This window comes from Tachysurus fulvidraco, chromosome 12, assembly GCF_022655615.1.
Source record: "Tachysurus fulvidraco isolate hzauxx_2018 chromosome 12, HZAU_PFXX_2.0, whole genome shotgun sequence".
In the NCBI taxonomy this organism is placed as follows: domain Eukaryota; kingdom Metazoa; phylum Chordata; class Actinopteri; order Siluriformes; family Bagridae; genus Tachysurus; species Tachysurus fulvidraco.
The window spans coordinates 12,156,118-12,228,206 of NC_062529.1; the positions used below are offsets into that span (position 1 = coordinate 12,156,118).

The window sequence follows — 72,089 nt, forward strand, 5'->3', positions numbered from 1 at the left end:
TCCTAGAAGACTGGAGGTGTTTATATCAGTAAAGAGGGGACTAGATCTGGAATGGAATGTTCACCAAGCACATATGGGTGTAATGAGCAGGTGTCTTTAAACCTTTGGCCATATGGTGTACTTATAGACATGTAACATTTATTGGATGGAGAAAGGTCAGACAGCTACAGTTAGCTAAAGAGGCCTGATAGTCACTGGTTTAACACATTAAAGCAATTAACAGTGTTCTACAGAGGTTATATATTTGGTTTTAGAAATTCAAGTGATGTCACAAAACTACATCATCTACAAGAACAAGACTAATAAATAATGAAATCATAAAGCATTGATTTGGCAAATAACTACAAATCTACTGTCTCAAAACTATCAGTTTTTAAAACATCATCATGGACTTTGAAGCACAAAATCTAGACCACAGAGACATGGAAAGTTATCCTCTACCTTTGGGTCTAATAATCAGAATAAAAATAGTGTTATTAAATGTTATTAAATCAATTTACTTTAATTGATTATATTGATTTATATTTTGTGATTAAAATTTTCACCTCTATGTTTTAAATGCTTTTTACCCTGAAACTTTTAAATTTAAAGGTTCAGTTATTACTTATAGTCTTATAATTCTAAGTTTGTGTTTTAAACCCTGATTTTTAGTGTGTGCACTTCACCATATGTGTCACAGACAGTACATCTCTGCATATTCATGTTAAATTTGTACATTATCATTTGACTCAGCTATAGACATAATATCATGTTAATAATACATATGTACATAAAGCAAATTGTCATGTATTGGAACTTGTACTGAAAATTATACCATTCATTTATTTGCATTATTGATGTTTTCTGCACTATGGCGTTTCATGCAACTTGATTTTCTTGAATGCTACATTTCCAAGTTGAAAGCCTTCCATCACCTCCCCAATTATCAAAACCAAACATCAGTGAATGTGTAGGAAAAAACTCTGCAGGGCAAAGAAAGTGCCTTCTTTATTCCTCAGGGAACTGGAGCAATTTTCTTCTTGAGGAATGATCAGTTATTTTAGAGCTAAAGTTCAGAAGTTTAATGTTACATTTCAGAAGTATATTTCTGAAGTACTGTGTACACTGAATCCTAGATGTTTTTCTTTTTACATCTAGTCCCATTAACTATATGGCTGACTTGTTGTTCTATATAATTTAGAATTTACTTGAAAGTTAGTGATAAAGTCTTGGTATCTGCTGTGACCAGACCACATGTTTAAGAGCATTTTTTTGGTTTCTGAGGAATGGTATATGATGCTCGCATGTGCTTTGTGCGTGTCAGCATGCATGCTGGGTTAGAATCACTATACTCAGTAACAGCGCTTCACATGTCACGTCACATGCATTTAGCAGCAGCTGGATGCAATTGTGTAACCACTGGCCATCAGGCAGATTGGCCCACCCCAAACACTAAGGAGTAATTAGAGAGAGAAGAGAATATATTCACTGCTCGTGAACATGCATATGCATGTCAACCTTCTTTTCTATAACAACGTTTAATAATAGAGAACTTTGAAAATTGCTTTAACTCATAACATGACCTTAGATTTATAAGGTTGGGATGAATGACTGTTAGATTATAATAATAGAATATAATAAGAAAATCACATTGTGTATGAAGATGTGGTCATTTTGGCTTTATTCTGTATTTAAACTACATTTCTATATTTTGTATACATGGAGGAATTTAGCAGACGAAACAAAATAAAAAGGTGCAGGTCCACATGTCTTTAAGATTAAATTAAAGTTGGTTGTGGATTGAGAAGAAATTGATGAGGGTCTCAGAAAGATTCCCCTGAGCCTGAACTCCAAATGAGCTGCTTTATCTGTTCATTCTTCAAATGACTTAAAGATGTGGACTGCACCACATGCTTTGCTGATAAGTGTTCATCTTCAGAACTGAGAAAAACCTGGCAGACAAATTGGCTCACAGCCCATTCTATTACCAGAGCTTGTGAGGTGAGGAGAAGTCTGAGTTTTATCATAGACCATTTAGATAAGGAGCTGAACTGACCTCGTCCCAGATCAGAAGAAAGGAGCAAGAAAATCTTAAATAGGATTTGAGTCAGAGTTTCTGTGTAAACATGCTGGAATGATTAATCAAATGCAAATCAAATCAGGCAAAAAAAAATCACATAAAGAAAGACCATGCTAAGGGCATGCGGATATATACTTGATGCATACTTGAATGACATTATTTCTAGAATCACACACACACACACACACACACACACACACACACACACACACACACACACACACACACACACACACACACACACACACACACACACACACACTCGGCTTTCACAGTTAAAGAGTTGTGTGCAGCATTTTCTTTTTCCACTGGCATGTTCTTGCCCTGCTGAAAAATATAAAGTGGTGAAAGTGAACTGTGCAAATGCTGGGTTGGAGGTTTGGGAACTAAACCGATCACAGAATAAAATAACAGAAGCCATAAGCTCAGTCATGTTATCTTGTGCCAAGATTTACTACTGTGGATTGAGTCTCATGTGTGATATAAAACTTGGCAGTTAAAATTTGGAGAGATTATGGAGAAATACTGAGATCAAATTGGTTCAGAATGCACATATTGTGTAAATATGTGTGATGAAGTCCAGATGTTGGCATTATGGTCTTCAGGTCTGCTTCTTTGAGTTGTGGAACTGTCTTGCACTGGTGGGACTGCTGGTGTAGTGTCAAAGAAAAATGAAGTAAAATTGTAAAGGAAATACAGGAATTAAACAAATCCTATTAATTTCTCTTCGCTTTCCTCATTCCTTGTTATTATTATTATTATTATTATTATTATTATTATTATTATTATTATTATTATTATTATAATTATTATAATTATTATAATTATTATTATTATTATTATTATTATGAAAGAGAGAAAGACAATCAACAAAAAGAATAAAAACGTTTAAAAACTACATTGTTTTTGTTTTCAGGTGTCTGCATCAATGGAGATTTCTGTGGTGCATTTCTCTTTTTCACCACTAGGTGGCATTCTGAACCTGATATAGACTAGTTTTTGCCAGGGCCACAACTTAATAAAAACGATGTCTTAAAAAAAAGCATATACTGAATTCATATACTTACATACTTGCCTTTACTGCAGTATAATGGTTTGAATTACATAATGTATATTTAGCACTGTAAGTCCTGTAGATGTACACAGTCAGCTGCTATCTGCTTCCAGTTTGGCCTTGAACAGCAGATCAGGTTGCAATCCCCTGTCAGCTCTGGGGTGGTCTGTGTGATGTATCCTTGAGTCGGTCTCTACCGACAGGAATTACGGCAAACAAACAAGCCAACAAACAAGCAAACACACAAAAAGCAAACGATCTCAGGCAGCAGATTGATTCGGGATGGACGAGAGCTATTTGCAGTGGAGCTGGATCTATTTCATGGAGAACCCCCACTAGAGCTGCTTACTGCCTCTTTTGATTGACTCTTGAGGCAGTTCCACTCTAGCTGGGCACCTCTGACACTAATGCTATACTACAGACTCAGAAACTCAGTAACGAGTGTGTTGCGCATTGGCATTCTGGTAAAAATGCTAATGCAATGCCAATTAAAGAAAGAATATCAAATGTCAATATCCATACCATTGTTTGTCTTCTTTGCCCTTAAATGGTCAAATTTGGTTTATTTTTAATTCATTAATTATTTTCATTGACATTCACAATATTTATTTTTATGGGAGTAGAGTTACGGTGATTTTATTGCAAAGATCCAGTTCACTTGCATAAACACCTTAAAAAGCTGTTACTGATGAAGCAGGTGCATCAGTACACATTCTAAATCAGTGCAATTTCAGTGCACTCTTGAGATGGTAAAATCTTATAACAGCTCTCACTTCTGATACACATCTCCATTGATTAAAGTAAACAGAGGTAGGCAGTTAAGATCCACCATTTATCTAATGTGAAATCATGTGGAACACATGGTCAGTTTGTCCTGTAATTGTTTTCTCCACATTAAAGCCCAGGTGAGAGTTTAATGTCATGATGGGCTGTTGACACCCCTGTAAATGTATATTGCAGACAATAAAGTGCTTCAAAAGTAGCAAGTGCCTGACAAGATCAATTCTCCTTTACTAGCTGTCAGAAGTAAAAGAAATAATAATCACCAAATAGTATAGCTGGAGGAATTTAACAAGGTTTAAGAGAATAGACACAAATACTTCGGAGACATGGGAAATAGGAAATCCTTGCCTTTTATACAAAGAGGCTGCTGTTTAGGACATGGTGCATGGCTGGACAGTTTCAACAGCTCCAGCTGTGCTCAGATGAGCTCCCATGTCCTCACACCTACTTCCTTTGAGTGACTGCAATACGCAACCTCTGAAAGGGGCTGGAACTGAACTCTCAAACAAGTGGCAATATTTGCTCACCTGAAATACACATGACTCAGCAATTGAGGCCTGCGACTGAAGCCGGGTCGGGTGCCTTTAGCAGCTGTGAGCCTAAGAGAAGGGGAAGGGCCAGGAAGTTTAGTAAGGGGGAGTTGGACCCCTACTGAGGTGCTGTTTATCGCTGACTGTCCTATTGTTTTTTATGGGTGGGAAGGCCATATTTGTCCTTAGCCACAGGAGGCTGATGAGGTGCTAATCTGTTGAGTGGCCAGTGTCACTGAAGCCTCCTTGTTAGCAGGCTAGCTTGTTAGCTGCCAGGGCTTGTAAAACTGAGACTGAATTCATGGGCTCCCCTGCCAAGGGTTTTCACGGGTAAGTAAACACAGATTGGTCACTGATGGGATGTGCCGACTGGCTCAGCAGCCTTGTGGAATTACAGGCTGGGATGACAAGAGGAATGAGGATGTCTTGTGCTCCCCTGCTGCTTTTCAGTAAACTTAACAAACTGGACATCTACATATGGATGGGTCATAGGAGACGCAATGATTTACCAGTCAGTGATCTCTGGAATTCCAGACAGTGACCAAGATGTAGGATTTTTAATACAATTATAGGAACACAAATAAATTAGTACATGCAGACTCCTAAAAGTCCTAAACAATAACAATAATGTAGTAACAATAGTGGCTAAATAAAATGATATCTGCTTTAGCAAGGAAAGAACATGGCTCAGGAGCTGCCAGATGGATGGTCTTGGTAATGCCTAAGTGATGCAGACACAGGTCAGCAGTCATGGTGACTGCAGTAATCCTAAACTTGCCATCACTCCATCAGGCTTCAGATAAGCCAGCTGAAGAACAAATATAAGGAACAATAGAAAATGGGGAACAGTGAAATGCCTTTTGACTGATGTAGAACTGAGACGTGAGCGGTTTCTTGAGAGAATCTAGGAATCAGAGATAGGAACATCTGAAGATTCTAATACAATTTTAGGTATTGTGTACTGGAAAGAACGATGCATCTGATGTTTTGTTTTAATTAAAACAATTGTTAGATTCCTACAAAAAGAAATAAATAACTAGAGAAGACATGCAATCTATTTCTAATAGCATATTAAACAAATGAGTTATGAGACAGAAAGCCTATCACATGACAGAGATATTTCAAACTAGAATAAATAATTCAAATAAATAATTCAAACTAGAAGTCAGATGCTGTTCTTATCATATGAGTGAAAACAAAATATAGCCTTAAACGTAACCTAACCTACTTAATACCCCGTTAAAAAGAAATTGTTCAGTTTGTAGCAGTAAGACCATGCTGGAAAGAAAAAAGTTCTTTAAGTAAACATAAACCAGTCTTGATGTATGTGGAAGTACACAAGATGCATCAGGTAATATAACTGTCTGAATTGTTCTATTCTGAGTTCCAACCATAAGGACAGAATGATTCTATATGATAAGCTATATACAAAATTATTTGCTTATTGTATTTTTTTTTCTTTTTCTAGTTTTATCTAGCACATGTTAAACATGTTTGAAGCATAGCCGTTGTTAATCCTTACACAGACTTTGTTGCCATTATGTTTCGACTCTCGACTCTGCGACCCAGACATGGTCTGTCACAACACATTTCATGCAGCCATTACATTTTGTAACCTAAAATAATAATCATTTTAAAACTATGTGTCAAAACACCATCTGTTAAACACAATAGTTACTAACTCATGTTTATGTGTAATTTTATTTTTTCAAGTCCAATTACAATTGTTCAGGTGATGTCCTTTTAAAAAAGGAAAAAAGTGCGAACTAACTTTAACCTTCTGTTAACAGCAAGCTTAACTCCCTGTCACCACAGTTAGATGACTTTTACTAATGAATTAATTTCACTTGGACCTGTGTTTTCTTTAGAGGTGACAGCTGAGAAGTGAAAATTGTGTCAGCTGAGTGTGAACGATGGCAGCTCCTGCTCTCTGGATCTGGATTGATGGTGGTAATATTTAAGAACTCTTCTTCCCACGGGAGCACACAGCTTAATTAACATACTGACGCTTGCCATCACATTTAATTGCTTTCGGTTTGTAATTAAAATGTGTGTTGACTTTGCGTTTCCCTCGCTGATGCATGACAATGAAGGGTTATATGATATTGCACTTTTTCTGTGGTGTACATTAAAAGACATGGATTAAAATAACGGATATAAGCCAATCCATTTTGTGCCTGAGTGCTAATAGTTTGTCAAGCATGGTGGAGAATTATATTGTATAATATTGAATGCATCGCAAGTCTTCCTCTTTCTCTTATATGGACCACTATCATCCATCTGGCAAAACAAACTGAAATCAAGAGCTGCTTGATTTTGTAACTTCAAACTCCACATTTCCTGGTCATGCTATGTGGAATGGATGTGGATTGGCACCTTGTTTGTGGTATGCATGACTACGCTGAGGTCTTTTTTGCATCACAAGGGGAGTGTATTGCAGCCACCCTGGATACAGACCACATAGGACCCTAATACAGGGCATTCCCCAGCGAATACTTCTCAATATCAAAAAGGTGCGTATTTGAGGAAATCCTTAGCCCATTTACGCCAGTGTTTGCACCCAGACCCAATGGGCCTCTGTGCAATAACTTCTGTACCACCCCTCTGGCTGTGAATGACACCTCAATGGCTGCCCCGAGCTTTTTTCCTCCCTCCATCCAGTCAGGGTTGTGTGCATTCCCCGTCACTCTACTTTTGAGATTCATTTCCAGGTAAACATGCTTTGGCTGGCCACAAACCTGCAGCCAACAGCCGTTGTCACAGCTGTGCTGGATAATAGCCAGGCCGAACTCCTGCACCGCTCCGGAATGTTTACTGTCACCACAGGGCCTGCACAGCAAACACTTCTCCATTACCTTCCAAAAGAAAGAGGGTGCAGTTATTAATTTTATTTTGACGAATCACAGGCTTAACCCATTGGCCCTTTGTTATTGTGGTGGAGAAACAGATGAGTAAAAGCAGTGATACAGAGCAAAGCAACCTTACAGCAGGAACTGGGTTTGAGGTTTGTTTAAGTTTTAAAGCACCAAAAGCTGTGATTTCAAAGTGAAGACTCTAAGTAACACATTCCTGCAAATAACAGCAGGGAATTTGAATTGCGCCTCCTACTCAGCTTGTACAGAGACCCTGATATGAATCCCTAATCATAAAATGATGCCAGATTCCCAGGACAGTAAGAAGCCAGAGAGAAATACATTGAAACAGTGCAGATAATCTGCAGCATCACAGGTGTCAGAGGAATTCAGTCACATCTTGCAGTGTACAAGTTTTCAAGATGAATACAAACGATTGAAACAAACAGAACTGATAAAATGTCTAGTTCAATTCACGTATTTGGGCTTTCTACAATCTGCAGCATAAACTAACAAAACACACAAAAAAATGACATATCATAACACAAAGCTGAATAAAAAGCTACATAAAAAGGTACTTAAATGAAAATTTACACTAACACATTGTGTCAGACATTTTAAGAAGCTTAAATATAACCTGACTGCTTTGCAATTTGAAACATGATTTTAGGTTTACAATAGGGAGAATGCAGGTCAGTGTTTAGAGATCCCAAGACAATATTTGCTTAGAATACAGGCCCTAATGTATGAGTTTGAGTAGGATCACCTAGGCGCCACCCACCGTGATGGTCCATTGCAACACGCAGAAAGCATTCAAACAGATGATGGATAGACTGCATGGATATATAAGTATAGAACAAAAAAAACTACCAATGCCTCAAAGATAAACTTAACTGAATAAGTGAAAGTGAGATTTATTTTATGAAATTCACATTGCTATGTCTTAATTATTGTCCAGATTTAAGGCTGGAATCACCTGCCATGTGCTGCCTCTGGTACACAGTAAACCATTCACAAAGTATAGGGCAGAACTCCAACGTGTTCTGTTTGCTCAAAGATAGTGTCTTTTTCATTTTCATCGAATACAAAAAAGTGACCTTCACTACAGTGTGTTCACAGTCTGTGCCACATTCGTAAATGATTAACTTTAAGCAAAATATTCCAAAAGAACTCTATGTTACACACCTGGCCACATGAAATAGACCACAATTATGTGAATAAATGTTAATTCTGCAGATTCGTCATTTACACATTAATAGCTCGTACATTGTGATATATTTATTTGTATGGTTGTAAGAACACAATAAAAGTAATTAAAAAATGTATAACAGAAAAGTTATGCATATGATCATGAAGTAGACTACATACAGCACAATTTTACTTGGTGCACTTATCTTATAACATTTGTAAATAAAGCCAATAATATCCAAATGCAGATACTAGGCCTACTATGCTAAATTGTAATAGGGCAGTCAAGCATATACTAGTGTGCGGTTTGGGATAAAGACGTATTTTAATCCTCACAAACACGGATGCAAAAACAAACAAAAAAAACAAACAAACAAACAAACAAACAAATAAATCCCAAACCTATGTAATCTAACGCGCAATCACGTGTGCACGTGCATCTTCACTTATCTTTTCAGGTCTGTTTAGAGACATAGTCCATGGACACAGTAAAACGAGTGACTTTCTGTGCGGGCAAACGCCCTGATTTTACTGCAGTGTCATGTCAGATGGATCACGTAGGAATATGTATGTAGCCTAAAAATAATTTTAGATGCCAACCACATTTCTCAAAGGATGGTAAATATGTTGCACTCGATATCAGCAATCTCTGACAGTCAAACTAAGTGCAGACTGGAATGAGTGTCTTTTTTGCGCTGTCTGAGCGTCCGTCACCCTCTGCGCCGTTTACACATTACACACAGGTCCAAATAAACTCTGAGATTATATTGACATTTGTGCGCCTGCGCTACGCAAATACACAATCAAACAGATACGGAACGATAACACTGCTGCACAGGCACGTGCCAAAGACCCGGTATTAATGTTAACGCTCTCATGGATGCGTTATTCAGAAATCAAGCGGAAGTTATTAAAAAATGAGCCTGTGTGGCATTAGAACAAATACATGGGTGGAAACGTCGATGTCCTCATGCTGCTTATATCCAAACAAATTGGAAAAAAATATATTAAGTCTTCAGATTTTGCAGGTAACAAAATCTTGACGCCGAAAGGGGGCGCCATCAAACCCCGTGGCACCACTTCTAAGTATTTAGACACACATGATAGGCCATGATCAGTGCTGAACAGATTACACGCATTTCAAACATTAACAAATGAAGATTCTAACATCTTTATCTCTTCCCTTTTGGTTACAAATATTAGCTCTGGTTAGCTGGTATAAAATGTCTTATTTGGAATGGATTTTGTTATTCTTACTAATAAGCGGGCTAAGTGAAACTTGGATTTGTCAGACTCAAGGGTCTTCTCAATTTGCCCTACCAACAAGAGCATCAGCATTCGCCTGTGTGATTCGCCTATTTCGTGGATAGTCAAACACTTTGGATAAATGTTAGGCTACTTTGTTTAGTGAAGGCAATCAAATCGCGCCACTGCGCGCTGCAGAATCAACACGGGTGACCTGTGTGCTAAGAGTGAGCTCTTACATTAGCAAACCTCGTCCTGTTATTAGTTAGACTACCATAAATTAGCGCGCGCGTAAACAAACCTATAATCCAGACAAACCGACAACAGATTTGAACAGTTTCATTCATCTTGTCACATCTCACTCACATAGTTCCTAGTGACTAAACTGGTATTAAACCACACATAAATATAAAAAAACAATATGCGCGTTGCATGGATTTCCTTAATAGGAAAAGAACATTGTTTTACCAAACTGTACAATTACACACTAACAAAGGTCTCTGAATCTAAGGAACACATGAGAAAGAAAACGCATAAAAAATAAATAAAATAAATAAAAACACTTATCAAGATATATGTCGTGTCCATCTTGTACATTTTTGTCTGGAACAATTTAGTTGAATTTAAATATAGGACTTAAACATGAATAAGCCCTGATTAAAGGTTAGGTGTAACGTCAGTTTTTATCTGCGCGTGATAAAGTGGCCTTAACTACCCCCTCGTGCCCCCCTCCTTTTTTCTTCTGTTGGAATACAATAAGATTAGCTTATAATGAATCTTTTCATATGGACGCTTGCTCTTTTGGAGTGGCGCAGGTGTACAATAGGGGGGCAACGCGGCGAAGTCTCGCGCCTAGGTGTGAGCAGATTATTCAAATAGGGCCGAGTGAAGAAGGGATTGGAGGCTCGCCCGGCGCACACGGCTATATCACAGCGCTAACACACAGCAGCAGGCGTCATTTGAACTCCAGTCTTCAGCAGTCGCCTCTTAGCGTCCGTCAGCGCGCATGCAGCTGACTCACACACTCACATACACGCTCACACGCACAAGCGCGCACACAAGAACACATGCGCCAGTCCTTGACAGGAGAGCGCAACTAGAACACGAGGATCGTTGAGGTTCCCAAACAGCCATCGGCGAGGACGCTCTTGTCTGGGGAAACCCTCTAAAAACTGAAAGAAAACTTCAGGATGCTTGGGGCTGTCAAAATGGAAGGACACGAACACGCGGACTGGAGCACCTACTATGGAGAGCCTGAGGTAGGTGGCCTACCCTAAATATATATGTATATAGTTTTTTCCTCATGAAAAGCCGATTTCATTTTATACAACTCAATATTAGCCCTGAGATAATATTAACTTTGAGATCAAATATTGACTTGAGGCGCCTCCAAATCCTCCCCCATCTCTACGCTCTGCACTATCCTAACAAAACTTGGGCTTGACATGAAATACAAACTTCCTTCTAAGCATGTAGCTTTATTTATACATGTATATTTGTATACTGCGATAAATTTTTTGTACAAATTTAGAAAGAAAATGTATTTAATTACGAATGAACATTCAGCTCTAATTTAACTTATATTTGACCATATTTTATTTCTATCATAAGCTGAAAAAGCTTTTTCCGTTGAGCTTTTAAGCTTAGAATGAGACATTAAAAGCATATATATATATATATATATATATATATATATATATATATATATATATATATATATATATATATATATATATATTACAAGTGAAATTAAATGAAAATATTTTTAGAATACGGACTATAATAACGCTTTTAAGAGTATATTATCTTCTATAAAACAGACAACAACAGCAACAACATCATCATCAACAACAACAACAACAACAACAATAATAATAATAATAATAATAATAATAATAATAATAATAATAATAATAATATTCTTTTTCAGTGTTACACTTCGGTCGGCAACATGAACACCGGACTGGGAATGAACTCGATGAACACCTACATGAGCATGTCTGGAATGAGCACAGCCGCAAACATTACGGCCAACACTATGAACATGTCGTACGTAAACACGGGTATGAGCCCCTCAATGACTGGCATGTCTCCGGGCGCAGGTGCCATGGCAGGTATGGGCCCGGGCATGACGGGTATGAGCGCAGCACTCAGCCCGAGCATGAGCCCAATGACGGCTCAAGCGCCTTCCATGAACGCTCTAACATCCTATACGAACATGAACGCCATGAGCCCCATGTATAGCCAGTCAAATATCAACCGATCTCGCGACCCCAAAACGTACCGCAGGAGCTACACACACGCCAAGCCGCCGTATTCATATATATCCCTAATCACTATGGCCATCCAACAGTCTCCGAGCAAGATGCTCACTCTAAGCGAGATCTACCAGTGGATCATGGACCTGTTCCCCTTTTACCGACAGAATCAGCAGCGCTGGCAAAACTCTATCCGCCACTCGCTCTCCTTCAACGACTGCTTCGTCAAAGTGCCTCGCTCGCCTGATAAGCCCGGCAAGGGCTCGTTCTGGACCCTGCACCCCGATTCGGGCAACATGTTTGAGAATGGCTGCTATTTGCGGCGCCAAAAGCGCTTCAAATGCGAGAAATCTTCAGGCAAGGAATCTGGCAGGAAATCGTCTGAACCTGGTTCACACAGCAGCTCTGAAAGCTGCAACGGAAACGAGTCTCCGCACTCTAACTCCTCCGTGAGCGAGCACAAAAGGTCGCTTTCGGACCTGAAGTCGAACCCGGGAATGAGTCCAGAGCACAACGCCACCTCGCCCGTTTCCCAGCACCACCACCAGCAGCAGCAACAGCATCTAATGGCGCAGCACCACGCGGTTCTCTCACATGACGCGCACTTAAAGCCAGATCATCACTACGCTTTCAACCATCCGTTCTCCATTAACAACCTTATGTCGTCCGAACAGCAGCATCACCACAAAATGGACCTGAAAACGTACGAGCAGGTGATGCACTACGGCTACAGCTCGCCGATGGCCGGCGCGCTATCCATGGGCTCCATGGCGGCGAAAGCAGGCTTTGACTCGTCGCCGTTAGGAGCGGATACATCCTATTACCAAGGCGTGTACTCGAGACCCATCATGAACTCATCCTAATCTGATGGAACTTTTAACATGTTTGTACATTTGTAAAAATTGCTCTTTGTGCATACGTATTCTGGACTTTTTTGACGTTTCGCATTAATTTAGTGGTCACGTTTATTAGTCATTATTTTGTAAAAAAAAAAAAAAAATGTGAAGAAACGAATGTGATGAACTCTGATTTGATTTGAAAATGGACCAAAAATACAGCTGATCTGGGATTCTTATCCAAATGAAACGGAGAAACTGTTCTTCATTCATTTGTGAAAACATTATTTATGGCTTGTAAATGTGTATTCTTGTAGACAATGATGAGAACAGAATCTATATTAAAGTGTTATTTGAATTTTCAACAAGTTCTGTAAATGTGATTCTTGTTCATCCAAATCATTCCCAGATGTCTGTTTGCTCACCCTACGAAGTAACCCAATACATTTTTTATTTTAGATTTCAGACCATACTGTAAAGGCATTTAATTTATGAATTCAAAGCATAATCGAACTATTAAACATATTAAAGTAGATTTTTTTAAAAGACACAGCAAAAAGCTTAACAGGAACAAGACATAAATATTAGAACAAGACTGGAACGGCTACAACCTACATTTATAATATTGATTATCTCTAAACGTGTAGATAGTTATTTAGGCTGAGTGTGGTGGAAAACAGTCTCCAGGGATTTCTTTTTCCACAGCCAATTAGCTAGATATCCGATAAATAAACTTTGGTGGACTAAAGAGATTTCAGATGAGATATACGAGAAATTAGATAAGGAATTAAAATTGGTGCTTCAACAAACAAATGGTATTTAAAAGAAAATTCACGTTAAGCAGGTTTTTCTTTTTTGCACGAAACAAATACATTATATTATATTATATTATATTATATTATATTATATTATATTATATTATATTATATTATATTATAATAAATAATTATATTTACATATTCAGTGTCAATTTTTAACACATTTTATATATTGGTGCGTGGAAGTTAGTGCCTGATAAATGATGCAGCAGCAGCAACAAGAAGAACAAGATCATCATCAACAACAACAACAACAACAACAACAATAGCAACAACAACAACAACAACAATAATAATAACAACAACAATAATAATAATAATAATAATAATAATAATAATAATAATAATAATAATAATAATAATAATAATAATAATAATAATAATAATAGCGAGAAGAAGAACAAGAAGAAGACGAAGAAGAAGAAGACGAAGAAGAAGGAGAAGAAGAAGAAAAGGCAGAAGAAGACAAATTGTTGCTTGATAATTACATACTCTAACGAGAGATACATAAATTGTAACATAATGGTGTATATTATTGTTATTGTTTATTTAATTTGCAGTTTTTTTTGTAATTTTTTAAATGAACTTTTCATCTACATTCTGCGGCTTTGCAACACACTGCATATATTCTAACCAGCTGTTTTCGGCTTTCGGTCCATTATTCAACTAAAACTCGCCTAAATATATTTAATAATTCACTGATATTATATTAGTGCCTTTCTAGAAATGAAAAGTGCATAACCATTTGCATAAATACTTTAGCAGTTTATGGTTTAGATCAACCTCGGTCACTATACTTCTATACCCCACTTCTAATAATGCTCACTGCAAATAAACAATAGCTGATAAACAAAAGAAATATAGTGTTTATATATATATATATATATATATATATATATATATATATATATATATATATATATATATATATATATATAGGATGTGCACACGGAAGAGCAATTTGCAAGACTGTATACTTTGAATGGAGGCACGTAACTTCTAGACAAATTTGCACAGATATTAAATTTCGGCCCCCTCATTTTAGTCTTAGGCCTAATGCAAGGCTGAATTTTTATAGCACTCTGATCGATATCGCTGTAAAAATAATCATTTTTTTAAACTAGCGGGGCAGCGAAATCTTTGCTTTGTGCTAAAGTCAACAGTGGCAGAGTTTGAGCTCAAATAAATGCCGCTGTGCCTGGAGCACTTTGCAGAAGGCAGCGGGCGAGCAGCGGATTCTCACGCCTTTCCTTTACAGCAGATTACAGGTAGGAGCAGCTCATGTCCTCACATCACATTTCCTCACAAATGGATGGTATGTCATGGATGGGGTTTACATTCAAAGGGCTGCAGTTAACTCGGAGACGAAAAAGGGAGTTTTTTTGCTCTTGAATTTAGGAAATACGGTTAACAGATTGTAACAAGACTTGCTGGAGCATTTTGCTACTGACAAATTAACTACGAATTCAGCTGAAAGATGATGAGCCTCATTCATATTGTGAGAGAAATGCGCTCTCTCCACCTTGCGAAAAAGAGCTGGCACTATCCAGACGACCCCCTAGAGTTCTCATGTTTAGAATGATTGAGTGGCTGATATTTTTTATTGTTAAGTGATTATAACGACAAGTGGCGATAACGATGCTTAACATTTAAGATATTAATCGAAATACTAAGTAATCGGACACAGTATTAATGTTTTAAGCTTGTGCAAGAGGTTGTGTAATTGCATGCTCGTATCCTGTTAGAATTAAAAATACGTGGTAAAAATAGTCAGGAGGAAAATGAGGGAATTACGGCTACTGGGTTTTCCAACAAGGTTTTCAGTTAGAGTTACACACCTGGTTTACTTCACCTGCCACAGACCATAGACAGACCATTCAAGAGAAAAACAAAGCATTCTGCAGATCGCACTGTATAGCAAGCGAGCAATTTTATTTTTTGGTTACTGGAATCAGCCATACGTCTTTGGGAACCGGAAAGTAATAGGAATCAATAATAATAATAATAATAATAATAATAATAATAATAATAATAATAATAATAATAATAATAATAATATTTTGTTGGAAACCATTATAAATCTTACAGATTGTAAGTATTATAAGTTAGAAGTTCAACTTTAAGTTTTATTTACATTTTCCAATAATACAAATTATTTAAATGTATCGGTATTTCAACAAAATTATTTAATACCGGCAAAATTTTTTTTAATAAAAATATTCTACCACCGCTACTGCTACATAATAATAATAATAATAATAATAATAATAATAATAATAATAATAATAATAATAATGCTTCCGTAATAAAGTCAAGAAATCTTTACAGCTGTGCAGCTCCAGTTAGTGGAAAGTATATAGTGGAAATGTAAATGAATGTAAAAATGGGTATAAAATATGTGACGCTATAATGAACCGAGAATCCACCCAGAAAATGTGTTGTGTTTCAAAGCGCACAATCACCCCAATTAACATAACCTTTATCAAAGGCACCGCTAAGCTTAATTATGCTTACTGTTAAATCCATTTAATCGGGTTACACTTACTAAGGGCGTTACACTTTTTTTTTGCATTTATTTGCAATTTGAAAGTCTGTAAGTGTTAAACATTTGAACCTCATTTCCCAAACCCCCAAATAACCAATATCAGGGAAGTCAGTGTCCATTAAGTGGCCTTGTGTTTGCATCATATGTTTTAACTGCATCTAGTCGCCTATATTCTTGGCCCAAATGTAGTATATGTTTTCTGTACTATTTCTGATTTATACTGATTAAGCTTTAGTATAAATCTGGCCTTTTAAACCACTGAAATAACATCAATATTATCGATAATATTTGTGATGAATGATGTAGGGACTGTCAATAAAAACTTTGCGCGGTGTCTTACGTAACCCGTAGAGCCAATCCGGCGCGCGCTGTGCAGGCCTAAACTTCGGAACACCCAAGAAGATCGTATCCAGGGAAACGGGCCGCGGCCATCTTACCGGGCGTTAAAGCGGCTTTTAGGCCGCGGCTGGGACAGGAGCGACACAGCAGCCCGACTTAACTTCTCTCTCACACCAAATGCTCTTAATCCCCAAAGCACAGCAGAGTAAAGCTGCTGCCTCACAGTATATTAAAAGAACACAAAGTCAGCGCGAGTGCGAAAAGGCAGTTTCTCCGGTAGCGGCGATTCCCACACGGCTCTGAAGACGTACATAAAATGTCTGTAATAGCAACAATCATCATCATCATCATCATCATCATATATATATATATATATTTCTTAGCTGTGCGTGCAAAGTACACAATAAAACATGACACCCGACGAACACATTTACCTCTCTTTTGAAGGTATTGTATTCATTTTTTGCAAAATGATTAATTCTGTATTGTGAAGCCATGATATATTTCTTATATTAATAGGCCTATATATAAACATACTATATTATTATTATTATTATTATTATTATTATTATTATTATTATTATTATTATTATTATTATTTATTTTTTTAATCACATTATCATAAATAAATTAGAACTTATAAATAATAGAAATATGTTTAATGTTCTACTATAACTACAACAAAGTGTATCTATGTGTACGACTCTATAACACATGCTCCAATTTGAATTTTTCCTACCAAAGACATGCATTTGGTCTTACAAGTAAAGGTATGATACATTATTGCTTGATTAAATTTAGGATTTTGGTGAGGAAAAAATAAAGCAGCAAATGTAGTAAAATTGCAACAATACAGAGAAGATTAGCATGGCCCCTGCACAAGGATTATATGCAAAATCAGGAATATAGTAAAACATCATATTGTGGATATTAGCACATTAGAAAAAAAAACAGCATGTAATAAATTATAAAAACATATAACATTTTGCAGATCAAAGAAAATCTGCAGTGTGATTGTGAATACAAAGGAGTCTAAATTGCAGAAGTGCCATGTACCATGAATCCATGCCATTAGAAATCGTCACATTTGCATGCCACATGCATGCAAGGTGTTAGCATGTATGGCAAATTCAGGAAAGTGTTATCAGAGTTTAATATACATATAAATAAATGTGTCCACTGCCCAGTGTCCTGTTGCCACAGTATACTGACATTCCTGGTAGAAACTGAACAAAAAATGTTTAAATTAAAGAAACGGATTTAGATGTGTATAGATTATTTATCTGATGAATGTAGAGGAACATAAGCAAGATTTTTATATTTGTGTAGAAAGTTTTATATTTTGTGCTTCTATTTTTGTGCTTTCTCATGAAATCTTTTTATCAATTGTAAATGACATCCAGTTAACAAATTCAAATTGTTGTTTTCCTGCTGAGACTAGGCTGTAGAGAGCCAGATGGAAGCTAGCGGAAATAAGCCAGGGATGCAACAGAAGTCAAATAGTGTGTTCACACTGCTCTAACAGAAGAGTGTGAAATTCCTGCCCTGTCCTTTTTCTCACAGTCAAGCTTTGCCAAACCGCAGGCCAGATCCTATATACATGGTTACATTTCACAACTTCATCAGATTTTTTAAGCAAACTACAAACTAGTATCTCTTTATATTGCCTTTTTAGAAATGTCTTCAACATCCTCCGTAACGGGTAATTTTTCTGTGCACTGGATATTTAGTCAAGTCAAGAAGCTTTTATTGTCATTTCAACCATATATAATACATACAGGGATATAAAATTATACATATATATATATATATATATATATATATATATATATATATATATATATATATATATATATATATATACTGTCTAGATTTCAGTAGCTCTCACCCTCATCCAACATTTCCTCTGGTTAAAGTCTACAGTTCAAGACTAAGTCACTGGGAAGGACACTCAACTCATTAAAACTTAATGAAAGCAATAAACACAGGTGCCAGCAATTCATTCAGACGCCCAAACCAATCTCCATTTCCCGCTAAAGGCAAACAAGCCCAGATGCCCCAGTGTGATTCGCTGAATAACAAAAGCAAATCAAATTTTTGTCCTGCATGTGTTCCCAATGCAGAAATGTAGAGGCAATAGGTTATGCCGAGACAGAGCTTGTCCAATTTATTGTACGTGAGACGGGTGTGTCACTGAGGTGATTTCAGCATTTTCTCGGACAGCAAAGATCTTGTAGTTGAAAGGATGGCAGGAATATATATGCAATATTCATGAGAACCTATTTCTTCAAGATAGAACTGAGCAGACATGCATGATGATAAAAATTAAGTCTACACCTCTTTCGTTGAATCACAGAGATTAACAATATTGTTTCCAATCTATCTGTCTGTCTATCTATCTATCTATCTATCTATCTATCTATCTATCTATCTATCTATCTATCTATCTATCTATCTATCTATCTATCTATCTATCTATCTATCTATCTATTTCTACTTCTAAATAATGTTTAATCTACTAATTTTTATCTACTTTAGATGGTTGTATTCTATATACTTTGGAATTCAACATGTTGCTTATTCCAAATCAAAATAAAAAATCAACAGTATAATTGCTTACAGAACTGTAGCCAAGTGCTCGATTTCCCTTCACTCACATTACATGAACCCAAATGCAATCTGATATAAATGGTACAGATCATTCATCACACCGAGATTAATGTGTGAATAAAGCACTTTTAAAAGCCCAGAGATGAGATTACTTGTAGATACTACCGGGTAGTGCTCCCCAGACACACACAATTTAACCCATGTCTGCTTACCCCTGACAGTGACATAGTGTCCAGACTAATTCAATTTTCTGTCAGATTAAGTGTAGGTAGTATTGTTTAGGAAGTAGATTTATCATCAGTGATTTACAAAAGAAAGACCCCCGGCATAGACATACAACGGAATCTGTCAGCGACCGTGCTGTGTACAATGACCTATCCATGTTTAACATGCCTACATTATTATTAATCAGAGCATCAGCTACTAAAATATAATTTAAATCATTACATAAACAGGCACAATTTGTGGTTAAGTACAGTCATGCTAAATAAAAATGCTCTTTACAATTTTGCAAAAAAATAAAAAAGGCAAAGCATTCTTCATTATTTGAGGTACTGTTCAGTTTAGGCTTACCAAACATTACCATAACTGTGTATCTGGGGCTTAAGCGGACCAACCCACTATTAAGGTCACTTATCCCAAAGACTGTTCTGTTACTATACCAATGCAAATAAGTCATCTGCACATGCAAAGCTGTGCATTATTAGAGACTAGTCCAACATCATGAATCCTTTTGAGCGGTGCAGATGATTTAGACCAGAAAAAAGATTAATTACAACACAAGGTTTGCTTATGAGAAGAGCATTTGCAAAGGGGCAGGCTTTTCAAATACCTGGCTTCCATGATGGTGTGGTTAAAATCCATGATGTTTTTTAAATCCAAAGACCACTTGCAGAAGGAAGAGTCAGAAATGCAAGTAGTCTAGTACTTTCTGTGGAATTACATCATAGGCAAGAAATGTTTTACTTTTCCTAAAATGGACAATTATTACTCTTATTACTGCACTAAGAATTAGAACACTGTTTAATTTACTATTTCTACCTGAGCCTAATTATTATTATTATTATTATTATTATTATTATTATTATTATTATTATTATTATTATTATTATTATTATTATTATTATTATTATGTAAATAATAAGATAAATAAATAAAATAATCTAAAATAAAAAAAACTTACTAACAATGGTGTGAGCTTTTATAGGTTTATAGAGGGAGAATCTTATAGGTTTCCTGAGATCTGTAATGTGAACCCTCAATCACATAGCTTTGTTATGTAATATTTTTGCTATATATGTCTAATCATTTCACACTAATAACGAATAGGCAATAATGGAGCAAACAAAGCACTGAACATATATCCCCAATCAATACACTGCTGTGAGCTTCACTGAAAGTAATCTTAATTGCAAAATAAAAAATTTTGAACACTGTGTATCAAGTACAAGATGTCTGACAAGCAGAAAGCCAGCATCTAGAGAAGACTTCTAACTGCTACAACGCATTTTATTGAGCAGTTGGTGATAAACGCAGTTAGCCCCTCCTTGGCTTAAAGCAATTAATTCAGACACCCTGACATCAACTCTCCAATCCTCTGACAGCTTGGAGCCCAAATCAAAATGCTAGTTCTCCTGGGAACAGGAGAAGATAGCCGGCTCTTTTCTGGACTGTTTGCTCACTGGGCCTGAGAGCAATCTTCCTTGCTGAATGAAATGCAAGGACACAAACAATGTGGCGGCGAGAGAATGGAAGACGGGGAATGAACAGTTTGGACTATTTGCTCAGCAGAAGGGCAGTCACAATGGCTGGCCCATGGCTTTCCCATGCATCAAGCCTCTTAGTCTTAGCACTCCTTTGTTGCTGGGTTTCGTTCAGATAAGGGCCCAGCTGCCCCATGCATTTAATTCCCATTGTACACCATACTGTATAGCCATTTATCTGCTTTTAGGTGGCTTTTCGTCATTTTGTTATTTCATAAGTGTGCATCATATTGCCTGTGTATCTCTATGGTCTTGCTTCACCTTTGCATGTGCAGCCGTTTAGGAGGATGGACAAGCAAGCAAGGTCAAGACTACAGAAGGATAAGTCTTCTCCTTTCACTTATGTGTGTTTGTGTGCATGCATTTGTGTGCATTTGTGCTTGAGCCACTATAATGCTTATTAAATGAGTTGCACCTTAAATCATTCCATTTAAGCAATTACCTAAAAGAAATTGCCACTTGGAAAAAACAGAAGTAGAGTGAATGAAAGAAAACTGCCTAACCCTCTATTACTTTAAAAACACAGGATTTAAACAAAGAGCACCACCCAAAAAAGATTACCACATCAGCTTGGTTATAAATCAAACTGACAATCCAAACTTCAATATTCCAAATTTCCATATAGGAATTTTTTGTTTCCACAAAAGCACATGCTAGTCAAGTGGGTAAATCTCCATACCCCCAAGGTCACGCAGGATCACAACGAAATAACATTAAATAGAAATCATAAATAAATGAATAATATTAATTAGGAAAAACCTTAAGTTTCTTATATCTTTCTGCTTTCCCTCTTGAAGAAATCCAGTCAGGCAGAGGTGCTTAAGACAGCATTATCTATCATCTGCTCATTTATTGTGCGTCTGATATCAGATGGTTTTGCTCTTAATTGTTTATCGACTAATTAATCAACTGCTGCTGTTACTTCCATGCACTTTGTCACTTTAATTTTTTTAATTCAATATCTTTATGATGTTCTGAACTGATTTTAAACTTTTTAATATACTAAAGAATAAAACAATTCACAATAATAGACAGATACAACTCGGAAACCATGTATTTAAAGTCTATTATTATTGTTAATGAATATTTTATTTAAGAGTATTACAAACCCGCATAAATTGAGTAAAAACATGCTTTAGGAATCATTTCACAAAATTGGGCTGTAGATAAACAAAAAATAAACATTTTTTAATATGACATTTTTTTTAATATTATGGGGTTTCATATATAGGTATGATGTGGACTAACAGAGAATAACAAAACCATCAAAGCAAAAACTCAAAGTCAAATCAAAGTCAAGAGGTAACAGATTGTTTTTTTACTCAAGTTTTCTCTTATGGCAAAACACTGCTAGGCTTTTTAGCAAAAATCTGTCTAATTTATTTACTCCACACGCACAATCCTAATTGCACAGCTTTGTCAGATCTATGAGGTCGTAAGACAAAACACAGAGAATCTAATACATTGAACATTAATGTAATGGCAGTAAGAAAGCTGGATTTGTGTTAGGGATTTACGTCACAGTGGGAGGACTGATTTCCACAGTATGATAATGACCTATTATACTCTTATCACATTTCAACGAGGGAGTCTCATAGAAGGAGAACTTTAGATCCAGTGTGATATAGTGAAAAACAGAATTGGTAATCGTGCAGAATGCAAAGCAACACGTCAAAACATAGAGTGTTGTCCTGTTTCTAGTGTAGCGTTCTATATTCTTGTTTTACTCGTAAATGCAAGTCCATTTGTACATGTGTAGGTGAGGGTGTGTGTATGAACATGTGTGTGGGATAGTTTTGCATAACGCTCCACTGATGATAAAGTAAAGCTCTGTTCATGGCTTTTCAGCACGACTTTAAGTTGCCACCACTGTGTAATTGATGAGTGCTGAGACATGACACAAAGCTCTACTGCTCAGAAAATGAAAGGGAATACCCGAGTCATATAAGATGAAACACACAAGAGATGGGTGATTAGCAAGTACCGGAACAATGTTGATATTGCTCAGAGAACACACACGAATAAACACACCCTGCGCTGTACAGAGCTTTCACACGCTGCTCAAACAATAAAAACAAGCTCATCACTGCTACAGAGATGAAATAAGCATGAAATTCACTATCAAATTCTATCAACAACATTTGTTTAAATAAACTACAGGCTGCACAATTATTTACTCGTCTAAGTTAGATATTTTCTTAATGCGATGAATAAAGGTACACTGAAAAGGCTGTGGGTTAAACACTAAGAATGTCATCCAGACAAACTGCAGGAAGAAGTGTTTAAGAAGTGTTTCTGCAGGAAAAAACTTTCTAGTGTAAGGCACAATCCTTTCATGAAGGTTTTGCAAAGAATGACGAGGGAATGATTCTCCTTGGCACTAAAGAGTTTTCTAACTTTCATGTCATATCTTCCTTTCATTCTTGGGGATTAGTGTCTTATTCAAAGGTGCAATTACAAAGCTACACAGTGGAAGGGTGGAGAGAAATGAGCCTGCAGGTCTTCCATTTCATAGTGCATTTGAACCTTGTGTCTTGAATGAGACATATTGCACTACTGCAGTCTATTAAACATTATTTTTGACAGAACCATGGTTTAAAATATCACCATCTCTCTCTCTCTCTCTCTCTCTCTCTCTCTCTCTCTCTCTCTCTCTCTCTCTCTCTCTCTCTCTCTCTCTCTCTCTCTCTCTCTCTCTCACACACACACACACACACACACACACACACACACACACACACACACACACACACACACACACACACACACACACTTTTTTTAAACATTCTTTTGCTGTTCCAGGTTATGAGGGAGAAAGAGAGAAAAAGAGATACATCAGATACATAACTAAAATGTACACAAACATATATAATTAAAAATAATTAAAATAAATACATCATGACCTTGGCATGATGCAAAATATTAGATTTTTTTCATTTTACTAATAGCATAGTAAACAGTTGCTGAAATAGTAACTGTTTTCCTCTTTCAAGGTGAATAAGCAATAACTACACTGCCATTGGCTAGATTTCCTCTAAATAAATAACTTTTTTTTACTCAACACATTTTTACTGAGTTGTATCACAGACATGTTGCGTCAGATCATGTTGAGTAATAAACAATTCCATGACCACAACTGCAAGTAAAAACAAACCTGCTTTAGAAGGATAGGCTGGTGCAGATCACATCTTTAGAACACAGCGCCTTTCAAAACTGGAATAAGTCCTGATTTAACAACATATCTTAAAGCCATGTGCACGGTGAATAATCACTTACCAACACTAAGTTTTATATGCAATGCATGAGCCTAAGGTCATGTATGCAAATACAAGTGTATGTGTGAATAGTAACTAACTGAGCCAGTTTTAGTAGGAAAATTGGTTTCCTCATGCAAATTCCCTGAAGGGAGCTGAAGCTAGCCTTTGAATAACATGAATGAACTGAATGACAGTTATAATGTGTTAGTGGATCGAAAATACCAATATGTCACAAAACTTTAAGTTTTGAACAACAAATTATTATAATATTTAAAATAACTCAAAGATAGATTTAGAAGCCTGGGAAATGGTCATTTCTGTCCTTAATATGCACTATTACTATTACATACTATTACATTTACATTTCTGACATTTGGCAGTTGCCCTTTTTCAGAGTCTTTATCAATAAATACTTAAATACTGGTTCTATTAAATCCAATAATGTTATTATCTGAAAACAAAGTATGTGGTTCCAATTGGCCAGAATTTTTTTTTAAAGAGGACAGACCAAAGATAAGAGCTATGGCAGCTTGTGACAGCCACACAATGTCCCCCCAGTTGGCCCCATTGACCGGCCCATGGCACCTTCCAGGTATGACTGCAATGTTTAACCAGCTATCCATCTTCTACCTGCTGCTGGCAAACAGGCACCTTTGTCTAAGCTTCACTGTTGTTAGGGCCTGCTCTGACTCAATGGATCAACCCCATTTATTTCCCCATTGGCTGTGGCTCAGAATCTATGCTTTTGCTTTAATCCACTTTTTATTTCTCTGACAGGAACATTCAGCATGTTAATGCATTTGTGCGTATGGGTGGTTCAGAGTAGAGGCTGCCTATTACCAGGTTCAACTGGTGATTTGTGGCAAATTCCAGGAGCTTATCAGCAGAGTCCAGGGTTGCTCTACAAACAAGCTCAATGTAGATCTTTTCATTTTTCTAGAGTGGATATTTTCTATAAAATTCTCCCATCTAGTAAAGCAGTCAAAAAGAACAATCTATACATTTAATTTCAGGACATAATAAATCATGTTCTTGCATGTGCATATAAAATGTACACTTGATACCTGTTGGTTGATATATTTCTGTTAAAACCTGAGAGACAATAATTACCCAACGGTATGTTTTTGCCATATTTACCCGTCTCATCTACATTTCTGACATAACAATAACTTAATAGTGCTCCGTAACACTTTTGCTTATCATATTCTTTAGGACCGATGAATAGTCTTAATTAAATGAATAAACTTGTGTGTGCAGTTAAAATGCAGATGTGAATAGGGATGCCCTATTATGAAAAAACAAAGAGTGGCAATACTTTTAAAGATACAAACCTCAGAGTGATTCCAATGGCTTAATAATCTTTCTAAATAAATATGGTCTCTATTTCTCGTTGTCTGTGGTAGCCTGAACACCTTCACTTTGTTAATTGGGTGAAAAATGCTCATATAAGCCATTTGTTATTAAAATAACAGACAACAGATTAACAGATTAAAAGACAAAACTGGAAATTAGACAGGACATACTATAGGTCAGAATGATAATATAGTAATTCAAATGCAAATCTGCCATCATGTCATCAGTGTTGCATCTAACATATTTCCATTAATATAAAAAATTTAATAATAAATTTAAAATGCATACTTTTCCTTTCAGGTATGGATCAATTTACAAAAGATCATCAGGTACAACCCTAACCCTTTAAACCTTGCTGGAAGTGCTAGCCTGCCAATCATCTCTCACAACACCTTCACCTGCAACTCAGCAGTCACGTCTGACCTGGCCGCGTATGAGAGATAACATTCGCATCTGCAGAGCTGAAAGGGGGACAAAAGGAAGTTTGACGTTAATGATTAACGGGGCTAAAAGCCCCTGCTTTTGTATTCCCATGGTACCGAGGCTATCTGGTGGCCATGTGACCTGCGTGGAGGAGATTGGGGGTGAGCGGTAAAGCAAACACAGGTGCTGTGTTTGGGTTGGAGTCGCCTGCGCTGTCAGGGACAACCACAAACACACACAGCCATGCCAAGCTCCACAAACAGCCGCCTACGCCAACAGATCAAGTCCAATGTGCTCCTCCCCATCTTCCTATATGTTCCACATCGGAAAAGTATCTACCATTTTTAGTTCATTCTAGCTGGGGCATCCTTAAAGAAATAAAAATACACAATTGCCTTTTACCTGTATAATAAAAGCTAATAATATAAATACACTTTCATTTATACCTGTATGTTAAACTGTGCTGAATGATCATGTTCTCGGTCACATGCAACTGCTGATCAATTTTGCTGAAGCTGCCTGACTGTAATTAATGAGCTGTTCTCAATCATTCTCAATCATGCTAAACACAATGTTAACAAGTCATGAGGGAAAGGTGTTAAGAAGCATTTAACCTCCGCATTTTCAATGTCAATCATGACTACATGTGTAGCATACTAGTGGGAACTAAACCTTTTCTTGATAATGTAATCAGCTGATATGAAGGGCCTATCACCAAAACCCTCTCTGTCTGACACAGAAATGACGGAAGTGATAACAAGAACAAAAGCTGCAATACACGCATAGCCTTTTGTAGAAACAAGGAAATGGAAAGACTGCATTATGGAAACACCTCATTCACTTTCTAATTTTCTGTGCGGTGTGCTGCAGATCAGACAGACGGTCCTTTTATTGTTCTGATATTAATGTTTGTGCTCCAAAATGCCTTTCAGTTAATTGCTAGCAATCGAGTTGAGGTTTGATTACGAACGCAGTGATGATAAAGCCTTTTCACGGTGAACACTTAATCAGAAGGGAATATTAAATTGTTAGTGGGAGAGAATCGTTGTGAAGGATATAGAGAAGGTTCAGCTGAGGCAAATAAAAAGTATATGATCTAAAACCTCAATCAAACAACAGATTTCATACCTGTGTGTATGTATGAGTGTGTACACTTTGCTGTCAATACTAGTGAACACACACCTTTGTTAGCTTTACTCTAGAAACCAATGAAGGCGTGCTGAAGGGTAGGTGTAAAACCTGACTGAAAAGCTCAGATGACACACTGCTTTAAGGCAAAAATAGAAAGCAAATATTTTCTGGAATTAATTGTTTTGCATATATTAATACACCAAAGTGCACCTTAAAGCAGTTAACTCTTCAACACAGTGTGGGTTTGGTCTGCATGGGAACACAGTTACTAGAAATATTTCCACTGAAAACACTATATGCTTTGAATTGAAAAAAAATCATAACATGTTAAAACCTAGACATCTTTTAAAAAAACAGTTTAGGAAACAAGTGTTCTTGTCACTTTTGTCCTTAGTTCATCTTAACACCTTTCATCTTCACCAGAATGTACAAGGCTTAAAGCAGAATTCAAATGCAGGATAATTATAAGTGATCCACTGGCGAATACAAGGGCATACAGACAAAAAAGAAAAGCTATAGATATTCGTCACAGGATTAGAGCTGTAGGGTGCACTGTGTAGTAAAAAGCTTCATGGCAAACTGCTCCAAAAGGTCTCGAGGCATCAGCTTTGTTGCCAGAGTATTGTGTCGCTCCATAAGTCTGGCTATTGTGAGCTGAAACTGAGCTAATCAAAGTGAGTTAGCAGTGATAAGCTAAGCTATGAAAAGACAGAAAAAAAACAGCTCTTTCTTCAATAGCTCTTTTTGATGTGGTTGACAAAAAAATGTTATGGAAAAAGCACAAGTGTTTCCTAAGAAAGCAGACTGCACATAAACCTTCAGAACCTTTTGTCTGCCTCTACAACTATAATGGGATTATGCTGGAGGGAACAGTAAAACTCCACTGTATCAAACTGCCATTTTAATAAAACATGCTAAACGTAGGGTTCTATGATGGCACATAAGAGACAAGTTATATAAATATATGTAAATTGTATGTAAAGAAAATGTGAAAAGTAAGGGTGTACATAAATATATTACATTATTAAATCGATCATCCAAGTGCATCCGTATCAAAGGAAATATAAGACAAGTTATATGGGTATAAGTGACATTTTAAAGAAGCAGATATCTCATATCTTCAGATATTTCTACTAAAGATCCTTCATTCATTCATCTCTACCTGTATTTATTCAGTCACTCACATATTCATCCATCTGTAGTAAACCTTTTACACTACTATGAGGAATAGACCCCCGAATAGAGCATAATTCATGCATTCACACCTGCAGACAATTTATTTCAGCCAAATCACCTACATGTTTCAGGAGGTTGGAGAAAAGTAGAAAACCTGGAGGAAACCCACTTGGATGCAAGAAGAACATGCAAATACTGTATCCACACAGTGACCCTGTCTCATCCCATATACCAGAAATTTGTAAAACAGTTTGAAGCCATAAAGCAACAGAGGTGTTTATCATCTGAACTTTCTATGTTCAGAATGCAGTTTGTATTTATATTCAAGAAGACATTATTTATAAAGCTACATAATGTACTTAGTACTTGCATAATGTAACAGTCATTGATGTCAAATTTAATTCAAGTGATCAGTCAAATAAACATAATTCTATATTTTTAATAACGGTGAGTTATGATTTCCATTACTTTGAGCCTCCTTTCTATATTTCACAGGCTTGACTTTGAGAACCGAGTGGTAACGTCCTGATGTGGCACAGTCCAGCGCCAGAGTAAAAGCAGCTTTCTTTCCACTGACAATTTTCAGTTTACAGCATACTGTCTTTAAATTATTTTAGGATCATTGACAGACCTGTGAATAAGAGTAGTGAGTAACCTTTCTGTTCTATAACAGATTATAAAAGACTGTAATTGCATAAATGTATGTAATGGCATACATTTGATAGTCTCCCCATACAGGTATGTACCTGATTTAGAATATGAATAAATTATTTAGAAAAATATTAAGATATAATTTAAAAACATTGTTTATAATGTAATAATCGAATAACTAGGGAAACATTTACTACCATTAATTTTTGCTTCAACTAAAGACAATATATTGTGTTACACCATGAAAACATTTAATCCACTGTACTTCACTTATGAAATATTCTGATAAAATATTTTTGTATGCCAGTGTAGTTTAGGGCAGTAACAAACAAAACATATAACAACACAGAAGACAAATAGTACTGAGTCATGGTGGTGAGAGCACATGTATATAAAGCGTGTAAAAGAGCTAACTGAGGCTTGTGGGAGCAGGTGATAGCCTGGCCTTGTCCTCCCAGGCATCAACTCACGCAAACTGTTTGATCTCATTTTATTCACTTGCCGCAAAGAGAACAGCGAGGGGGAGGAGTGGGGGTTGTTTGGTGACAGGTGTACCTGAGTGGTGTAGAAAGGCAGAAGCTCCTTCTTTCAACTCTATCCTCCCTCTCTGTTTCCCTCACTCTCTACCGGTGCCAGCTGTACAGTACATGCCTGGGAGAGATAGATGCCATTCAGTTTGAGCACAGACAAAGAGAGTCTGGGCGTATGAATGAGAGAAGGCAGGTCACACAGGGGAGCAGGAAGAGCATAGGACACAAGGTGAGGGCATTTAAAGCCCCCAATAAATAACAATGCATTATAAAGCGTGGCAAGTCATTAAGATTGGAATATGATGAAATACAATTTGTCTTATAAAAACATTATTGTACTTTTGGGTTTACCCAAAGTAAAAACAGAAGGAAAATTATTAATAAAATAATATTTTTAGGGCTATTACCTCACTAACTAAACTGGATTTGACAAACAGGGTAGGTAAGAGATAACATCATTCTTGCTAGTATCATTCTTTTCCAGGTTATACATTGATGTAAATGGTTTACAGAGAATTTTACCATTCACACAGTAAGATGTTGTAATTACAGAGCAGCTGAATGCTACTGTTGAAGGTGGGACAGCCGCATGTGCGTGTGACTGGTAGTTTGACAGAGCGGGTGAGATAAAGAGAAAGAGACAGACAGCTGCTGTACGCCAAAGACTGGTACAGTGAGTGGAGCAGCTGAGCAGGTTTCACCTTTCACTAAGTCGAACAAGACCAATCACGTCCATCAGCAGCCAATGAGCAGTGGAGGCTTTGAGCTCATTCAGTAACAGAGAAAGACCAAAGAACAAAAGCAAAAGTTTAGAGAGATGTGCTACTGAGTGAGACAGGAATAAGAAAGACCAACAGAAGCGTTTACCTTAAGCTACAAACCATACTTTCTACTTACAAAGACAAACTACAATGATCAGAGATGTTCCCTAGAGGGCAGAATATTCAGATTTAACATAGTGATCAATAGTAATGTAGTGATCATCATTTTGGTTAATCACTGTTACTTTTTTATAGATTTATTTATATATACATATATTTATTATTATATTAGATTTATTATATATATATATATATATATATATATATATATATATATATATATATATATATATATATATATATATATATATAAAACTACAAATAAAAATTACAATCTACATTGCCTTGTCTATTTTAATGGATACAGTTTAAGAGTACTACAGTGGAGAGGAAGCGATATTCAGTATCCCTCCCCACCCCGACCCCCCGTGTGTGTGTGTGTGTTTGAGTGGAACACAGAGGCACTGAGGCAGGCAGGCTGAGCGATCAACCCGGGTGCCGGCGGCCGGGATGGAGCTGATAAAGTGATGACACGGCTGATAAGATAACCCAACTATATAGCAGACATTTAGATAGGGGGCGGGATGAGTGGCACACAGAATTGGAACCAGATAAAGCAAGAGGGGCCCCTGGAGAGTCGAGAACAATGGAAGGAGGCGGAGAGACAATGCCAGGACTAAAGGATTGCTTCCGGAAACATCCACGGGCTGCTGGCTTGAAAGAGTGGGCTGTGCCATTGGGATGATCCCCTTCCATTAACCCCAATAAGAGCACACACACTACAAATTCATTAACACACAGAGACCCAGCTCCATCCCACTGTGGCTTTGTAGATATTGTACTGATTCTGAAATAAAAAGGAATGTCTCCTTAAACCAAAAGTGCAAATCACAGCTACAGTAAATTTAAGCAGCTCAAAAATATATGACTTCACAAAAAAGAGCAGCCTACAATATTCTCATTCTGCCCTACTGCACACTTATCAGTATCATAGAGCTACATTTCTTTAAAGTTTTTACACAGTCAAACAAAATCTGCTTTTTTTTGTAGTGAGTATGTATAGCCCAATGTGGCTGAAACTGACCAAGCTTGAAACCAGACACAAAAAAAATGAAGTCAGTTCCCTGATTTATGGTGCACGAAGTACAACAGGACAGACTCTGAATTGAAGATGAACTCATTTTACGATTCTGACGCTGATGTTGTGACAAAGGGCAAGAGTGAGCCGCACAATGAGCAACACAAAGAGAAAACCAACTTTAAAGTCGCTGAAAAGGGGGCGAATGTCTGGGCCAGCTGTTTTTAATGTCTCCAACACTGATAGGAGGCAGGTCATTTTTAACAGTGAGCATCACCCCCATTCAGTCCCACACAGACACCCGGCTATTCATGGGTAACCTGTGGTGACCTGTATTCAAGGCCACGTCAGGGTCCCCTGCACAAAAGGTGCCAGCAAAAGGGGTATGTGTGTATGTGTGTGTATGTTTGAGGTGGGGGTGAATAGTGTTGCAACTAGACTGTTTAAAACCTTCCAACCCCCTCGGTTAAAAAAGACCTGACTTTTAGGAGTTTCAGTTAAAGTGAAGCGTGCAGACAAACAAACACAAGGAGAGGTAGGCACACACATACACACACAGACAGACACGCACACACACATGCACACATACACACACGAAGAATGTACAAACAAGCTGGAAACAAAAGGGCTCTTGTAACAGAGGCGGGGATCTTGATGAAAAATTCAAACAATATTATATGGAGAATGTCAACAAGCGCCACACTTCTGCTGAGGGCCTTACAAACAGACAGAGCAACTCAGCACACACATTACGCCAGTGCGGCTCAACCTCTCAGCGTAATGATGATGGCTCTTCTTTTACTCCGGCTTGCCTTTTAAAACCAACACCACACACTGCAAACAGAGCCGCAGGAGGGGGAGAAGTCTGAACCTGTCCCTTTCTGTGTACCTGCTACACACATACACACTTCCATACATAGTAAGATACACACACACTTGCAACGTCATGGGTCACCTATGCCTAGGATTCCCTGACCACATGGGAACGGTTGGTTTCTGAAAGACATAGATTAAGATATTCTTCACATTCCAGCTGTCGAGCATCAGCCTACAACATTTTAATGCCTACTGACAGAAAATATCAGACAGCATGACTTATGTTGTCATGAAAGACTGGGAATAAAACATATCACTCAATCACGAGACCCTCCACAGTCACAGTAAAACTTATAGAATCGGATTTGATAGTCATACAGGAGGAAAGTGACCGCTTAAACTGAAAAAGGCTATGTGTGCTATACAGGTATGATGCTAGAAAAGTAAATTGTAGTGTTTTCTAAGAGTTGGGCTCGGCTCACTTGCTTGGCCTGTACTGTGGCACGTGGAGCTGTTGGAGAAGAGAATTGGCAAACTCGTGCACCTAATTGTTATTGCGGCAGTGTTTGGCCTGGAGCCAGTCGATAGGAATCAGGGATCAGCTCCTGAGCTGTTGCTCCCACTCCCAGTGTCTTAGTTGTAATGCATCCCTCTACTAACAGGGATCAAGGTATTAGAGATTCAGGTTATTTGTATTGATTTTATGTGCTGTCATGCCGCGTTCCAGCCAAGTCATATTTGTGGAAATTGCAAATTTCACCTCAGAAATGTCACCAGCATTTAATCTTTTCCAGTGTGGTCAATACAGGAATCTCTGGCTGATCAGAGCCGTGTTATTGCACCGAGCTGCACAGCTTCCACTGTTGCCATGGTACCACACCCCTGTGCACAGGTTGGAGATAAAAGAGGAAAAAAGAGAATCCGAACTGTAGAAAAAAATCGATTAGATCCTACAGTATTGACTATAGTTTTACAATTAAATCTTTACAATACTATAGAGAATATATCAATGATAAGAATATATATCAGTATGATGATATAGCATGATAAATCACAATTAGTTATATAGTGTTTGTTAAGTTATTGAGAAACAATGTCATCAAATACAAATGAAAAACATGTAATCACTTAGTTTTCCCATAGCATATTCCCATGAATCCTACAAGAGATTTCTAAAACAGGAAACCCTTTATCTTTTTCTTTCTCATTAGCACAAACACACACACACACACACACACACACACACACACACACACACACACACACACACACACACACACACACACACACACACACACACACACACACACACACACACACACACACACACAAACATGTATATGTATATATCATTGTAAAGAAGAACATATTTATGTAATGCCTTCAATAAAGATAGTGTCTCTATCTTTGCAACAGTCAATCTGAATAAATATAATAAGTAAAAAAAGAGAACCTTAAGTGTTCATTTGAAGTGAATACAAAGCATACCAGTAAAATCATGCTGAATAACATGAAAGCTTTCACTGATTGCATTGTATAGATGTCCCTATTACCATCCACGGCAACACAGACACAAAAAAGCCACAAAAGGATCAAGTAAGCTTAAAAATCTTGCAGGTGCACTACTTGCTTTACCCCGAAGGCTATAATTCAACCAAACACAGCCATGTAAATATTCTGCAACATGCCGTGGCCCAGACTGCTGGCTTACACTTCGCACGCTGCAGATGTTTTCTTACACTTCAAATTTGCTCTGGAAACTAATCAAGGCCTGATAAAGCTCATGGCAAATATGGAAAAGATTGACATCCACATGTGGAAGTTTGCATAGCTTGGCTAAGTGTACATATAGGACACGCAGCACACAGCTTCAGCCAGGCCAGAGTGAGTTTGGATTTGAATACTAGAAGAGGTGATTAAACAATGGGCAAGGAGATACTTTATAGTATAAACTTACAAAAATGATAAACTCAAACACTACCTGATACTATCAGAACATTAATATCAATAGTTTTAGCATCATCTGGATTTTTTCTTAAACATGCCAAGAAACAATATAAGCAATAAAAAGAAGTGAATATTTCCTTTTTTCCTTTTCTGCATTTACACTTACACTTTTCACTTGCTGTAAGTATAATACATAGATAAGAGAAATACTGTAAAATTGTGTTCTCTCATTCGTCCTCAAACTGAGAGAATTGGCCATTAAGAAGGTCTGTTAACCATCCAGCTGATGAGCTTCATGCTAATCAATGGATCAATTAAGGAAAGGCACACGGGGTCAAGCCACAGATATTGCACTGCGTATTAGATCGTCTACCTGTCATTATTACACAGTCACATGTCCAAACAGAAAGCGACGACTTGGCATGCTAGGAAGCACTAGCCAAAGTAAACAGAGAAGCGATGAGGCTTGAACAAAATATTGATCTGACACAAATCTGCAGACGAGAGGTCTAAAAGCTGTGATTAAGGCTAGTGTGTGTCTGTGTGTGTGTTTGTGTGTGTGTGTGTTTCAACAACAATAGAAAAATAACACCTCAAATAAAATGTTTATGGCTTTTTTTTATACATTTTTATACACATTTAGAATATTCAGCATTTCTGAATGTAGCAGCAAAAAAGCAAAGAGAAAAATTGCTTTATTAGATAAATTGCTTAATTTTTATTCAGTCATGCAGAACTAAATGCTGTTAAATGACCAAGGATAGAAAACATCTTATGTTTTGGTACATCATACCAAACACAGTGTAAAATTGTCAGTATAAAATATTCAATATTAATTTTTTTTTAAATATAAAGACAATAGCAAATTAAGTGCAAACAATTTTCCGGCAAATCTCTTGGCCATTTCTGCAAAATTACCACAACAAATATGAATGAAACTGGATGACTACAAGATGACTGCCTTCTATGTTTCAGATATATCTTTGCTGAGAGAAAGGAGATCATATCTTTACAAACTGCTTTGCGAAGCTACAATGTTGGTCCATCATGTCACCCTTTTCACTTTCCATCTGACCAGAGTAGTTATGAATAATCTCAGTTTTACTCTCTGTAGACGAGATTAAGATTATTGGGCATTAATTGAATGCTTTAAGGCTTAGCTTGTGAAAGTAGCAATACTGGTAGCTTGTACAAACGGCCCTAGCAGAGTAATCCAGAGTTCTGATATTGAAAGCTGCTTTCAGACAAAATAGCAAGAGTCCATAATCAGGTCTGATAAAGTTTTCAAATTCTTTTGAGATTCACAACAGGGGACCAAGATGTCCTTCTCAATACGGCCCGATGACTAAACAAAGTTCTCAATAGAAAATGATGCCATTGATGCACTGCCAAATGGTAAAGCTGTTCCAATGCCACTGCCTTTATTACTCAACACCATTTCATTCACTTCAGATAGAGAGCTGGCATGGTTATTTCCAAATTAGGAATTGTGATCTGAGCAAACATGCTGGGATTTGGTCCTTCAACAATGGGCACACAAAAGCATGGTGGCCTAATGGGGACATCCAGCACAGCAGGGCACCCTCTCTTCTAGCTGATCCTCTGTGCCCTCCTGCAGTTCGACAAGATAAAGTAGCCTGCTTCGCATACAAAAGAACAATCTGGACAAATCTCGAAGGGTTCTATCGTAGCACATCAGTTCCTTGATAATGAGAGTACTTTGATAATGATTTCACTAGTGGCTGTTGTTATTGCTGTGAGATATTCAAAAGAATGCTAAAATTCTCACACTAAACAATCATGGCAATTTCATTTAAAATATTTGAAATACAAATAATTCATAAAAGATTAATCGGACATCATACAATTGTTTAGTAAAGCAAGATCCAATTTGAGTATACTGTATGTCTGAGCTCTTCAGGATTATGGATCTTTCTTAAATGCACAAGACAGGTCCTGTTTTTCAGACATGGGCCGTCATTACATTTACATTACATTTACAGCATTTGGCAGATGCCCTTATCCAGAGCGACGTACGTAAGTGCTTAAATCTCTATCATTGCATACATTAATGCTGGTTCACTAAGTTACATACTTAAGATACCATGAGTTTAAATCATTGTTCAAAGTTACAATGAAAAAGTTTCAAAGGTTTTTTTTTTTTGCAATGCAAAGATAGGGAAAGAAGTGCTAGTTGTTTCTAGTGTTTCCTGAATAAGTAGGTCTTCAACTGCCTTTGAATGGTGGTATTTTCTCTTAACAACAAAATTAACACACTTCAGAAGTTTTAAATGATTAAAAAGATTAAATAAATCAAACTAATGAAAAAACATATGGAACTGTTGAGCTATTCTTCATTAAACAAAAAAGCTTTTATTTTTGATTTTTTAAAAGTATTTTTCATTATGTCTTCACAAACTCTCCACAATATCTTAGTCAGTTTGAGAAAATTTGTAACCAATCTGGGATTTCCCAGTGGACTTCCAGAGAAAGAATTAATATTTGTCACATGGTTAGATCAAACCATTAAAAAAGATCATGAAAAGCATATATATGTAGTAATGTATTTCCAAACTACTGGCCAAAAAATAAATTAATCATAACTTGCAGGTTCTAAAAAGTTCCCCAGCTCATAATAAAACAAGGACAATGTAAATCATAAATACATGTCATTGCGCTGATATGAAGAATTGGTTAGACTGAACAGATCTGCTCTGAAAAAGTAGTATATTCTGTTGATTTTATATACATTAAAAAAGGATATTGTGACAGGACAATGAAGTTGAATCTCACTTTATAAAACATGTTACATCTTTAAATAGCATATGAACATCTATATCTATTATAGAAATCTATCCCGCTCCCCTTCAGCCCTTTATCCAATGTGATTATTGTGTGTCTTTTGTATGCTTTTAAAATCTGCAACTACAGAGCAGAATTAGTGAGTGTTTGACACAGCTTCTTGTAGTAAGCCCTCACAAACAGGTCAGAATGCTATTGTAGAGTCACTGGACACCATTTAAGACGTAGCTTTTGTTCTCCCAATCCGGGTTTGATTCTTAAATCTCACTAATTTAAGCTCTCCCCACCTCTTAGGCCTAAGCAGCTCCTAAGCTTTCTCCCCCCACATAGAGCGGCACACTGAGGTGGGCCTTTTTCTGGTAGTTATGGTATCAGTGTCACACTTTAGTAGAGAACTCTCTCAGCATACAGAGAACCATTTGCTGTAATGAGATTACAATTAAGACTATTATTGACAGTCCTGGGAACTGAGCAGGTATGATTTTTCCTAGCAAACTTAAAGAGACAATAAAAACAACTCACACAACTTTAATTAATTTTTCTGTTTTATCTGGATCCTCTTTTTTTTTTTTTTTTTAAAGATTTAGGATTTCTTTTCCCATTAAGTGATCCCCAATAATTGCTTTCTTACACTAATAAATCAAATGAACGTACAGATATTTTAGATCATACAGGATTTCTAGCATTAATATCTATCAAATTTAATAATATATTTAACTTGTGTAAACAAAACAAAGCCAAGCTGTTTTATATATATATATATATATATATATATATATATATATATATATATATATATATATATATATATATATATATATATATATATATATATATATATATATATACACCTAATGGTTAGAGAGTCTGACTCGTAATCCTAAGGTTGTGGGTTCGAGTCTCGGGCCGGCCACGACTGAGGTGCCCTTGAGCACCGAACCCCCCAACTGCTCCCCGGGCGCCGCAGCATAAATGGCTGCCCACTGCTCCGGGTGTGTGTTCACAGTGTGTATGTGTTCACTGCTGTGTGTGTGCACTTTGGATGGGTCAAATTCAGAGAACGAATTCTGAGTATGGTTCACCATACTTAGCCGTATGTCACGTATATATATATAGTATTCTGTAAATAATAATCGATACCTAATTCACCAAAAAAAAACAAATTTTCTCTGACAATTATTATCATCCTTATACAAAATACATTTGTCAATGAAACTCTTTTCAACATTTGAATTTTGCATTAATGTGAAAATTCCAAAACAAAAAAAATAGGTATTTGCACAAACATGTAAAAGCTCCAACAAAGCAAAAAGAAATCTCTTTATAAGTCATTTGTTAATGTTACACTTAAGTTGTGTTCAGTGCACATCCACCACAGGTAACTTTATAGAATGACACATTATTACAAATTTGAGACCACCAGGTGTGATGGGCCTTAGAAGTAAGTTTCATCCCATATGTTTTTTTTCTGCACAAAAGCCAGACTCTAATTTGCCATCATCAGTTGTCTTTGTTAACGTGGAGCTGGTATTTGAGAATAATCCTCTTCCCATACAATATTGCCCCAACAGGCATGGGCAGGACCAGGTCTTGAGCTCTTTCAGAGACGGCTCTTTGTGAGTTATACCACTTTCAAGGCTGAGTAAGTTCTGTCTTGAGTAATAGAAAGAGGTTGGACAGGATGTAACTTTGCTTCACTATATGTACATGTTTCATGTCCCACTCAGTTTTTGGTGGTCCAGTGATAGCTGTAGGCTTTGAAAAAGAAAGTCTTCCTAATTGAACCACTGCCAGATTTATCACTAAATATTCCACCTTGTATCACCACACATTCTAGCACCAGATATCTTTCTATATTCCTTGTATATGTAATTCTTAAAAAGATTTCTACTTTATTCTATATGACTCTTTTTGCTGAGGCTTTTTACAAAAAATAATAAATAAATAAATAAATAAATAAATAAATAATAATAATAATGATACCGATAGTTTGAATGGTCTAATTGCGTACAATTTATTTTATTGTACAAAGTAATATTTTCTTCAGACTGTAAAACATATAAAAAATCTATAGATCATTGTCCATGTTGTGTATAAAATTAATGTGATACATTTAACATGTAACATGTATTTTAATGGTTATTAGCTTTTGTACATAGTAAATATGCTCCAAAAAGAAAGAATTCATAGCCATCCTCTCTCCATTTCCAATATCTACTTCAATATAATCAACTTGTCAGTTCTAAAGGCTGTGACATATGGCCAAAGGTCCAAATAAAATGGTAAATAGCAAGTTGCAAATGTTGATTGATTGTTTAGACGCTCCGGGTAATGGCATGCCACTTGAGATCGCTGCTGTTTACTCCTCAAATTTCATAAAATGTTGTAGGTGAATTATAACTGTGACTGATTGATGGACTATCTCTATGTGCTCACACTGCAAAAAGCCACAAACAAACCTGTCTTTAAGAGAAAATGTACTAACTATTCTTAAATTCATGATTGGTAATAAATGAGGAAGTTACTGGGTTTTAATGAAATCATTTTAATTTCAACAAACAAATAAACAAACAAACAAGCAAGCAACCCTTGTCAACATTTAGTAGTGGAATAAGGGACTTATGTGCTGAAGTATTAGTGTAATGTGAACTAAACTACAGCAACGACAATGTTCTTATAAACAATTCAAATGCAATAATTATCACATTCAGAGATGTCTTTGTTCCTGTGTTTAGCCAAAATATTTTGAGCACATTAAAGTCAGGGGAAAAAAATGCTTGTCACTTTCAACAAAGAAGGATAATAGATGTTAACGTTGATGGTAAAGACGGACAAAAAGGAGCAGCCTACGGCTGCACACAAAATGCCCCACTGCAACTAAAAATGAATCCATTTACTCCAGTTTGTTTACTTTGTACTTTTGGCTGGCGACAAATAAAAGAGGACCCAATTCAGGGGCAGAAGCCTCGCCTTGCAGTCTTTTTTCATAGGCTACTTTTTTCCTCCCTTCCACTGCTTTAAAAACTAGCTTGGCAAAAGCACAGGCAGCCTGTGAAGGAGGGGAGGAGGAGAGTTAGAGAGAAAGAATGAAAGGAAAGCACAGTAACATCTGCAGCAACTTCCAGACAGACAGTTGGGATGTGAATAACTCAACACTCAGCTGCCCTGACCTCTGAAGAACAAAAGAAGGAGATGTATGTGTAAGGAGCAGCAAGTCAGGGAGGTGAGCTCGATTTATTGTCTGGGCTTGGACTGAAAACTGTGCCACTGGGGCACCCACCACTGCATGCCACCACCACTGTCATAGCTGCAGCACAAAGATCACATCTCGCAACATCGGAATGAAACATAAATTTCCAGTATCCATGTTCAATTAATTCACAGTGTGAGGATTGCCTGAATGGATTTCTTGAAAGCAATAACAGAAATGTCACCAATTTGAAAATAAAGGAAAAAAAAGAGTAGCAACTAAACATAATTCATAATCTCTTGTGAGCAAAAAGTCGTCAGAATCAATAATTATTTTTCTCTCTAAATCAAAGCACAAAAAGCCAATTCTCTCAACCTGATATCAAAGCAAGTAGCAACAAAGCAAGTGTGTACTTCACGACTTAAATCTTACAAGTTCCTAATCCTTCTGAAGTCTGTGCGGGACCTTTCGTCTCCATGGAAACGCAGGGGCATTCAAGCAAGTGATTGCCTCCAATGAATTTCAGATAAGACGAAATGGAAGTGAATTGATGTGATTTTAATGCAGAAGAGAGCGGCAGAGGGGAGGTCCACTCGGTTCATATTTGAATAAAGCAAACACAAGAGACAAAAGCCTGACAGCCGTAAATGACATTGTCAGTACAAAAATTATCAGCCAGTTTACAATCTGTTTGCTCATGTAGAACAAACAGAATGTGTGTGGCATCCCCTGGCTTTGTGAATGGCAGGGCCGCTAGCAGCCAGTGAGAGAGAAAAGCTGATATCTGCTCCCCCAACCACCTCTGCTACAATTAGATAGCAATTTGATGGACTACCAGAAAAAAATGTACAGATATAATTTTTGTAAGAAAAAGGTAACACAGTATGGGACATATCACAAGCTGACATACAGAACTAAGAGAAATTGCTAAAATACTCTGGGACACTTTCACAAGCAGGACCACAGATCTAATAGAAGGCACATTCCAGACCACAAAACCTCAGTCACCTAGCAAAGGCCCACACCACAGTTCACTTTTTGCCTCTGTGTCAAAGCAGGGGGAGATAGGGAACACTGGGATGCTCCTTAAACGCAGTGCCTCTAAAGGCTTGGTTCAATCTCCCAGCCCCCTCCATTTTGTGGCTTTTTGTCACTTGTTTTGTTTTGAGCTTGTTAACTTCTCAATGGTTGCACTAACCCAAGCAGCTGCCAAGCTCGCGAGGACCTGCATCAATATTCAGTCCAGGAAAGAGGCGTGAAAAGCACCCGCATTCCCTTCAGACCATCTACATGAAGCTGAACGTCCAGTAATTGAAGCACAGCATCTGACAGCATAGAATTAGGAAATATTTGCCACAATTTTAACACCACAACTGAACTCCCTGTGGACAGGTAGGGTAGAAGGACAGGATAATGCTCTGAAAATGTATTCCATAAATGCATACACAGAGATGAATTTGAGACATTTATAAAAATTCATACAGAAACTTACTGTACATTAACGGAAATAAATAAACAATACGGATAACTTTTTCAATGCATGTGTTTGCATGCATTTTATGCCTTCATTGATATTCATCCCTACATTCCCACTGTTCGACAGCGAGAGTGGCGAATCTATCCACAGGCCACGAAGCTGCCGTTCAGTCTTATTAAAAAGTTGTTTGATTAGCGGGGGCCGGAATGGAGCCCATGGAAAGGTCTGCAAGTGGTAGATAAAAGGCAAACAACAAATAGCCAAAAAAGGCAGCCGATCACCAGTCAACCACTAGAGCATCAGAACACAACCGTTTTGCTGGAAACCTGATCCAATTATTGTCAGCCAGTGGGTGATCGCTAGGATGCTTTTCTCAGTTCATTCAAAATCTAAATTGCTCTTTCCTTTTTCACTGATATGGCAGTCGGTCATAAAGGGGCAGCCATCATTAAAGTTGTTTGAATTGGAGCCCTATAGTGTTTGGTTAAGAGGGCAAATGCAAATTTGATGAAAGAATATGGCTAAATTTACATATCTGTCTCAGCTCACACAGGGAGAGTAAACATTCTGTTTATCTCGAGTGTCACTTTATGATTTCAGTAAAATATAAAACTGACCTTGGCCTCAGCCATATCAAAAGACATCAGTGAAATACTGTTGTACAAATACAATTTGTTGCGGAAGAGCTTGTCAACAAATCCTCAATAACTCAGCAAATAGGGGTGGAGCATAATTTGTTAGAATGAAAATGAACCGCAACTGCTCTTTATTTTACTGTTATTTTCGATGTTCAAATATGACCCAGTTCATGATATTTGATAGCAAGCAGAACAAAACCTATGATGCTAGCAGACAAACTTGGGGAGTATAGATACAGGTGTAATAAAGAATAACTGATTCTGACTTGTGGAGGAGAAGCCACAAAAAAGAAAAATACAACAATAAAGTAATGTATAAAAGGTGAGAAGCCTGTTTACAGAAACCTGCGTCACAGTACTTAAGAAATCCTATCACTATTATGATACCTCTAAGGCTGCAGTGAAAGTTAAATCATTTTCTGTGGCCAAATTTCAGAGTACCTGTAATTAACTGTGTAACCTGTACATAACATAAAATGAGCTATTAACTGCAGGAGCATGTTATGACTACATTTTGTAAATAGGAAAAATGCTTAGGAAGTAATTTATCCTGTAAACCTTTTTGAGTAGTTTATGAATATTTATGAATTAGGGAGACTTTTTTTTTTTAAAGCATGACAATCTTGAGATCTGAGATATATTCATGTGTGCCCTTACAGTAGCAAGTACATCTTATGTCATGGTATGTTAGTATACCTTTAATGAACTTCAGAAAAACCCCACTGATGAATATATAAAACAAAGAGTATTACGAAGAATTTATCAATACAGACAAGATACTAAAAAAGACTGGAAATATAAAGGTGAGTGGAGACCAGATTTAAAAGCGCCCTTGCAACTGTGTAGAAACTGAAGCAAAATACTGCCATCTATGGCCACATCCAAAGCAATGCTGGGTTGTTTTGTTCTCCTGATTTAATATGCCTAGACCACATAACTACAGGCAAAGTCTCATTAGATATGGTTCCAAATTCCCTACAACAATGCCAATACCCAAGTAAAGTCTAATGAATATCTAATGAAAATATATTGGAACTCAATTTAAAATGATTAAAACTGATTCTGTTTTGGGGATAATAACAATAGTATACCTAATATATAACTTAAAAATAAGATTCCTTTATGAAAAGACATGGCATTAAGTGCATATGTCAGTGTCTAATGTTCAGAGGGCAGGTTTGAAAGGTTAAACATTTCATTGTTAGACTCTTGAAATAACATGACTAATACAAACGGACCACCCTGGGAACAAGTGAGCGCACTGTAATTCTAGCCCCATCAATCATGTGAGTCAAAGCAACTTTTGTTTTCATTTACCATGTGAGTCATCTTGCTATAATGTTTTCTACAGTGCTAAAAGTAGTGCAAAATAGTATGAGCAATTGTGTAGCAAGGTTTCCTTCTTTGCTTAAAGAAGAAGTTCTTATTTCAATCGCTGACCTAATTACGGTTGTTTACATTTTTTATTAAAAGTTTGTGCCATAATGAGGTCTTTAAAAGGCCTCCCTTTCCTCTAAACACAGAGCTGGATAAAAAGTTAACTTTCCATCCAAATGACCATCTGGTTGCCTTATCCTTTAAATAATAAAATTCACAAAGCAATTAAGCAAGGGGATTCTGCTGCAGCTTTCTATACCACCTGCTGTACCATCATAAATTCAGATCTATTCAGTTACCCAGGATGTCTTACATAGTTAAGAATGTCCGCAAACTACATAATTTTTTTATTTTTTTTTACATTTTACACCATATATGTAACAAACATAATTTATAACTACGAAAAGAAATATATTGAGAATAAAAATTTTAGTTAGAGCAGCTAATGACTATTTCAGACTAAACTCGACAGAATGTCCACCTCATCCTACAGTCTGCAACAAGCAGCACAGAACTGTGGAAAATAAATGAGAAGGCGTCAGCTTTAAGTATAAGTCTCCGATCAGCATATCAAAATCTTGCGTCCCTCTGGAGTCGCCGGCTTTAGATGCCATGTGTTATGATCTGTCCCGTCTGTCATTCTGTCTGTTAGCTCCACACTCCCTTGCTGGGTCTGACAGAGTCGCAAAGTCACAATTAATCCACATCTCTGGGGTTATGGCTGGCACAGTCCTATGCCTGCTGCTCTCATGATGCAGAAGTTAACAGGAAGTAGCAGATGTCCTCTAAGCATAATTTAAAAATTCTGTAATTATTAAAATCATTACTCTCCACAATACAGGATGATTTCCCCCTCTAACTAACTTTCATTGTCCTGTTTCTCTGTACAGACAATTGAACAATGTTTAACTAGGGCACTTCTTAGGGAAACTTGTAACCCTACAGCTGGGCAAGGAACAATTTAATTTCACTTAACTAGGCTTTCATTTTTCAAAACGTAATAATGTATGATTTGCCAGAATTGAAACTAACTTAAAATAGTCACTAACTCAGTGGATTGTGAAACTTACACAACAGACCTGTCACCGGGTCATCAGACACACCCGAAAATTCAGAAGTACCTAAGTTTAAAGAAAAACGCTTCTAACAACAAATCATCTCAACGGTGTATAAAGACAAAGACAAAAAGGAACGATTCGGTCTTTCAAGCCCCTACAAAAACCTCGCTTCTCTAGTTATGTCAACCTTTAAGTGATCAAACAATCTGATTCAACACTTTGTACACAGCTGTAACACACAGTAAAAACTGCAGTCTAATTTTAAACATCAGCACACACAGACACAGCACATGCATGGGGATGGCGTGTATTGAAATAGTGGATTGAATTCAGATTAAAGGCTTGATTCATGTCAAACAATTATATATGGCGTTGAGTAAAGCGCAGCCAAAACCCAGCGGCTCTGTGCTGCTTGGAATGAAGCGCCATAGCTGTTACTGTGGTGATGTGTTCATAAAGTCAACATGCACTGTATACAAGTTACCCTATTATGTTTACAAACAAAATGCATTAAGACCTTATTTAATTAATTTAAACATCCTCTAAGGTATAAGCAAATAACAAATGCTTTGAGATTCTTTACTCTGCAAACATGCCTTACAATAGCTTAAGTCTGACAATATGCCAAAGTTATCAAAGCAAACTAGCGTGGTGACTGACACGTTTGCGTGATGTGATTTTCTCCCCTTAACCTGCACTTTACAGATTTGCCTATTGTGAGGCTTTCAGTAACTTGTCAAGGTGCTGTGAGGAGAGAACTCTTAAAGAAACATCATTTTCACCTGAGAAAGTCAGCCACCCTAATACAGGGTCACTGCAAAAAATGTGACCTGAAGGGCTACCACATGGGAGTTCACTTAAATATCCATTACTCAGCTGTGACAAGCATGGCCGCAGACATGTTTCCCAGCATACTGTGTGTAATTTAAGCATTAAGTAACTGTGTTAATAACAGTTCATTCATTTCCATCAGTTTACAAATTACCCTTGAAAATAACTTTGCACACTTGTATTATACTCTGTCAGTTTTAGGTTCAATAAGTGGGTCTTAAGGACTAAGCAATCAGCTGGAAATAAAAATTTATATATTTATATGTAATTAATATATACACATTTGAGCTGAACAGCTGTAAGTGTCATTCTTCATAGTATTTAGAAATTCAAGTTTTAACTGCGTTCTGAAAGTAAAACTTCATGCTTTTTCTGTTGCAATTTACAGTCCAGCTACTACATGATTACTTTATGTTACATTTCTTAGCAATACATTAACAATATCTGGTTCATTTTAGTTATTGTAACTAACATTCATTCAGCAATCTTTAGTCATTGCTTTATCAAGATCAGGGTCACAGTGGCTTTGTAGCCTGCAGCCTATTCCAAGAACAATAGCAGCTGCCTGCATTAGATGCCAGGTCATTGCAAGGCACCATGCACACACACACACACACACACACACACACACACACACACACACACACACACACACACACACACACACACACACACACACACACACACACACACACACACACACACACACACACACACAGACACACTAATTCATATGGACAATTTAGCACCAGCCTCTTTTTTGGAATGTGGGAAGAAAATGAAGAATCTAGAGGAAACCCACACGGGTACAAGAAGTTCAACTGAAAATGCACACAGACATTAACCTGCTCTCAGGATTGAACTGTGGAGCCAGGAGCTGTATTACATCAGCGCTAGCTGCTGTGCCACTGTGCCACAGCTGAAAATCAGCAACCGAGAAAATAAACCAAATTTCCAGTCACAAGGCCATTTATCAAAGGATGACTTTCCTTGTAAGTTTAAATGAATTCTGAATGTTCTTTTCCGACGCCTGTTGCTTCTATTTCAAAGAAAGCTGTCGACTCCTGTGTCAAATTAAACCAAATGGACATCTGTCAAATGGAGGTATGTTGTTATAATGTTAAATGTAGTCCCATGATCATTTAAACAGTTAAGGATGAAGTAGTTAGGTGACAACAACCATCTTCTTTCCACTCTCAAAAATGAAAATTCGGAGTTCAGATTGAGGGCAACTTTATTGACACAGCACATGCTCTAAACCTGTGGCTCATACTCAGGAATGCAGTCTTTTATCACACCTCCTCCATTATGGCACATACCTGCCTTGTGTACAAGGCAAAGATTTAAGCACAAGAATATGTAGCTCAGGTCAGAAATTCTACAATGTCTTTAAGTGGCAAATCCATTTTGCAATTGCAAAAGTTTACAAGGTTTCTATATTTAGAAAACTTTAGCATAATGGAGTTTCATAAAAACCCATAATGTGCCTTGTTCCACTAGACAGAAGTATTTTTTAAAATACTACATCCTTTACATAACTGAAATATGAGAAATGCATCATTTTGGCAACCCATGTACATTCTTTAAACTAATCTCACCTCTTCTGTGCTACACTAAAGAGAGTGGTGCAGCAATCACAATCACCTGCAACAGCATATCTTTGATTTGAATGTAACTAAAAGATTTCATTATTGAAATGTTTAATTGATCAGTAAGGTTGAAGAGCAGACAACAAAAGCAGATATGTTAAGCTAAATTTTACAAATGTATCAGTCAAGGCAGTATGCTGAAATAAAAGTCCTGCTCTTTTGTTATGCCGGCAGCGAGTGCTCCAGTCACACATTGAAATGTTGAAAGCATTAGCACAACTGGAAATTGTCTGGTGTCACACAAGAGACAGTTCAAATGAGGCCTGCCTATTCCCTCAAAAACACACAATCATCTTCATCTGACAGCACCTCAAAGATTTAGGTTGTAATATTTTACTAAACTACCAAAATTAAGTTTAAGGCTTATATATTCTTATTTTGAGCAACACTGCTGACTATTCCTGCAATTCCGGCCTTCTCTTTTCCCTACATGTTACTGATGAAGCAAGAACGACTGCAGAAGCAACAATATTGGCTTCAGCAAACATTTATTAGGCCTAGGATGTATGGACAGTAAAAATTGAAGGATGGAATTAGTCAAGGTTTTTTTTATGACTTCTTTGATATTAAATTCAACAAATCACTTTTGCTCGTTAGAATTATTTTGCATGAGGTTGGGTTGCATATGCCTTTGGGCTATTGGGAGTACCATATATATAAAACTTCTAAACTGCTCATTTACATATCATTCTCTAGTGTCACATCTGCAAACAAGCATTTGCACTTGTATCTGTGAGCTTTTCTGCCAAAATCACAAGCAGCTTAAACTTAGCACACTTTGATTTCAATAGACGTACACAGACCTTCTACATTATAGTCCTGACCTTGATAATAGGCCATCTTCATTGAAAATATATACAATTCTTCAGATGCACACAAAGCCATATTGAAGATCCAATAACAGCATGGAAAGATGAAGTACCAATTATATATTTTACTCATTGTTCGAACACTTTATTAACCATTTAAGGGGCATGGTCCAGTGCAATGCTATTACTGTCAGTTATACACATTCACATTCTAGCAGTCTTTAAGCAAATTTTGTTTGGGACTTCAGCAGGAGGAGAGCGCTGAAACATTTTCTCATGCACACAATGCAGATTAGATACTTTGCCCACACACTGACATTTAACAAGGTTTTTAGAGTCAGTTCCATAAGAAAACCACTACCAACGGCCTCTTCCTGTGGCACCATCTGCAAGGGCTTAAACTTGTATTATTAGTGGCATCCAATATGGAAATGGATATTGATTTTATGAATACTATTTTCCTATTCTGTCACAATGGTAACAATTATGGGAGATCCTTTCTAAGAGAAGATATTTAAATTAATACATTTACATCTGAGGCCATGTCTTTACTTGATCGTTTTTGACAGTGTTTTTACCTTAACGTATCATGGAGACGTTGCAGCTTATTTGACTGCTAATTTGTTTGACCGATGGTAAGAGATGAATGTAAACGGCCATTTCGATTTGTTTTTTAGCAACTTAGCAAAGCCAATTTGAGTAGCATCCCCTACACACGACTAGCCTAGGAATGACTTACATCCGGCTCAACCAACACTGAGTGTGTAAACACTGACAGCAGCGCACAAAGATTATAATATATGACATGTATTTATATAAATACATCAGTGCTGTAAAGTGTTTTATATATTTGTCTTTGTCTTATATTTTCTAGACCCAGATGATCAACTGGGTAAAGGCTTCCTATGTGCATTAGTATTGCTTTCACTTGTGTCCATGTGCATCTGATGTAATATTCCTATTCCGTATAAAACACTATTTTATCCAGAAAATTAACTTTGCAATGACTTAAGTAGTATTTTAATGGCACTGATATGCTAACACGTTCATAGAACTAGACTGCCATTGATATTAAAATTAGCAGGAGCTATAGTTGGGAGTCCACTAATACGTTGCTTGATATTAGATCATTTCAAACCAAATTCTTACATATTGTTCTTACTTAATAGGATGTAAATCTAAAAACTAAAACAAGTCATGACAGTTAAGTCTAAACAAAACATTAAAACAGTTTCCAAATTATTAAAATTTCTCAAAAGTTAGCCAGCGTGACAAACCTTTGGGCAACTGTGGACATCTCTAATCTTCTTTAATCATGACTTCAGAAATGTGCCATCTGTATTTTGTTAAATATAATTTTGTCCATATTTTACAGCTAAAAACTTTCATTTGAGCTTAGGTATGTTGCTTCCCAAGCCATCTGAATGAAACCTATCTAGCAAACATAAAAAAAAAACCCCAAAAAAGCAAAAAGCAGAAAGCAAATAAATATATTTCACAGAATAACCCCTGTAATATAAATCTGGGAAAAATAACCAAAATAATCAACTTTAAGATGTCAGAGAAAGCAAAAAGTTCTTCTTCAAAAGTAGGAAGCTAGTTGGAGGCATGGCCGAATAAACTCAATGAAAAAACAGCTAGTGCTTGTGCCAAATGGTGCTGAGAAGCACGAAAGCACCGCTGCAAAGCCTGGCACCTCCCTCTCTGTAAACACAATGCTATTGCTTAATGCTTCAAATGTCAAGTGCTGAAAAGAACCCATCCACTGATTAATGAGCACGTTCTGGGAACACACTGAAAACAAGGCATCACTAAGCTTATTCACAGTTTCAGTTCAAAGCTCTGTACTGCACATGATAAGTGAGCAATGTGGATTCCAATCAGTCTGCACAGAAGCAAACACACTGAGTAAAGCCGAACAGTCCTCTCTTAAAACAAGTCAAGTTCATGAACGCTAGCAAGGTGCCTAATTTGAGCACTTGGTGTAAAAGCCAGTGTTGAATCATTAGAATGGTCTCAGGTTTTTTTTCAGGTTTTTTGTGTGATGTTCTGACTCTCACACATAATTTGTGAATAAAAACAGAACAAACTTTAATGAATCACACAATTACAATACAAAATAAGTAATTAGGAAACATACAAACACTAACACTTTCACCCAAACTTTGTACACAAAATGGGTTCTATGAATTGGGTTTCTCACACCCACCATCCCTCCATTATATAGCCAACACTGATTTGATAAAAATTAAGTAAACATGCTAGTAGAGTTTTTACATTCACAAGCGTTACGTATATTTATACATCTGAGCAGTAAGGGATAATGGCCTTGCTCAGGGGTCAAGCAGTTGCAGCTTGGTGATCCTGAGATTTGAACTCACAACCTTCCATTCAGTAGTCCAACTGAGCTACCACTTCCCACAGTTAGTGTAAAAATGCCACAAAACAAACAAAACAATGTCAATAAACCGCCTCATCACATAAATAGATGCAATGAAATTTGTTTTGGGTTCTACAGTATTCTAATGAAGTAACTACAAAAACTATGCATGCTAACTATGCCCAGAGCTAAATGGAAACTCCTTTAAAAGTATTGGAACAGGAAGGCCAATTTGTTCGTTTTTGATACAAACTAAAAGCATGTGGGTTTGAGAGCAATTGAAGCTTTTGTTACCTGTTATTTACATCTAGAGGTGTTAAATGAAGTACAACATGGCACCTATGGTGGCAGAAACCACATGTAGGCCAAAGTCAAAGATAAGATAGTTTGAAAGTAAATTAAAGTAAATAACAGTTAATAATTATTTGTATTTCCCTTGCTTGCAACAACTGCATTACCAAATTGTTGTAGTCTTTTTGTGGTCATTTTTCGATATTGTACAGTTACAGTCTGTTGTTGTTTGTTACTGTGTTAGGTTGGATGTGTGTTTTGAGTCTTTGTTTTGCTGCACAATGTGGTTTAACCCAATTAGATTGGATGTATTTCTCTGTAAACTGGCAAACAGAATGTTTCTGTAAACTTCTGACTTAATTCTGCTGCTACCAATATAAGTTACACTTTTGGATCATGATCAGCTCATTTCTTTCTTCACACTTTGATCTTTCTATCACTTTATTCAATGTTAATCTAGGCTCTAGATCTTTTGTAGCTCATGTCTGTAATGTTTTTCAAACTCCAATCTGGCCTTCAGATTCTTACAGCTAATGCATGATTTGCATGTTGCGGTAGGGTTTGATGCATTTCTGATCTTTTTTGCTTTCATGTCTTCCTTTCCCCTGCCCAGTGGAGGTTGTAGAAGATGTCACTGATTGTTGTTTTTGGGGTTTCCTTTACAGGTCTCAAAGTTTCTGTCACCGACTGCTGTTGTTTTTCTTGGTCAACCTGTTTGGTGTCTGTTCCTTGGCCAACCTGTTTAGCTTGAGGTTGGTTGTACACCTCTAATTTCTCTTTTTTGCAGCACATTCCAAACAGTTGTATTGGCTATGTCCAAACTGAGCTTCAAAATGTCATGAATTTCTCCCAAAGACAGCTCTCTGTAGGCTGTTGGTTTATCCATTTTAACAACAGATGCAAGATTCACAGGTAATATCCAAGACTCAAACCAAGTCTAGACATTCAAAATAGAACTGTATCAACAAACAGTCTAACCGAGCACATCTGGGCAACAAGAAACACTTGTCAGTGACATGATCCAAAATGTTTTGTTACTTGATAAATGGTTTAAACAAAAGGTTCAATGTTCCAAGGTCTTTAACACATCTATATGTAAATATTAAGAATTGAAAGCAAAATCTCACATATTCATCTTATGACCTTAAACCCTGTTTTGTATAACAAAACAAAGAATTGGCTTTGTCTTTCCAATATTTTTGGAAGGGACTATATATACACACACACACACACACGTTTGTGTGTGTGTGTGTGTGTGTGTGTGTGTGTGTGTGTGTGTGTGTGTGTGTGTGTGTGTGTGTGTGTGTGTGTGTGTGTGTTCAACATTTCAATGTGAAATACATTGTGTGGTATACCTTACAGTGAACAGTAAACTAATTTTAATATTTTAAGTTTCACCTAAAGTTGAATCAAAATGAACCTAATAATATCAAGTAGGTATTTCAATTGCCGATCCTCGAGTGGCATCCACACACTGCATAAAACCATTCAAATTCACGTCAAGAGCTTAACGTACATACGTATCCAGCATCATTAATGGGAACAAGTGAGCTCCCTGACTTCGTTGTTGGTGCTAGATTGGCTGGTTTTGAGTATTTTGAAAACTATTGATCTCCTGGTGTTTTTTTTTCTTTTCTTTTTTTCTACTAATGTCAGCCAAGCAATCCGAGGCTACAGTCAGTGCAAACTCACTGAAGCTGAACATAATGGAGATAGCAAAAACACTACATGGTGTTTTATCAAAGCTCTACAACTCTAACGAATCATCCTGAAAAAGCTTTTTGTCTTTTTACAATTTGAGTGCTTATTTTAATGTTGCCCAGATGTTTTGGACTGGAAGGCTTGTCTTCTAAGGTTTTAGTTGTTAGCTGATCTCAGAGAGGCGTGTGTGACTCACTAGAGATGGCAACTGAATTATTAAGCTGCTTCATCCTATATTGTATTCATTTAAATAATTCTAAATATTTATTTGAATGATTCTAAAAATGGAGGTAACACCAGAATTAATATCTTTCCTTTGATATGTTATGTTCTGATGTTTTGAAATGGTAGGTTAATCACATGTTAATACAATTTAAACATGGTTGGGATTTATAACATTATTTTAGTTGTAGCTGATAACCACATGTCAACACTGAGCCTAAACTTTTGCTGACTTTTGGAGTTGAGAGCAAACAGCAGTCTTCAAAGCGAGCAAGTACCCACAGTGTCTGATCAGGCTGAGGAATGAAAGGCCCGAAGCCACTGGCTTGGGTGAATGTCATAAAAACCATGTTTGTAGAAGGATCTTCTGTTTTAATGCATAGACCAAGCAAAGAGAAGAGCGCTTGTTTAGGTGCTTGACTGTAACTCTAAGCATTTCATTGTTCAATTGTTGTTTCAGAAGACTAAAGTAACCAATGATTTGTATTCGTATAAAGTCCTCTGACTAACAATTTGGCATTTGGAAAAATTCTTTAAAGCCTGGATCACCTTTATGATCCATTACACTTTTCCCTAATATTGTGGTTTTTGAGCATACAGACGCTATTTGGGATGAACAGGACAGGATTGTGATTTATAAGCAGCTTAATAAAAAGTGCATGGTAAATGAACATAGCTGGCATTTTTAAAAATGGACAGGACATTATTGCGTTTGGAGAGCTGATATGTAAGTGCTACCACCCTGCTGCACACCATATGAAAAGAACATGAAATTTTATGCAAAAGAATGGGTTATGTTGACATTTGTTTACCATACAAAGAGACACCCCAGGCCTCAATTGTATTTTCATGAAAGCTATCTAACATTTCAGGGCTATTTGCTTGAGTTTGTTCTTTCAGGGTCCATATCTCATCTTTTATGACTAGTGATAAGGCAGGTGGCTTGGTCTGTGGGTTGTGGTGGTGATATCAACTACAATAAAGCCATAACTCAGTGTTTCCATTAAAGCCACATTGCCCACCAGTCATCACACCTGCTGCTTTCCTCTTTTGCATCAGCTGCACTGTACCCTTTATGGCCCTCACTCTCTCACTCTGATGAAACAGGATGAGGGGGTTAACACTCGACGGTGAACGTGTGTTCTGTAGGACAGTGTTGACACTATGCTTTTTGTCAATTATCTTGTAGACAACTTAAGTCCTAATTATTTGCATAGTAGGCAGTGGGAAATTTGAGAAACTTGAGATTTTTTTAATAAGAAAATTAATAAAAGGGAATGAAACAATAAATAATGTTCTCATTTATTTTGCACCTGGTGCCATTATGAAAGATGGTAACATGTAGCAATCATGGTGAAGGAGCTTCCTAAAGTTCTCAGGGACAACATTATTAAACAATGGAATGGGGAAAAAAACACACAGGAAAGTAAAGACCTTAATAAATCCCAGAACTACAATTTGTTTGACAATATGCAAGTGGAAAGTTCATGGAGCCATAATTAATCGTCCATGGAATGGTGTGCCAGATGCTCTCAGGTTAATGATAAGGAAGGTAAAAGAAATGCTAGCAGTTACTTATAAAGACTTTCAGAAAAATCTGAAAGCAGCAGGAACAACTGTATTACAGAAAACAATAAGTAATGAACTACACTGCAATGTAGAAGCATTTAGAAAAATCTGAGATATTTTTTAATTATATACTCAGACTACACACAAAAAAATTAAACATTATCTATTTATGTTTATATTTAAAATGACAAAGTCAAACACCATGTCTGTGTAGATTTGTGAATATATAAACTAGTAAATACATAAACTAGAAGTTCATTAAATAATGACAAAGTGTCTGCTTTTTTTTTCTTTAACTTCCCAAACCAGCAGGGAAACATATTCAATGGAAATTGACCATATTCAGGGAAACACCATGATTTATGGCTGTCAGGTCAACTGGGAAATTGCCATCAAACTCTCCTTCCTAGAATGCACACAGTCTAACAAAATTGCCATCCAGGACTGCAATTTTTCATGTTGTCTTTTGTCATATCACTAAACTTCTAATCAAACACCTGTTACCAATCACTAAATAAAGAACTCACAAACACTCTCCCAATGTGAAGTAATGCTCAAGGTGCCACTACATGAATGTACAGTCATGCATTCGTTGTGCTGATTTTTAAATCGTGCTTTGCTACCTGGTTTTTAGATATTGTTTTTCAATCGTCTGACTTTTTTTTTTTTTTTTTTGCTATTTCCTCTTTGCATCTTTTGTCGCATGTTGTGAATCTGTTTGTCAGTTCATTTAATGGAAGGAAGTCATCCACTTCTGCCTTCCCTTCATGACAAACATAAATTTCAATCTGGGATTAGTAAAGTTCTCTTATCTCAATTTATCATTTTCCTAATCACAAGCTGTATTACAGTCTAGTACCTTTTCTTTGTAACCTGTTCCAGACAGACATAATTAGGGTTCTAACTATTTGTTCATTCTCAGAGTGAAGTGAATTATAATGTTTAATATTTACATGCTTATTTAAATACATATCTCAAATCAAATCTTTATTTTAATTGCCTCACTGACCATGTCTGCTGATCACACATCATTCTTTTCAGTTCCCAGCCTAGTGAGCAAATTTTTAAAGGTCAGAATTTCTCAAGGAAAAACTATAACACTTTAACTATACTGAAATTCATGTAAAATTTAATTAGCACAACGAATGTATTTCCCTCTAAGGAAAAAATACTGACCTTCCCTACACTGTATGTTTACAACCTTTAATTTGAATTAAAGATTTTTCTGAAAGGCACAGTATGGTACCTCTTTTTCTAAAAGTATGGAAAATACAAATTAAATGGTAAAAAAGCACGTTTGTCCATACGTGTGAATTGCTGTGAATTTTCAAGCGTGAACCCTTATTAAGCTCCAAAATCGTACAAATTTTGTACAAATACACTGCGCTATTTCATGTCGCCTGACTAAAGTGCACAATATAGAGTTTGTTGCATTCTGCTGCCCCCTTGTGGCTAAAAGACATTTAGTAAAGTATTAAAACGAGCTGCTGTTCAGATGAATTTCAGAAGAAATTACGAAGCAGATATATATTGATATATTTTGAAAGGACGAAAGTTAAGGCAGTGCAGTTAATAGTCACATTTATACAGCTCGCCCAGCACTGGGTATGTACAATATAATAACAATATGAAAGACTAGAAAATGTCATTTCTGAAGATACTGTTTGTTTGTGAAACTCTGTAATCACTGAGCTATTCAACACTGAGCTATTCAACACTTGAACCTCATGACAGTCCTCCAGTTCCCTAAATGAAAAGTGAATTTTGAATAAATTTTACTCAATGCATTATTTCTACAATGTACAGCTAAGCTTAACATAAAGATTTAGGTCATTTGCTTCAAAATGCTAAACGCCTTTAGGAGGATATATGGTGGAAATCAGAATCAAAATCAGGTTTATTGGCCAAGTGTGTTGACACACACAAGGATTTTGGTTCCAGCTGTTTGTGACATAAATAACACTACACTATACAAGACAAGACAATACAGACAATGTGAGACAATATAGACCGTATGAGTATTAAGTATGAATACAGAATATATGACTGATCTGTCATGTACATAAAGTGTGAGAAGTACATGGTAGTGCAAATTACAGTATTGTGCAATATTATGCTTTTTATACAATATACAGCAGCAGTAGTGTGTGTAACATATACGAATGATTTGATGACTGACAGTTCTGATAATGCAGTACTTAAAGATATAAAAGCAGAGAATATAATTATGGGGAATGTGGGGGAAAATCACTTAATGTGAGAACCCTTCAAGCAGGAGGATACAGAAATACAAAGAACAGTAAAACTTACTGTTTTGTCGCTACATGTGCTTTCAGTCTTTCAGGACAAACAGCAAAGGTAGCTTTTTATCCACAAATAGCACACACCACTTTTCACAGAACAAATTTAACAAGATAGATAAACAAGCTTTCTTTTATCTTTTCTTTTCTTTTTTAATGGACATTTAAACTTTCTTAGTTTTCTAAGAGTTGTACTTAAAACCCTTCTAAAAATCTTGTATAAATGTTTAATAAGAGCTACAATCCAAGGACCATTAGGTGTTTTTCTTCTTCTAAGAGTGAACAAGAAGCTACATATATATATATATATATATATATATATATATATATATATATATATATATATATATATATATATATATATATATATAATCAAGCATGTAATCAATCATGAAGTAAAGTAAAAGTAATGTCTTTTAATGTCAGAATCTAAAAATAAGAAACTTATTGTGTATAATACGTGTTTTCTCGGAGGAAGTGACATTATTTTGCTGGAAGGAATTTAAATACCAGGAGCAAATTGGTTCTTTGTATTGTTAATAATTTTTTGTATTGTGTATAAAAACTGCTAACAATCATAAACATCAACCCAACAGTCAGTCACCCTGTTGTCAAAACCCACCCTGTGCCTGGTACTGGCAAGTGCAGTTGTCTGGTTTCTGTAAACAGACCAAAGGTCTAGGCAATACTCAGAATCTGAGTTGGGCAAACGGTCAGCAAACAAGCATAGACAAGACAGAATTAGCAAACATAAAGCAGGTTATGGTGGGCACAGTGGATTAGAGGTTAGCATGTTTGCCCTGTACCTATGGGGTTGGGGGTTGGAAATTCCTGTCTCTGGCCAGTGTGTGTGTGGAGTTTGTTTTCCCTGTGCTTTGGGGTTTCCTCTTCATGTTCAAATATGTGTTAATTGTGATATTTTTAGGATTTTTACTGTTTGATTACACAAAATGTCGAACATTTAAAGTAAAATATTTACTCTCACTCTCTCTCTCTCATTTTCTACCGCTTTATCTGAAGTAAAATATTTAATGTGTCATAATTTTTTTTTCATCCTTGGCCACTTGGTTACTTTTTTGACTAATTCAATTTTACTTTTTTGGCTGGCCTCCTCTAGTGGATATTTGAGATAACATTGCTCCACTGGATCTTCCAAATTCAAGAATGTTGTTTCAGAGCTGATTTGATCCATGAGCTTCATGATGCTGTTTGGTTCAGCATGTTCTCTAACACACAGTGGGGCCTTGCAAGAACAGGTATTTATACTGAGTTATGTGACACTTTAAATGTTCTGTTAAAACAGAACTAATTTACAGGTTTCAGACAGAAGAGAACTATTATTATTATTATTATTATTATTATTATTATTATTATTATTATTGTTGTTGTTGTTGTTGTTGTTGTATTTGTAAGTAATATAAAGATTTTTCACCCCAGTTTAATATTGTGGGAATACTATATATATATATATATATATATATATATATATATATATATATATATATATATATATATACAGAATTGAGTACACCACTTACATTTTTGTAAATATTTTATCGTATCTTTTCAGGTGACAACATTGAAGAAATGACACTTTGCTTTTTGGAATGTTCTGTTTTTGCAACCAGCAATTCTTAAAGACTGCCATTATAAACAAGCTCATGGCTGAATACATTTGGTGTTTGGAAGGCTGTATAAGCACATTACCCACATAAACCATACATCATACATTATATATATATATATATATATATATATATATATATATATATATATATATATATATATATATATTACACACATCTCACAGAAGTAAGTACACCCCTCACATTTTTGTAAATATTTTATCATATCTTTTCAGGTGACAACACTGAAGAAATGACACTTTGCTACAATATAAATTAGTGTCTACAGCATGTTCAACAGTGTAAATTTGCTGTACACTCACTAATTTATATTGTAGCAAAGTGTCATTTCTTCAATGTTGTCACCACAACACAATGTAATTCAACACACAGCCATTAATGTCTAAACTGCTGGCCACAAAAGTGAATACATCCCTAAGTGTAAATGTCCAAATTGGGCCCAATTAGCCATTTTCTCTCCCCAGTGTCATGTGACTTGTTAGTGTCACAAGGTCTCAGGTGTGAGTGGGGAGCAGGTGTGTTAAATCTGGTGTTATTGCTCTCTCATACTGGTCACTGGAAGTTCAACATGGGACCTCATAGCAAAGAACCCTCTGGAGATCTGAAAAAAAAAAGAATTCTTGCTCTACATAATGATGGCATAAGCTATAAGAAGGTTGCCAAGACCCTGAAACTGAGCTGCAGCACAATGGCCAACACCACACAGTGGTTTAACAGAACAGGTTCCACTCAGAACAGGCCTCGCCATGGTTGACCAAAGAGTGCACGTGGTCAGCGTCATATTCAGAGGTTGTGTTTGAGAAATAGATGTATGAATGCTGCCAGTATTGCTGCAGAGGTTGGAGTTGGGGGGGTCAGCCTGTCAGTGCTCAGATCATACGCCGCACACTGTATCAAATTGGTCATGGTCTGGGGCTGCATGAGCGCTGCCGGCACTGGGGAGCTACAGTTCACTGAGGGAACCATGAACACACCTTCAAGACAACCATTGCCTTGCTAAAGAAGCTGAGGGTAAAGGTGATGGACTGGAAAATAACGGTGTTCACACAAAATATTGACACTTTGGGCTCAATTTAGACATTTTCACTTAGGGATGTACTCACTTTTGTGGCCAGCTGTTTAGACATTAATGGCTGTGTGTTGAGTTATTTTGAGGGAACAGCAAATTTACACTGTAAACTCACTACTTTACATTGTAGCAAAAAGTGTCATCATGAAAAGATATAATAAAATATTTACAAAAATGTGAGGGGTGTACTCACTTTATATATATATATATATATATACGCACACACACACACACACATATGTATTTGTGTGTATGGGTTACGTGGTTAATGTGCTTATACGGCCTTCCCTTCCATGAGCTTGTTTATAATGGCAGTCTTTAAGAATTGCTGGTTGCAAATACAGAACATTCCAAAAACCATCACATTATGAACATTTGGAGACAATGTCTCATCAATAGATCCATAGCATCTGGTCAGGTACCAACTACTTTAAAGAGAGCAAGGGTTATTCCCATCCTAAAGAAACCTGCTCTGGATCCATCTGGATAAGGGTGTCCGCCAAATGCTATAAATGTAAATGTTATAGAATTTTCCTCTTTAGGTCACTAATGCTCCATAAGTATAACTGTAATGAGTCTGTCTGTGTTTTTACCCTGTTTCTGTCTGCTGTCTTGCCCTGCTTTTAATTAGTGGCCCGCCCTCTCATTTGTTACCATGGACACTAATTGCACTCAATTTCTTCCACAGGTGTTTTATCTTTGTCTCTGATTGTCTCTGCTTTGTGATTGGTTCCTGTTTGCTATATCTACTCTGTTTGTTCACTTCCTGGGTATTAGTCGTTGTTGGTATGTTGTGTGTTTCTGGTTGATGTTCCTGGTGCCTGTTCGCTCTGTGTTCTGCCTTGTGTTGCCTGCCTGCCTGTTTAGCTGTGTTGGATGATTAAAACTCTAAAACTGCATTTGGATCCTCACTCGCCTTTGTCTCATCATGACAATAACAATCATTACTATTGCATTTAGGCTACTTCATTCATTTGAAAGCATAATAAAGAGTAAGAAATAACGATGTTTTATTGTATTGCTCTAGTGTTTCAATATTAAAATAATATAGTAATTTTTGCAAAGGTTTACAGTTTCTATGAACTTCTGGTGAAATCTAATCATTGTGAAATTGTTGTTATAAATTTGACTCTTACAATGTGTGTTTTTTTATTTATTTTTATTTTATAAAATAGCTCACATTCAGGGATGGAATCATTTCTTCCTCCTTATAGCAATCATGGTTGATATTAGTGCTAATTTTTCTATGACTGATTTTTAAAATTAACACAAATAGCACAAATATACACAGTAGCTGCATAGATGTCAGTATGCAGATGCCAGAATGCCACTTTAATGTATGCTTTCTGTCTTTCTGTATGTTTTCTTGTGACATCATTCTGTGTTTAATATGCAGCAGACAATTAAAGGGCTTTGCCATTTCTCCTTTATGCACAACTAAACTCAGCTCATCTAATGGTTTCTGATCACAGTTAATCCTTAAAGCAAATGACTTCTAATCCTAGAATCCTGCATGCAGTTACCTGTGGGAAATGCTACCCACCTTCTTCATGTTCCTCCACTCTTCTCACAGATTAGTCCAATATATATTAATCCCTTCATTTATCTTTGTCAATGAAGGACAAGAATCATTTAAAAGAGAGTAAATAATAGACAGAGCATTGGAGAGTTAGGGATGCTTTATTAAAGACGGCAGAAGGCAGGTGCTCACCACCTCTGTGCTGCTGGTCCTTATACCCAGAGACTTTCTAATAAGATGCTCTGCATTTCAAATAACACCTCTCTCATCCACCTCATTAACTTTGCATGTCCGGCGAGATTGCCTTGACAAGTAAACAAAACGTTTCAAAAAATTTGTTAAGAATTAAAAGAAAAAAATCTCTTCAGGTGTCGGTTGAAATCACATTTGCATAGTTATATTATGGTCAGAAAGAAATCTATATTAATATATTCAGCAAAACACTGTATTGTAATCTTAACTGTTTATTTTCCTAGCAATGGGAAAGTCTGTTTCCTCTCACAGCTAATTCGAATTTCTTGATATTTTAAGACTATTGAAATATTTACTATGGAATATTGATTTTTGAAAATGTTGCAAAGAAGAACGCATAATACTGTACATACATGTGTCAGACCTGGCATATAAAAACTGAAAATCTGGTGCACATGCCAAACACAGATGCACGTATGGAGAAGCCTCACAGGTGTGGGTGAAAGGTGTGGTGAGGCATAGTTTCCTTGGGCCTGTGTATTTATTTTAAATCCAAGATTTATAATCTGCCATCTGCTGTCGGGTGTTCTCGCCTTGATTATTTACCCAGAGAAAATATGGCAGTGAAAAATTCATGTGTGTGCGTGTTACACTGCATTCGTCTGACCCCAAGGTCCTTGGCAGGATGGAAAAACAAGGTCAGAAGCATTCTGAGATGAGGTCAGCTGAGCCAAAGCATAGAGGTGGCCAATGACATTGCTTCATCACCTCCATTTGCCCCTAGAGCACGGCAGAAAGGAGACAGCAGTGATTGGATAGGCACAAACATACACTTTCTGAGAAAAATGGGCTTGTGAATCCTTGTGACTCATGGTGCATGTGCTTCATATATCACACTGTGACCTGCTGGGGATAAGGTTAATGTGATTATCCATGAACATGTCGCACTACCAGCAGGTGGCACTTTAATATATTATGACAACAATTCCTGACTGTATATGATTAATTCCAGATATGTATATTATGTGTGTTGCTCGCTACTACAAAAAGCTACTAAAACATATGTATCTAGAGGATTTTATCCAGATTAGCTTGAGTCTTTTTTTTTTTTTTTTTTTTTTTACCAGGGCCGAAATGCACTTTCTGCCTATTTTGGGGGGCCCATGTACAGCTCTGACTTTCCTTGTCATGTCACAGAGAGGAGATTCATATGCTTCTGTACTAAAGTACTTCTGCTTTTACCTAGCAAAATGAATAAAGAAAAATGGTTCTTTTTTCACATTCATATTTTTAACTTCAAAGGTAATGGTGATATCATGCCCTGCTCTTGAGATGCTTTAAGTGCTTGTTCATAAATACCTAAAATTTAAAGTCATTATATTCAACCACTAAAATTCCTATCCAAGCAGAAGTGAAAATTCTCACACGGAAAGCCAAGAGTGCTCTGACTAATTTTATATTAAACATGCAGCAGTAAAATGATTTGTTATTTATGCGGATTGAAAACAGCTGAAGTAGATTTCGGCAGACTGGAACACTAGTGTACTGGTAAAAAAGGTTAACATGGGTCCCTTTTTTGAATAAACAATCATTTATTTCAATCTTGTGTTCTAGAGAAATGACCAGCAAACTCAACAATACCTATTCAATACCTACAATACCAGTTAAAGTCCAGAAGCATGTTATTGGCATATTCTATGAATATCTAACATATTTTCCAAATCTTTGTTAGATGCTTGTTAATATAATTCAGCAATTACTTCACACTTGTATTCAGCTTGAAACAAGTGTCTTATTGACAATAAGACAATATAATTGCTTAATCGTTCAATATTAATCGCTTAACTGTTTCAATATGCCTGACAGTTAAACGTGTGTTAATTCTTCAGAAAAAGAATAGAAATAAGGAATAGTTATAAATGAAGATGAAGACATAATTAGTAATTTTCTGTAATTGGTAATATTCAGTGCCCTGCGATGGGTTGGCACTCCGTCCAGAGTGTATCCTGCCTTGATGCCCGATGACGCCTGGGATAGGCACAGGCTCCCCGTGACCCGAGTAGTTCGGATAAAGCGGTAGAAAATGAGTGAGTGAGAGAGAGTGGTAATATTCAGTATTGACATCAAACCTTTAGTTTTTCACTTGGAAAATTGAAAAATAACTAAAGAACAAGAGATTTTCCCACACAAGCAGGAGAATGGTAATGAGTTACATGATGACCCTCAGCTGGGATAGCCATTTCCTTTTCCCTTTGACCTGCACATAACATGCCTGACTCATACAGGAATTAAGGTGAAGAAGAAACAAATACAAGCAATAGTCAAAATGAATGGACCTACGTGGACTGAGAAATGTGATGAGGGATAGTGAGAAAGAGGAGAAAGTGAAAGAGGATCAGGCTATTTTTAAGACATTTTTTTTTTCTGCTGGACTTTGCATACCACACAATAATAGAGGTTTGGAAAATTCATCATCAACCGGCCAGAGCCCAGTCAAACATGGGTGGCCATCAACACAAAGTCAAAACAAATGGCTTTACATGATGTGATTATTATCTGTAGTCGAGCAAAAAAGGAGGGATGAAGCAAGCAGTGTAGCTGACTTTTTCCTGTCAAAAGAGAAAGTTATGGGTGACACAAGAGTTGGGCATTTGATGTTGGCCATAAAAAACTTAGATGAACAAAACCATGTTTGTACAATGGTTAGGCTGACTGGCTGGCTTGCTGGATGAAGGCTGGATGCTCAGGACATATTTGGACAGGAAAAATAAAAATGTGAAACCCACAAGCCTTCTTTTGCTGAATCAGCAGCTGCCAGTTTGTGCAAATGGAAAGTACAATAAATGTACATTAGACAGTATGTAATGGTACAGAAATACCTAAACACTAAGCTTACAACATGACCAATACGTTTATTTAAGAATGGCTAATTATGAGGCAAAGTAGACAATTTTATCCCAGGTGTTGAACTGCATCTTTAGTCAATATTCATATTCAGTGTAGTGCCATTGGTGTTTCTAAATAATTGTTTTCAGCAAAACAAACAAACAAACAAACAAACAAACAAAGCAATTAATAGAATAAAATAAAACACATTTAGACTGAGGTTATAGGAGGATCCCTGATATTACACTTTTACACCAATAGAGGTCAGTAACACCATCTCATAGACAGCAATATGTGCAATATAAGTTAATGAGCCATATGATCGGGTTTTATCAGTTGAGTGACAGATATTTCAGGACAGAGGGGTCTATTTGCAAGTACTTTTTTGCAGAATTTTTTAAACAATAGCTACTGAATGTTTTCAAGCAGTATATTTATTAATAACGGTACTTCTGATGTCACAAGTCACTATATACGTTTTATATATATATATATATATATATATATATATATATATATATATATATATATATATATATATATATATATATATATATATATATATATTATAGCCAATAAAGGGCTGCTCCATTTGGTGAATATGATTCTTAGTGGATCAGGGATTTGAGCTCACAACCTTCCATTAATCATTCAACTTAACCACTAAGCTACCACTTCCCCTAAATTTAAGAGATGCATAAACACAGCTGTACACTTTATTCAGAGTGGCATATTTTTGGGAAATGGAAGGAAACCAGAGAACCTGGAGGAAACCCACACAGTCATGGGGAGTACATTCAAATTGCTAGTCAGTAAATTGAGCTGGGGAGGAGCAATGCCACCCACTGTGCCACTGTGCTGCCCAGTTACAGAAACAGTAATGACAAAATACTTAATGACTGATTCAAGGCTGTTTTTCTTCAATTTGATGACTTCAGATGGCAGTAGTTTGCTGCATAGGAATGTTGTTTCAGGAACAAGAAAGGAGTGTTGACCCAGGACATCATGTTCACTGAGCAAGATACTGTACATGTAAACACAGCAAACACAGAACACAGACATACATGTACAAACATGTGCACAGACACACAAATATAAATTCATTCTTATTTTTGGAGTCATTGCAATAGAAGCCATTACTCCAGCTTTATACTGCTTGGCTCCCAATCAAACTGGCTTTATAACATTTTAAGCTTCTCCAGAGTCCACATAGTCCAATAGGAGGAAAAGCACGAGTGTCGGCCAACCACACACACTCACTAAGCTCATTCCACCAGGCTGCAATAAATCATTAGGAACGCAGAAGTCTGTGTGGAAGACACGATCATCTAAGGCTAATAAACCACACGTTTTCTCCATATGGTCTGCTCACATATAACTGTCAGTAACTGTCAGTGTTCTGGCTAGTGATTGTTCTTGCTTTTCACACAATGCTATTGTTTCACAGGGAGTCTATGCAATTGTTCCAATTAGCACATAGTGACACTTTTATTTTTTCTTGTTCATAGTGATTGTTTAAAGAGAACGCATTGCATATATAAGGAATCCAGGGACATTATCTGCTTCATTTTGTAGTAAATTGTAAACCTCCCTGAAAGTGCATGGTAATAATCAGTATCATTGAGAAATATAAACAATGTTTTGGGTTGTATCCAGTAGAGATTAAATTATGGATTTAAAAAGTTTTGCCAGTGGCTTATTCCATTCTCTATGCTGGAAGGTCTATCACAATATTCAAGTTCCAGACCAATTGAATGGGGAGCTTTACTTATGACCTCTATTCATTGAAAATGTCATTGCAATTCACTTCTTTTCAGACAGATATGTGAGCCTAGTTCTAAAAAAATTAAGTCTAAGTTTCAGTGGGTACTAATAGTCACAGGAAAAAAACATGCTCAGATAATTTATAGACAAGATTTAAAACAGCCCATTTATTTAAGACTGAGCCTTTGACATAAAGGGGGTCATGAAGTAGCAAAACTTGTGGACAGCAGAAAAGTGATTAGTGAAAAAAAAAATTCTATTTATTTACTTTTTTTTTATTTGAACATAATTTTTTTTTCTCTGAGCTCTGTTTTGTTCTGTGCACCCAGAAGAACTCATTTATCTTAAGCGTGTATGACACTAATATGGTTTTACTGCTCTATTTATTGGTTCAGAAAGACCATTTCTAACCTACGTTCATATAAATATAATAAAAGAGCTGTATGCCAGCTGAGCTGGCTTTAAGTACTGTTTGGCTGTTTGGGTGACTGAGAGGAGTTTATAGAAATATGGACCAGGATGTTAGGTGAACTTTCCACCAGGTCTTCAACTCTGAATTTATTTCAGGGAAGTGGAAAGTAGACTAGAGTGAGAAGTGTGTAGAAGTTTTGGTCTGGGGCCAGTGACCTTGACTGTCTGTGGCGTCATTGGCTCCAGAGGGCCTGATGGGTACTGGGATTGGCTAAAGTGAATCATTGGGCTTGCTTTATCTCTCTTCAGATGGTATATTATTTTAAGTGCCTACTGTGAAGGGAAAGTGGTAAACTCTATGATAACATTATGCTGTGTTGATAGATGGTGAGAGGACTGAAGTGATTCTATCACACACAGAGTATAGCACACAGTGGTGGCTAAACATCAGTAGATCAACATCAATAGTTATATTAGCAGTAGAATGTTAGCTAAGACTTCCTAGTTTTTTTATTTATTGCATGACAGATCATTAGGCCTTTGCAATCCTTATGGCTGTTAAACAGCTCTGAGTAGATTGTATTTTTCATGTGAGATATTTAAGAAAGAAAATTAGAATTCTTATTGTTTATTCCACTGTGCCTTGTGTTTAAGCACAATTAACAAACAAGACAATTGCTGAATTATTACAATAGGTCAAATTATTAGCTCCTGATTTTTCTTACAAGAAATAATCTCAGACAGACTGATTATAATCACATAAACTGTTGCCTATCACAGAGAGAATCACAGAGCGGATAGAGACGTCAGCAGCATATGGATGTCATTTGTAAGCAGCAGTGAGAACTTATAGTCCAGTCTGCCCTTTGCTATCTCTCTATCCATCTGTTTTCACATTACTTCCAAATTATAGTGTCCTCCAGACCCAAATGAGCATAAATCATCACCACAAACGTGCAGAAGTTTTCCTTACTGTCATAAAACAATGATTTAGAGTGAGGCTTGTGAAAATACACCGCTGTGAATTCGCCCCCACGTCCCAGCAGTAGGAACACAAAGCACCATCTCATAGGAATAATTTATGGCCTCCATGGGAGATGTGGATGATTAGAGCCCAGGCCACCAACACACAGAAAAACAGTAGGCGCTCCAATAAGACCCACTGGAAAAACTTGGGTCAAATTTATCAAACAATTCAACGAAATCTATTTCTGTTTGTGATAAGTGAGCAACAGGAGACATATGGTGTGTTTAGTATACTGGTACATCTTTGGAACACTTGGTCATCGGACATTTGTGAGTTTTGGAGTTTCTCGATTAAATAGTCATAGCTGAAGACATGGACGCCATGGGATAGCCCTGGCAGCCAAATAAAATATACAATAGGAGGTTCCAGGATTCCAAACCAGATATTTGGGTAAATGATGTCACAGGGTCTCTATGAAATTGTTTTGTTTTTATTTTTTAGCAATGGGTGTTGAGGAAAGATTTGTTCTGAAAACACACACACACACACACACACACACACACACACACACACACACACACACACACACACACAATGTCTGTGGAATCACTCTGCCATGATGTTACCTCTAGGGAAGCGGCTGTGCTTACAAGCAAGCTTATTGGGTTAGTGAGGACAGGCTTAGCTACAGAGGGACTGCAGAAGTGGTTTCCTGGCCCTGACTTTATATGTTGTGATTAGCCTCATGCTCCTTTTTAAGAGAGGAAAGAAATGTAGGGCTGAAAACACCTTGCAATAACAACCATCTACACTTACTGTACAGAAACCAAGGACTTGGTATAATCTATGTTCAGTATGTGTTCTCTTTGGCAGAACCTATACTCTCTAACTTCAAGATAATTTGGTTTGTTTAGGACTTCTATTTGCTAGCTGTTATGTGATAAACTAAAAGCTAAGGAATTTGCAAATGACCAAATTAGGAGAAAAAATGGGACTAGGACACTCATGCATTGTAAATGGTACAATGTTTTATAAAGTTGATTACATGGATGTTTGAAATGCAGTAGATTTAAAAAGCATTCCTGGATGATGCTCTTAAGTCATTTGGTAACAATGATAGAATCTTCTTCAAAAAAGATTCTCCAATGGTCCTTTGATAAAATGTCTACTTATAGGTATAATTTACATCTATCTATCTTAAAACCTATGTGGAGCATTTCTGTTAAGAATAAAAAAAGTTTTAACCATTCCGTTAAGTCAAGAGAGACTTACTGTAGAACTCACAATACAACATATTGTTCTTGAACCAACTTCATACACAAAAAGTCCGACAACACAGTTACTATCTAAAGGCAGAGACAATCAGGAGAGAGAGAAAGCAAATAATAGACCCTAAAATGTAAAGACAAAGAAAACAAGAGAAAGAGAGTTAGAGAGACCACTACTTCACTAAAACAAGGAAAAAGATTCTAATGAAGATTTATCTTTATATATTTAAGGTAAGGTCTTTATTTGCTTCATAACTTAAGTTGGTGAACAAAAGTGTCATGAAGAGACAAAGGCGAGTGAGGATCCAAATGCAGTTTTAGAGTTTTAATAATCCAACACACAAAACAGATAAACAGGCAGGCAACACAAGGGAGAACACAGAGCGAACAGGTAACGGGAACATCGACCAGAAACACACAACATACCAACAACGACTAACAAGTGGGAAGTGAACAAACAGAGTAGATATAGCAAACAGGAACCAGTCACAAAACGGAGACAATCAGAGACAAAGACAAAACACTTGGAGGAAAGCTTGAGTTCAATTAGTGCCCATGGTAACAAATGAGTGGGCGGGCCAACAATTAACAGCAGGGCAAGACAGCAGACAGAAACAGGGCAAAAACACAGACAGACTCATTACAAAAAGGTGATTTATAGTGTTTTTAAAATCTTTTGTGGGATTCTGCTGGTGTGGTATCACTATTTAGTTCTTTCAAAACAAGCTAGAGAACAAAATAGACAGATAATGTCCTCTAAGAGAACGCATATGAGATTAAAAAGTACATGTAAATAAATAGTGTGTGTAACAGGCTGAGAAAAAAGTCTTTACATTCAGCCCACAGTCTGTCCTGGAGCACTGTACTCTGAGATTATAGCAAAGCAACACTTTTACCTTAAACCAGATCTTATATTTTAGATAGCTAGTTAATGATCAGTGGCTAGTTCATCCTGAAGGTTGTGTGTATATGATCAGTTATACTGCAGCAAGTTGAAAATGTATGGATGTTGCTGCGTGATCAGTCTGTCAAACGCACAGTAAGACTTGACCATTGACAATAGCGACAGACCCTTCTGATACTTATTTTCTTTGACAATTACACTGAGGTACACATAAGTTATTTTTGTGTCCAAGACACATACAGTGATCCCTCGTTTATCAAGGTTAATGGGGACTGGACCGGAACCCCTCACGATAGGTGAAAATCTGCGAAGTAGGATTGGCCCTAAGTTTGACCTTTTCACTGATGGTCATCATCTTCCTCTTCCTCTTGGGCTCACTAGAGGAAACCTTACTGTACTGTATAATGTCACATTTCCTTAAGGAAACTTTGCTAAAAGTGTTTATCGAAGACTTCATTATAGGGGAATTGAATACTGGAAACTGAATTGATTGGAATGTTCTGTTTATTACTGAACCATTTTTATCTTTTGATAATATATTTATAAAAATCTAATTAAACCGATATTCCCAGTTTTTCAAATTTAAAGAAACAGATACACAAGAGGCAGTTACATAAGTGATGACCTTTCGTATGGGAGGTGTGAGAGCGAATAAATATATATATAAAAAATAACATAACGGAATAGCGGAATAACGGACAGGTATATTTGATTTAGTAATATGAAATATGCCTAAGTTTTGTATTATTCATTACAAAACATAGGCACACAATGTTGAAAAAAGGGTTAACACAAATAAATAAGATGTACTTGATACTAGTTTAGTTTATTTTTCCAACAGATTCTTAAGTAAGGACATGTGCAAAAAAACATTAATGACAGTTTAACAACTGTCAGGCAGCACATAACTGTCACTCATCATCATCTTCTTATACATCAGCCTGAGTTGAAGTGTTTCATTCGCACACCCAGACTGAGTTTATTCTCATGATTGAAGAAGAGATGTTGGTGGGCCTGGCAGATGCACAAGCCACCCAAGCAGACAAGACCATAGCAATATGGCAGAACTCAAGCACATGGTTATTTAACAATTCTAATAAATAGGTTGTTAGATTAGATTTATGCCTAAAAGGTTAAAGCATGATGGTAGTATATTATTACAGTACAATTATGAAAATACATTAGGATTCTGAAAAATAAGATTAAGATTATGTCAAAGTTGTGAAACTGAAGTTAGAAGTAGCTACTGTAACTAGCAGTTTACTAGTGACTACAAATTTGATCTGATATTTTGATTGCAATCTTGCCTAAACACCAGACATGAAAAGCCAATTTTGAAAGAGAAAAGTTTGAAGGCCAAAAGTCCTGAAATAATGGCCCAAAATGAAAAAGAACAGAAATCTGTACAGATTTGATTTGAAAATAATAAATAATATCTGCTGGAATGTTAGATTTTCAGCACACTTCCTTTGTATTCTAGAGTTTTATTCTATTTGCAATAAATCTAAAAGTGTTGTTTCTTGAGATTCTTCTGTAAGCAATAAACTGATGCTAATAAAACATTGTTGATATTATGCTCCTTTATTGAGAATCAAAGCTTTTAAAACAGCTGGCTACTGTGATCTAATCTGTAATCTGAATTCTCTCCGGCAGATGGCACTATTGCTGCTGGGTTCTCTGTATCTGTACAGCAGGGCATAGGTTGACATTCTGAGAGAGAGAGAGAGAGAGAGAGAGAGAGAGAGAGAGAGAGAGAGAGAGAGAGAGAGAGAGAGAGAGAGAGAGAGAGAGCGAGAGACAGTGTGTGTGTGTGTGTGTGTGTGTGTGTGTGTGTGTGTGTGTGTGTGTGTGTGTGTGTGTGTGTGACAGAGAGAGAGAGTTTGTGTGTGTGTGCTTGTTTATATGTTTACAGGTTGGTAGGTAGTTAGGCAGGTTGGACAAAATAAATTTACAATAATACAAGCATACAAGAAATCGGCACTTTAGAAATAAAGAAAATCTCTCTCTCACGCACACGTACACACACGAGAGAGAGAGAGAGAGAGAGAGAGAGAGAGAGAGAGAGAGAGAGAGAGAGAGAGAGAGAGAGAGAGAGAGACTATAGAGTAGGATTAATTTAAGTTATACTTTAACTTACATTAAGAATTAATAAGAATTACATTAAAAAGATTTTTAAGAACACACACATTATTATTAAAATGTTTTGATTATATATTATTTCCTTTGTTAGTTAAATATTTAAATATCAGCTATTTATCTAAGATCCTTTGCAGTATCCAATGTTTTTTAAGTTCACATTCTTTTCTTTCCTGCTGTTATCTTAATTGTTCTCATAAAAGCTTCTGAAGTATAACTGGAAACAATTCATTGATTTAAATGGTTCATTTGCAGCTAAATAAACAAAACATCAGCCCTTAGACAGAACACAGAAGGCGCCATCCTGTACAGAAAATGTACAAAATTAGAGGAAATATGCTGTTCTATCACTGATTAGAGGAGAATGGTTTTGAGAATTATACATGTGAAAGTGACCAAGTTCATATCAAATCTATATTATATACAGTAGAACAACATTTTGGAACTAGCCTGTTTGGAGTTGTGTTTTGTTTTCATTCATGAGCTGTGTGGTAATGTAGGACTGTGACCAAACCACGTTCAGCATGTCTGAGCTCTGCGTGCTCTTTCAGCAAGTGGAGTCACACTCACTGAGACTCAGCAGGCTGGATAATTCTTGCCCAGTCTTACCCACTGCTCCTCTCTCTGTGAACATTTACATATTTTTGTGGGTAACCAGAGGCCTGCAGCACACACACACACACACACACACACACACACACACACACACACACACACACACACACACACACAAAACACACAAACACACACACACACACACACACACACACACAACACACAAACACACACACACACACACACACACACACACACACACACACAACACACACACACATGCACACACACACACACACACACACACACAACACGAACACACACACACGCACGCACACACACGCATGCACACGCACACACACACACAACACGAACACACACACACACGCGCACACACACACGCATGCACACACAA

The 72,089-nt window shown here is 36.7% G+C and overlaps 1 protein-coding gene, 1 long non-coding RNA gene and 1 pseudogene across 2 annotated transcripts; all 3 read left to right on the forward strand.

The window, feature by feature from the left end:
- Positions 1 to 10,526: 10,526 nt before the first annotated feature.
- On the forward strand, positions 10,527 to 13,151 carry foxa2 (forkhead box A2). Its single transcript, XM_027172881.2, has 2 exons — positions 10,527 to 10,970; positions 11,642 to 13,151. The coding sequence occupies exons 1-2, from the start codon at positions 10,902 to 10,904 to the stop codon at positions 12,830 to 12,832; spliced, it is 1,260 nt and encodes a 419-aa protein (XP_027028682.1). The 5' UTR covers positions 10,527 to 10,901; the 3' UTR covers positions 12,833 to 13,151.
- A 1,579-nt stretch (positions 13,152 to 14,730) lies between these two features.
- Positions 14,731 to 26,346, forward strand: LOC125146086. Its single transcript, XR_007144600.1, has 2 exons — positions 14,731 to 14,891; positions 25,791 to 26,346. It is a non-coding gene; the product is annotated as an uncharacterized LOC125146086 (long non-coding RNA).
- On the forward strand, positions 17,313 to 17,427 carry LOC113659846 (annotated as a pseudogene).
- Positions 26,347 to 72,089: the final 45,743 nt, after the last annotated feature.

What these genes read in the sequence shown, in the direction of transcription:
- foxa2 (XM_027172881.2), top strand. Translation starts at nt 10,902, where the DNA reads ATGCTTGGGGCTGTCAAAATGGAAGGACACGAACACGCGGACTGGAGC. An exon ending in CCTACTATGGAGAGCCTGAG is followed by an intron (nt 10,971 to 11,641) that starts GTAGGTGGCCTA and finishes ATTCTTTTTCAG; the next exon opens with TGTTACACTTCGGTCGGCAA.